We start from the raw sequence: 72089 nt of genomic DNA, 5'->3' as shown, positions 1-72089 counted from the left end.
TTACAGTTTGCTATTTAATCTACAGTTTTAGGCCAAATAAAAGCAACAAGCAAGGTACAATCAAAGGGATGCTTTGAAGGAGGACTAAGATCTATCACAAAGGATCAGCTAATCATTTGTGAGTCCATTTTTCAGATCATAGACAAATCCAGTGATTGGATCAAAGTAGCAACTGTCTACCTTGCATCTGAGAATAGCAGATGCAGTTCGATTGTTGCTGTTGAGTCTATGAAACAAACAATGATAGAGACACAAATAAAATGACTAAACAGATCTCCCCAGTGGAGTCGCCAATTTTTTGTGGGGAAAAATGCCTATGTAGGACGATCCTATCCACCTAAGGTGTGACAGTGCCTTTACACTGCCTTAGCAACAAACAGACACAGCTATTATACTATTCTTCCTTTATGAATTAAGAATGAAGAGAGATGGATGGACTAACCGGTGTCTTCCGTTTGTCCCTCGATCCGGTTTCTCTTCTCTTTGAGAGTTCCCAGCTACTTTCCTTCTCGCTCGCCCAGCTTCAACAGGTTCCTGCAAGATCACAAGAAGGGAACACTACACAAAGACATAGATTCATATTCATAACTAGTTCATGATTAGAAGTAAACCAAATATACTAATGCAATCATACATCAAAGATACATCAGCATATAGGAGAAACCAAGATAGCTTTATTGATGAAATAAAAAGGTTCAGGAGGAGATACAACCAAGAGAGTTCCAATCCAGCATCTCCTTCCTAGCAAATGAAATTCCTATCTTCACCTCCCTTCAAAGCATTAAGCACCCAATGATTCCAATCTCAAACCAACAACAATTCTTTGCAATAACAAAATTCCAGCCTCTAGATCTCATGGAGGAGAGATCCATATATAGATGTTTGGAGAGAGGATGAGTCAGCTTGAGATCTGACTAGTTTCCTCTCCCTCTGTCAGTTCTTGCTTCCACTTGGAGACTAAGAGCCTCGTACTCATCACTAGTCGAATTCATTGAGGCAAGTGTCATTGGAGAAGATTCTGGAAGCTTCCATGGTCTTTCCACCTCGTTGGATGAACTTGCCATTTGTCACTTCCCACTCAGCGCACCCTGGTAGTGCTTCTACCTATGTTGCAGTGCACCTAGCCAGCGTAATCTCTGCATTTCAGCGTAGATAGCTAGTGGAGCCTCTAAATTGATCCTGAATTGACTTTTTTTGAGCAGTTTCTGGTGGAGAACTTCTGTGAATTGCTGTGGTTTGTTAGCCTTGTTCCTCTAGGGGTAGGAACAACATGTTTAGGGACTTTGGATCCCTTAGATTATGGACATTTCATGCTTATAGCTGTAAGGCACAAAAATGTCTATAACAGGACTGAAAAGTTTATCTTAGCATATGGAAGTCATGTTTATACAAGATTTCATGCAGGTCTCCATCCTTCTTGTGTGAAAATGTCATCAGGGGGATTGTCCCACGCATTAAGGAGAAGACCATGACATTGAGTAGTGCCAACAAAAAAAATATTGCCACCTTTCAAGTAAGATGATTTCAATAAATGTATCACTTTACCAAGCTAGTAGAGCGCATGGAATCACTCTTCTATTCCACCCAAAACCATGTGAACAAAAGAGACATTGTTAAAGTATGGGTGAAAGAGCCATCAAAATTTCAATAGATACCCACCCATGTGTACAAGACAAAGTCCCTTAGGAAGGCCTACCAGCTCTTGGTTATCTTCTCCTTGAGGATTCATGGTCAGGAGAGCATGGAAACCTTTCCTAAAGGGTGGGTAGTATTATTGGACCAAGTGGTGAACTATGGGAGGCCGTTCAACTGGTCAGATCTGTTCGCTCAATAGTTGATGGCCCATGTAGCACAGACTTAGAATATTCCCAAGGGTGAGAGAGCAATGTTATATATGTCTACATATTTACCAGATGTCATCTGTGTACAACAACAATTCCCTAGCAAGAACTAGACATGCACGCCACAAGAAACTATCATGCACATGTATTGCAAATTGCTTTCCAACTGTGTTACCGGGAAAGGTGTCTATTTAGAACTGCTCTATCCCACTAAGGTGTGACAGCTGCCTTAGAAACAAACAGCGAAAACTAATTTTGTATTTTCTTTATGAATTAAAGATAGAGGGGGATAGAAAGAACCAACCTGTGTCTTGCGCTAATCCTTTGATCCAATCCCTCTCTTCTTTGACAGCTTACAGCTACCTGCTCCCTTACTTGCCCAGCTTCACCAAGTTCCTGTAAGATCACAGAAGAAGAAAACTATACAAAGACATGGATCTATATTCATAAACAGCTTAGGATCAGATTTAAGCTAAACATACAAATGTAACAAGCATCAATGATACACAAGCATGTAGGAGAAACTCAAATAAGTTTTTATTGATATACAAGAAGATCCAGGAGGAGTTACAACCAATGATTCCTGACCCAGCATCAACCTCCCAGCAAAGAAGCCCCTTCTTCACCTCCAACAAAGCATAAATCACCCAATACTCTGATATCTATCTCAAAAACAACAACAATTCCTTGCAATGTACAAAATTCCAGCCTCTGGATCTCTGGGATGAGGGATCCATATATAGATGTATGCAAGGAGGATGAGTCAGCCTGTGATTTGATTAGTGTCTTCTCTCTGTCATTTCTTGCTTCCACTTGGAGACTGAAAGTCTCTTACTCATCCTTGGTCGAACTCAGTGAGGCAAGTGTCATAGGAGAAGATTCTGGAAGTTTCCATTGTCTTTCCACCTCGCGGAATGGCACTGCCATTTGTCATTTCCCACTCAACGCACCCTGATAGTGCATTTAGGTGCGTTGCAACGCACCCAGCTAGTGTATTTAGGTGCTATGCAACGCAGCTAGCCGGTGGAGCAGTTGAAATGATCCTGTTTTGACTGATTCTGAGCAGTTTCTGGTGGAGAACTTCTGGGAGAAGCTGTAATTTGTTAACCTTGTTCCTTTAGGGGTTGGAACAACACTTTTAGGGACTTAGGAGCCCTTGGTTTATGGACATTTCATGCTTGGAGCTGCAAGGCACAAAAATTTCTATAACAGTTGCCCCCTAAAGTATGAGGCCGTTAATCGGGTGAAATGCTTTATTATGAGGATCCGAAGTTCTTACAATGCTGGGAGGAGACCTGTAATAAGATACAATACAATACATTATCTTCATACTGTTTTCATGATCTAGCTGAGGCGGGCATTCCCATGCTCAGCTTTATAAATTCATTTTCATGTACATAGGACAGACAATCGTCTGAGTCTAGACTGATGATTCTGATAGAGCCATCATCCTTTTGGTAGGATGATTATCTGTGCTGTAATGTTGTACATTTAATGTCTTTATTTTACTGAATATATATCGCAGCCTGGATGGATGAAACTAGATCTGGGGTCTTCAATCTCGTCCGATCTTCACTCGAAGTACAAGTCGATCCATGTGAGAAATGTTCTGAAGTCGAACATGGAAAGACATCGCTTGATTACCAGTCAATGATGTAAACTGCTAACAAGCACGAGAGGAATCACCGATAATTATAATGACCCTCAACGTACTACAGTATAGTTCACGTGGTGTGAATAAAGGACTTGGCGTCGAACACCACGCAAAATCTTTCGGTCGAAGGCCATTGATGTAAACTTGTCGTCGGAAGTGAGAAAGTTGCCATTGAGGCATGCAAGCTTCAAAGTACTGAATGGGGTGTTCCTAGACCAACTCCTTGGATAATGAGCTGATGTCGACAAGAAGTGATCCGTCAAAGGAGGGCCTTAATGAATCCCACATCAATGACACGGAACGGAGTAAATGATTTTGATGGAGGTGAAAACAATCTGATGATATACGGTTCAGGATGGCGGTCATGAAAGAATGAAGTATAATGTATGGTAGTGGGTGAGACACAGGTGACTTCTCTTGAACATGTCGGCAACACTTATGTGATGGATTGGTAGAATTAACCCCAAATGTGGATGGTATGGCGTGACCATGGTGATGTGACCGGTGAATGAAACAACCCAACCCGACTCGGACACGAAGTGGAAGTGTCATGTTCAAGAGCGACTTGCTACCAATAAAGATTCTTTGAGTTTTCTTCCCAATTTTTCCCCAGTCATTGCTGACCAGTACCTCTTTATTTTTGTCAAGCTTGAGGAGGATAACATATGCTTGTTCTATAATTTGCCCTTCGGGTAAACCCATCGTTATGTTTTAACGAGCCTAGCGATAGTGAAACTCGTTCTAGTCTAAAGACAAGTTTTTCGCCATTAATCTTTTTAACGAGTTTAATGACAAAGATAACTCGGTCCTTTTCATTTTTAGAGAGTTTGAAAAGATACGTAAAGGTAACTCCAAAATTCATTTTTCGTCATCTAATCCCTTAAGGCCGAAAAATTATAAAACAATACAGAAGGGATGAATTTTCGATAGTTTTAATGAGCCGAACAAAACAAGTGCTCGATCTTTTTGTGCAATAATCCCTCAGGTCCAAAAAGATTAAAATCTAGAGGAGGGATAGCACTTCCTATCCCTTTAACGAGCTGGAAGGCCAAGGACTCGGCAATCTTTTCATATTTTAAGAGTCAGTTGAAAAGAGCTTAAAGAAGACTCATCTTTTGAGGAACAAGTGATAAAATGGGTAGCAGCTGATTCCAGGTAAGGTTTGGAATTTTCCAATCACGGCAGTGTCACAAGGATGGCTAGTGAAATCACTCTTCGCAACTGTTCCTCAAAATGGGTAAACAATCAAATGGAGGTGAATGATCGTCCAATGAAAAAGTGGAGGTGACGATGCAAACACGACCAAGGCTTTAATGGCTGAAGTACTACATTCACGGTGGTTATTTACCGGGGAATAGTTCATTTTTTAACGAGCTTAAACGTGGGTGGAAACATTTGCTCGGTCCGGGTTTATTTTTTAACGAGCTTGAACCTCGCGGTAAACACTACTCGATCAGATGGTCTTGTTTTGATTTTACCATAAATAGCTTTGTCCTTTCAAAAATCGTACTGTATTTTCAACTGCTTCATCAAACTAGTCAGAAATGAACAATATTTGCTTGAAAATGAGTTTAAAACGCTAATATTTTACTTTGAACTACATAAAAGTAATGAAAAAGTGTTTTTTACCTCTCATTTTATCATTTCATTTGAACTTGGTTTTTTGGAGCTTTGGGGGTGCTTTTCCCCCTCGATTTTCACCAGTTGATTTCGGGAGATTCTGTGGACGATTCTCAGCGCTGTCTGGACCAGGTAGGAGCTAAACCTGGGCTATTTCATTTCATGGTTTCCATTTTGCATTTTGAGCTTGATTCCTAGCTTTTCTAAGCCCCTCGGGTTTGAGGAACTCTCTCTGCCATCAACGCACCCTCAGTGTATCGAAACCTGCGTTGAATGTTGGCCTGTCTAAAGGCTATTTGACATTCAACGCACCTATAACACTACTGCAGGTGCGTTGGGCGCAAAAAGGGAATTTGATGCACAATTTTTGATGGAAATTTTGCCTGTTTCTTACCAAAACCAGGATCTAACTCCTCTCTTGTTTGTTTACAGAGATCTTTGGAGTAAGATGACTCTTACATGGCGAGAATGTGAGCATGAAGAAGAGGACATGGTTTCCCTACATGATCCAGTTACAGTGAACGCGCTGCGGAATTGTGGCTTGCTAAAGTTCTTCCGCATTTCTAGCATGCGACAACAGATCAACTTACTGCAGTATTTGCTCGATGCTTGGGATCCTACAAATCAGGTTTTCCAGATTAGGGGCAAATCTATCCCCTTGATTGCAGTAGACATCTATTTCTTGACTGGCTTGTCGAGGCGGGGTGCCCCCATCTCTTTGTCAGGTTCGGCCCGAGGAGGCGATTCTGTAAGAGATTATGTCCGTCGGTATTGCAGAGAAGGATCTCAGCCAAGTGAAGACGGCAAGATCATCATCCGTGATGTCACTGATAAGTCCCTTAGGACTATTCTGTTTACTTTTGGTAGGATGGCTAGTAGTGCGTCTCTTCATGTAGCCAATCGATCTTATATGCAGCATGCCTTGGAATGCCTCCAACCGAAGGTGTTCAACTGGTGTGACGCAGTACTTCTTGTGATGAAAGAACAGTTGACCAAGATAAAGAACGGGAGGTTGAAGAACTTTGGGTATGGTTCTATTTTGACTGCCTTTGCCTTGGAGAAGATACCACTGATGCAGCCGCAGTACATTGCACTCGATTTACCTTCTCCTACTGAACCACGTATGCAGAGATGGGTTGACCATATGTCTAGGCATGTTGGCCAGTCTCAGATTTCATTTTCTGATACCTTCTATAGGTGGTTTGATCGTCAGGAGATGGTTTATTCTGAGTATCCATATGCCAGCATGGACTTCCAGGGTGATCCAGATTTAGTACTGCCAGATGGTGAGCAGTGGGGCGCCATTGGTAAAATCTTTGACCATATTGTTGTTTATCGTTTTTTGCTTATAATGTCCTTGTGCTTTATTATATCAAGACTTTAATCAACTCATGTGTACATGCAGATGTTGGTCCTGTTCATCTAGTAGTTCAACTGAGAGTACCAGCTGTTGCCCCAGCAGGAGAGGCCGTCGGAAGAGCTGTTCTTCGTGACCTCGATGTGGCCGAGACGCTTACAGCTTTGCAGGAGCAGGTTGAGGGCCTCACTCTCGGTATTCCGGATGTGAGGACCGATGAGCTACCTTTGCGGTTACAACAACATACCACTGGTGTACTGAGACGATGGACTCGTCTCTTACGCATGATCACACAGGCTGTGACTTGCTATCACGAGCATCATTAGACTAGGGTGCCCCCTAGCATTTTGAGTTTTTGGGTCATTTGACCGATTTTGTCTTGGTTACAGAACATTATCTGTAAACCATAAACAATTATATGTATTTTTTATTTTCGAAGTTTTATTTTGGTTGAGTTACATGATCCATATGCAAAACATTGATGATATGTTGCAAATTTTTATTTAACACATAGTTTGCTAATGAGTCAGTTAATGTTTTTAAGTTTCTGGAAATATGTTGATACTGAATAAGATCAAATTGTCTTTCCAAAATCTTAACCCTTAGGAACATGCGATAAATAGCTGGGTTTCGGACGGAATATATACCATTGAGTTGTAGTATTACGAGTTGTGAGTCTAGCCTGACAATTAGTCAGCGTATACCATGAGTGATGGCATCAAAGAGAAGCTCTATCAACGCGCTATACTCAGCGATGTTATTCTTTGATCGACCAATACATACACCTCTGAAACTTACTAACTCGCCGCTTGGATAAAAAATTGCCCAGGCTACAGAGGACAGGTTCCGCGAAATACGACTCGCCCCGTCGGCATATCCAACACATGGGTCCAATAGGTTTGACATCTGAAATAAATGTAAAAAGTGGATTACTCGACCAAAACAAACTCTTTAGCGATCACAAAAACATAACAAAAGCATGTTGGTTACCATTACGCATAGTAACGCTTGAGGTACAACCCATTACGGGGTTGTGCCAGTGGAATTCCGTCATAATCCATTAACTTGTAGGCTCCTTTTGCTAACACTCGTTTAACAATATAGGGGCCCATCCATAAAGACTTAAATTTACCTGCTCCCAATTTATCAGATTCTTGGTCGTAAAGCAAGACCAAGTCACCTTCCGAGAAGACACGAGGTTTGACATTTTGTCGAACTGCACCTTGACTCGTTTTTTATTGGCTTCGTTAGCCAAAGCGGAGTCACGATGGGTTTCATCAAATTGGATTAATTCCAAGAAACGAGCCTCTTCTTCCGAAGTTCTAGGGAGGAGATCAATTGCGAGTTTGAGAGACGAGATTTCACACTGGATTGGTAAGATTGCTTCCAGGCCATATACCAGTTGGAAGGGTATGAACCCAGTTGCATTCCTTACCGATGTTCGGTAAGCCCACAAGGCTGAGTACAAGATTAAGTGCCACCTTCTTTTGTGAACTCCGATCATCCTTTGCAGCATGTGTTTCAGGACCTTCTTGATCGCTTCAACTTGTCCGTTGGCTTGCGGATAATATGGAGTAGAGCTGTTGTGAGACAACCCTAGTTTGGTAGCTAATTCAACCATCATGTGATTGCGAAAATGCGATCCATGATCTGTGACTATAGCCTGCGGTACGTCGAATCTGGCGACTACATGATTGAAAAAGAAGAGGGCAGCTGTTTCACCAGTATTATCTAATGTAGGCATCGCCTCGGCCCATTTGCTAAAATAGTCAACTGGGACTATGATATTCCCATGCCCCCCATTCGAGGTGGGGTTACATGTCATGAAATTGATGCCCCATTTGGCGAATGGCCCAACAACAACTATTGGCTGTAGGGGTGCGGGTGGTCTTCTGGTTTTGCTATCAAAAATTTGACAAGCATGGCAACTTTTGACTGCGGTTATGCAATCTTTGAACATTGTTGGCCAAAAGCATCCTGCTCGTAATTTTTTTTGTGCTGTAGCATATCCAGATTGATGCCCCCCACACGAGCTTGAATGACACTCATTCAGTACTTTTTCGGCCTCCTCATGGGTGAGGCACCTTCTCAGAACTGTATCGATACCACGACGGTAAAGTGTATCACCGACGATCATGTAGTCTTTTGCTTGGTATCGAATACGTTTTTGTTTAGAGTGGGAGGTGTTTGGCCTAAATTTTTGGGTTTGGAGATAAATGATTATATCCCCATACCACTCATTGCTTGTAGATATCAGAAACAAACTCTCATTCACGATTGATTCTTCGGACGTTTCATCGTTGGACGACGATGGGAGATCGCATAATAATTCTACGAAAACTAGAGCTTTCTTTGATTTGGATTTTACAAATTCCAGATCAAATTCTTGTAGGATTGCTATCCATTTTGAGTATTTTCCCCCCAGTAACTGTCGCGACAATATATAAGTCATGGGGTTGCAATCTGACAGAATGGTAGTTTTCCGAAAGAGGACATAGTGTCGAAATCTCTGTATCACTTGAATAGCTGCAAGCGCTAGCTTTTCAACGTAAGAATATTTGCTTTCTGTATCATTTAAGTTTTTACTTAAATAATATATAGGATGCTCAATTCCATCGACTTCTTGAACTAAAACCATTGCGATGGTCGTATCTGCTGCAGCCAGATATAGGTTAAAGTCTCTTTGATAATCAAGGGCATACATTAATGATGCTTTCATCAGGGAATCTTTCAAAGCATCAAAGGAAGCTTGCGCAACCTGACCCCAGACAAAGGGTACCTCCTTTTTCAAAAGACGTGTATAACCCTTAGCAATTTCTGCGTAATTTGAAATGAACCTCCTAAGAAAGTTTGCTTTCCCTTGGAGTTTCTGAATATGAAGCAAATTCGAAGGTGGAGGAAAATTTATGATTGCCTGGACCTTACGTGGGTCAAGACGAATCCCATTATTGGAGACTACAAAGCCAAGTAAACGACCAGAACTGACGCAAAACACACATTTGTGCAGATTGAGTCGTATCTTGTAGTGTCGGCAATGTAGAAATATCGCTCTTAAATGCTGCGGATGATCAGTCCGCTTTCGCGAATGAGCCGGAAGGTCGTCGAGGTATGGTTGAACGATGTTTTTGATGTCATGGAAGGCATAATTCATTGCCCTATGAAAACGTCGCCCCTGCGTTCTTTAAACCAAAGGGTAATTTTCGATTTGCGAATGTGCCCCACGGACAAATGAATGCAGTCTTTGACTGGTCCTGTGGGCGGATATTTATTTGATTATACCCGGAGAATCTGTCCATGAATGAAAAGATTTCGCATCCGGCGCATTCATCAGCTATCTGGTCAATGAAGGGTGTAGGGTAGTTGTCTTTTGAGCAAGCTTGATTTACATCCCTATAATCGACGCACACTCTAATTGTCCCTTGTTTTTTCATAACAGGGACAATATTTGATACCCAATCGGTTAGAGGAACCGGGTAGATGAAACCAGCATGGAGAAGTTTTTCAACTTCTGCCTTAATGGCAGTGGCTTTCTTGGGGTGCACCTACCTTACCTGTTGTCGTACTGGTTTGACATCTGGATACATCTTAATCTCGTGTTCAACGATACTCGAGTCAATGCCTGGCATTTCACTGTATGACCAAGCAAAGACATCTCTGAATTCGTGAAAAAGAGCGTTATATATTTCCAGTTCTGAAGGAGAACAACATTTGCCAACATCTACAATATCTATTTTGGTCGAGATATTTATGGCTATAGTCTCTTCAATGTTGGACAAGTTTCGCTCGGAATCCACCATATTTACAGTATTTGATAGAAAATCAAAGACTGAAGGATGATAAAGGTCATTTTGAGTATCTTCTCCACAATCCAGAAGAAGAGAACGATGGTGGGAATCATTCCATGGTGCTCCTTCAATTACCATAGATTGGACAATTCCTTCGTCGGTGACATGTACTCGCGACCAAGGATCTGATGGAGTACCATATTCTCTAGACCTATCTATCCAAACGCTTGATGAGCGTTGATTTGGGTTTGCCTCCCATGCTAGAAACATTGATTGCTATAATATTTCCGTTGGGCTTGGGGGCAAAACCACTGCATGATCCATGTCGATATCGTTTTCTGAGATCTTTGTAGAAGATATCATGTTGCAGGTTCCTATCGACACTACTTCCGCCAGATTGATTGGAGGTGGAAGAGCGAAAGTTCCCATTAGTATAGGATCTTTTAGTAGGCCTACTCCGATATTCTGAAGTGAATGGGGGCTTCCATGGATCATGGGAATGCTTCCAGTAACTTGAGAACCATTGGGGAGGAAGTTTTGTTGATTGACGATTGTAATCCCTCCTTGAAAGGGAAATGCAATCTTTCTAAAATAGGTCGACACAACAGCTGCCATGGCATAAATCCATGGTCTTCCTAGTAGGATGTTGTAATCAAGATTCCCATCGATGACTTCAACATCTATTTCTACCATTTTCCCTCCTAGTTCAACTTTCAAGTTATTTAGGATACCATATGGGGTTTATGTCCTTCCGTCGAATGCTTTTAATGTCATCGAAGATCGCGACAAGGTTGGCGATCCTAAAGTTTTCCAGCAACTCATCGACATAATGCATGTAGACGCCCCCTCATCAATAATTGTTCGGTGAACAGTTTTGTTGAGGGCTTTCACTTGAATAAGGAAAGCTAGTTGAGCTGGTAACTGAGGATCGTATACTTTATGATCGAAGGATACAAGATTGGAATCCTTTGGGTCAATCCCACCAATGGCTGATAATAAAGCCTACCTTTGGGATGGGCAACTTTGTAGTACTTCAAGAGTCGACATAGCGGATGGCGATTAGGCAAAATCTTCCACTATATTATAATGTTGTGCCGCTCTAGTGCGGGGATTAAATGTCAACTTGTGTACTACTCCTTTTGGCGGTTTTATCGTTAATTCAGAAATGGTGGGTGGCACAACTTCTGTCGAAGTTGTTGTCGAACTACTTGGTTGATCTTTATCCTTGTTGTTCGACAGCTGTGGATTCCCATAATATTTGTTCCTTGTCGATATCAAAGCATCATTTTCCTGTTTTGAAACCAACAACATTAGCACTTGAGACAGGGAAGCATTTCCACTTTCAACCAGATTCGTTCCTGGATTTGGAAACGGATCAGTTAACACTACGGAGGTTTTTGAATTCTTCAAGAATTTTTTAAGCTCAGCTTTGTGTGGACAATTTGTGGTCCAATGATCCTCATCGCATATAAAGCATGGATATTTTGGTTTCCTATTTCCAGGAGGGTTTGAAGAAGATTTTTCAGGCGATGATTCCCCCTGTTTCTTCTCCTTCGCTTTGCCTTTCTTCTTGCTTCCTGGTTGTTTGGTTTCTTTGCCTTTATCTGTCGATACAACATTTACTTCCAAAGCAAGAAGTTCGTCTTTTGAATTTTGACCTGAAATCTTACGGGCCTTTTTGGATGTAGCCTTTGTCGATTTCGTGTCTGTCGTGCCAATCACGCCATCGCTGGCATGAGAGTCATTGTTTGATTTAGGAGGAGGAGGAATTGAAAATTTCGGTCTAGGGGCGTCAGGTATTTTGCCGTAGAGCATGCCGGACTGAGTATATATCAAGTCCAGATATTGTGCACGAGCGATAACTTACTCTTCCATTACAACTCCCCCCTTTGTCACATCTTCCGTGATGGAAGGTAGTAATGAATTGATAAACCATTCAGCTAATAGCTGATCGGGGACATACGTTTTTACCATCCTACGACGACGTCGCCACTCATGTATATGATCAGATATGTGAGTGGCCGTTGTCTGTTTGAAGTTGGTAAGAAGTTCTGTTCCCATTTCGTACCTTATAGGTAATTGAAAATGGGTTAAAAAGGTTGTGGCTAAGGTACTGAAGTTGTCGAACGAAGCTCTAGGCAATTCAATGTACCATTTTGCCGCTGCACCTGTTAACGTCCTCTGAAAGAGGCGAAGTCTTATCGAATCATCATTTAGGGTGTTTGATGAACACCATAGATGAAATGTCATCACGTGATTCGATGGATCCTCACCCGGATTTCCATTAGATTTAGGAATATCTGATGGAAGTTTATGCGGAATCGCTGGCCACCAAGGGGCATAAGAAATTGGATCGTTTGTTAACCGATTTAAATCAGGTAACTCTAAGGTTGCCACAAAGGGTAACTGTTGATTCAGGTTAGGTGAAGCATACCCAGGATAAGATGGGATTGCTTGAGTAGTTGGTCTTTGCACACCAGCATAATGCATTTGATGCTGGTATGTTTGGTAAGGTTGGTGGACATGACCATTGTAAAATGGTTGATTTTGACCGTTTTGAATGTACAGTTGTCCACTGTTCGCAAATATTTGCTGCTCAGAACCTTGGTATACTTGTTGGAATTGTGGTTGTTGGTATTGCACCAGCCATGGTTGTGAAGCCATGTGCTGTTGCGCTATACTAACCATTGGACCAAGGTGAGGGGTAATTGTACCCGTCTGGACCTGTGTCGCCCCATTAGTCGGCGATTGTGGTTGAGTCGTAGGGTCAAGGGGTTGTTTCATTACAACCTGAGAAACCTGAGGTTGGCATACAATAGGCAGCGTTTGAACTTGCGACACCGTCACAATAGCTGGCGTAGTCGGGATATTCGACATAGGTACACATTGTTGCATCGAATACACAACTCTTGGTTGTTGAGGTAATATAGGTACCCAACCACTTGAGGTAATTCTAGTGTAACCTGAATGCTGTTGTGAACTCACATATGGATATCCTCCCGGAGGGGGTAATGAAAGGGCATATTGCCCCCGATACGGTGGTAATTCGGAACTCAAAGGAATTGTTTGCCCTTGGGGACCGGACTGCCCAAATTGACCTCCAAATGGATCAATTTGTTGAGACTCAACATAAGAGTTTCCGGATATTATTCCGGATGAACAAACAGGAACGGACCATACTGTCGTAATAGCCCCTGAGTGGGCTCCTTCTAGCGGCTGAGAGCTAGTCGGGACAGATGGTATGCCGGCGAACATTTTCAGAGTGATAGCAGGAAGTTCTGTCGTCGCTGTGTCAGATGACACAGTCCTAGATGTTGACGATTGTTCAAACATTTGTAGTCTATCCAAAATATTACCTAGCGATTCTACAGGAGCTTCCGCTGGTGGTAGACTAACTTCTGATGAAGAAGGATATAGAGTGATCCCGACTCTAAAGTGCGTTGGAGTACTTGTTTGAGGATCTTCTACAATTTCTTCAATAGAAATCAAACCAGGTGGAAGGAGAAGACCGTCAGGTCCGTAAAATATTTCTGGTGCCGAAGAAGGTATGGAATCGACAGCGACAGATGTTTGAAGAGCAAGACTCTCCGAACCGGTTGTAGATGGAATTGGTTCGGTAACACAAGTGTTTACTTTCAGACTAGGATCAGTATCACTATCCCTCTGTAGCTGTTGAACTTCTTCTGTAGAGGCAGGGATTCCAGAAATGTTTGGAGTAACCGAAGTCTCTGATGTCGTTGGAACACTTGTTCTAACTTTAATAGGAGATTTGGAACCAGTTAAACGAGTTCGCTTTGTCCGTACTGGTTTCGATTCCAGAGACAAAGACAGTTGACTCGTAAGCCTCTGCGAACGACGGGGTTTCAATTGAATTTCTTCCACGATTGCAGATTACTCGATCAACTAAAATAAAAAAAGGGAAGTATGTTTCCGAATTAAATGAATTTTAGATGCTTTTGACACAACTTGTTTTTTCAGTTTTTAAGAGTCGAGAAAAAACAAAAGATGACTCTAGTCTCCTTCAATTTTTAATGAGCCTAAAGTGACAAGTGCTCAGATGGACCTTTTCTGTTAAGGAGTCTGAAAAGGAATGAAAGGGACTGCTCTGGAGATCTAGGTAGAGGGAGTACCAAACCAATCACAAAACTGCAGAATACTTTTTACGGTATGGCAGTCAATCTTCCCGAATGCTGTGTTCAGTGCATTGCGATCGATAGGGCAGCAGACATTGCTTCCTATGGATAAAGGATTTAAGCCTATAGGGGTCTCCCAAAATATACTCAACGGTACGTGGGAGCACAAGTCCATACTGGCACTTATCGTCTCAAAGTGGAGGAATCACCCAACCATCAGTGAGGACAACAGTTACCAGGCTTTACGACGCCGGAATACGTCTCTAGCCTAGACCTCTAAATGTTGTGCGTTAAGTTCCAAAGCGTTGTTAGATTCATTGAATTTATTTTAAGTTGATATTTCTTATGAAGTTTTCCTTTTGGGTTCACCACGAGATGTAGATGTAATTCCTAAAATGCAATCTAAAGATGATAAGCAAACTTTTATCTTTTTTCAGCAATGAAAATCCTAGTTACTAGGGGAAAAGAAAGACACAATCTTTTCACAAAGAGCAAAGAGCACACTGTAAATGCACTTTCCTAAATCAAGCCAAACAGACGGTCAATATGAAAATGCACATGTGCATGTATTTGTTTTCGACTTTCTTAGTATTGATGCTAAAAATAAAGTTGATGTACAAATCTGAATTTGCTTTCAAGCGACAGACACAAACAAGCTTCTTTTCGAAATCAAAAGATAAAGACGATTACGACACTTTATGATTTGGAAATAAATACTCGTTTTTGACACTAGAAAGTCACAAATTCAGACCAAAGGCAATAGGTCAAGTATAATCGACAGCGATCAAACTTTCTCCTATGATCGAAATCAACACTTGCGACAGATCTAAATCAAAGGACGACAGTTCGAATGCTACTTATAAGTTTATGATACAAACAACAAAAAGATACACAAACAAACTAATTAGACAATCGTCCCCAGCGGAGTCGCCATTTTGTTACCAGGAAAAGTGTCTATTTAGAACTGCTCTATCCCACTAAGGTGTGACAGCTGCCTTAGAAACAAACAGAGAAAACTACTTTTGTATTTCCTTTATGAATTAAAGATACAGGGGGATAGAAAGAACCGACCTGTGTCTTGCGCTGATCCTTTGATCCAATCCCTCTCTTCTTTGACAGCTTCCAGCTACCTGCTCCCTTACTTGCCCAGCTTCACCAAGTTCCTGTAAGATCACAGAAGAAGAAAACTATACAAAGACATGGATCTATATTCATAAACAACTTAGGATCAGATTTAAGCTAAACATACAAATGTAACAAGCATCAATGATACACAAGCATGTAGGAGAAACTCAAATAGTTTTTTATTGATATACAAGAAGATCCAGGAGGAGTTACAACCAATGATTCCTGACCCAGCATCAACCTCCCAGCAAAGAAGCCCCTTCTTCACCTCCAACAAAGCATGAATCACCCAATACTTTGATATCTATCTCAAAACCAACAACAATTCCTTGCAATGTACAAAATTCCAGCCTCTGGATCTCTGGGATGAGGGATCCATATATAGATGTATGCAAGGAGGATGAGTCAGCCTGTGATTTGATTAGTGTCTTCTCTCTATCAGTTCTTGCTTCCACTTGGAGACTGAAAGCCTCTTACTCATCATTGGTCGAACTTAGTGAGGCAAGTGTCATAGGAGAAGATTCTGGAAGCTTCCATTGTTTTTCCACCTCGCGGAATGGCACTGCCATTTGTCATTTCCCGCTCAACACACCCTGATAGTGCATTTAGGTGTGTTGCAACGCACCCAACTAGTGTATTTAGGTGCTATGAAATGTAGCTAGCTGGTGGAGCAGCTGAAATGATCCTGTTTTGACTGATTCTAAGCAATTTTTGGTGGAGAACTTCTGGGAGAAGCTGTAATTTGTTGACCTTGTTCCTTTAGGGGTTGGAACAACACTTTTAGGGACTTAGGAGCCCTTGGTTTATGGACATTTCATGCTTGGAGCTGCAAGGCACAAAAATGTCTATAACAAACTGTAGTTATTGAGGAGTAATGACATGACTAACTGACCACTTCATCATCCTGCTGTACAAGCTTATATTTAAAGAAGATGTGACCTTGCATGTCATGAGAAGCAATGGATGTGATAACAATCATTGTACATTGGTATGCCTCACCAAGTGGCACCTTCATTAGAGTGTTTGGTGGAGAGAATCCTCCACATGTTTTACCAAGGTACACCGCCAACAAACTTTTCATGCAAGAAGTATCATACTATCTCGCCATAGGGTTATTAGTTGCGCTGCATAGGAAGAAGAAAGCACCATGTACCACTCTTTATTAGTATATTGGATTATATGAGATAAGGAAATTAAATTTTTGGATGCCAAGGGAAAGGAGATAAGGATATTTTAATTCGAAACTTGGGATTTTAATCCGTATGATCCTCGCAATATTTGTAAAGACCACTGTGTGATAGTTTACTTTCCATGGATCGGCAAGACATTCCACTAGCTAGAGGAGGATCCTTGGAGGTACTACTACAATACCTCTAGACTCCATGAGCTGGTTAGTTTAGACAAGACTTCACAGGCTACTCCACAGACAATAGCAACTCCAAAAGCAACAACAGAAGGCAACAATACTGTGTAGGATAAGGGAAAGCGGGAGATTACTGATAGTACAGAGGGAGAACACCATTGCAAGATGAAGGCAAATCCATTTTTCATGAAAGCATGTTTGGAAAAACAAGCAAAGAGGAAGCATAGGATACAGAGACAAGAGCAGAAGAAGAGATAAAAACAGAGGTTGTAGGAAGAAAAACTGAAGTTGCAGGAGACAGAGCCAAATTTGAAGGAAAAATATGAGGTGAGGAGGACATATTGAGAAGAGAAACATATGAAATATGAAGAAAAAAGGAAATGCATGATGACATAGGAACTAATGCCAAAACAAGTTAAAGAGATGGAACATGAACAACTAAAAATTGAGGAGGAAGGGGAACAAATGCAAGATCCAGATCTTGCTCAACATATTGAATAATTGATTGAAGCGACAGACATGGATATGGAACAAGAGCCACAAAATGAAGAATTGGATCTGATGTCGAGAGCATAAAAGGTCATTCCTTAGTCTCCACCACCTCCAATAGTAGATCTATCCCTAAATGGCCAATGGGGTGTTGTTTCCTTTGATGATGATCAGGTAATGGATGTGTACAATATATCATTTGATGAGTTCCAAAGGAGGATTGTATAAGCATGGAGAAAGAACTTTCTATATGATCATGAATCACTTGCATGCGTTAGAGAAAGGGTGATAGTTTCGAACACCAAGAAGAATCCAAATGCCATTTCCAAATCCAACTTAGCGTATGCAGGAGCAACAAGATAAAATATTCAGCATTTGACGACCGAGAATGAGCAAACGACACAAAAGTTGCAGGTTTCCAAGCAAGAAGAAAAACAACTCCATGCAACAATGCAGAATGCAGTTTCCAGATAGGTTTACTTAGAGGAGATGATAGAAATGATACTTTATGAAGTATCAACACTTGGAGAAACCATGCAGATGCTCTATGAGAGGTTTTTCACTGTACATAAAGCAGTTGTCCATTTGTATGGCCTACAAGAGTAGAGCAAAGAGTTTGTTAAAACTATCAATAACATACAAGTTTCCATTACTTATGTGTAAGAGTGGAAAATGAGATACAAAGGGACACTGCTTGAACTAGTGAAGAAAATGAAGCCACATCAATAGATGTAGAAGGAAAAGGTTCCAAAGTTGACTAAGTAAAACAAGAAACTCGCTTCATTCATTGGCAACATTTAGGCCTCATATGTACGGTTATTTAGTAGTTTGGATATCTTGGTGAGAACGCACTAGGTCTCGTCAATGAGTTCACTCACCAAAGCTAAAGCCAAGAACCAAGTATGGTAGGAGGTCGAAGAGTACTTGGCACATTTGAGACAAAATACCACTCGGTAAGACTTGGAGTTGAACATACAGAACATGCAAAATTTCATCGATGGTCCTTTGAAAGTCAGAATAATTTTTCTCATGCTTTTGAATGAATTGGACACAGGTTCCAAGACAGTGTATCTAGATGCCATGGAGGCCAGAGTCTGCTTCCATCCCAACACCATCACATAGTTTGGGGACACCATCACACAATACCAAGATTGAAACCAATATGTGACCAAGAAGCAATAAGTGGAGGTTGCTGAGCTAGACTTCACCGAAACTCAAGCATCATAGTGTTTTGTCTTGTTAGGGTGTCAAGTTGTCTCTACGCTATTTTATCTTATATGGGTACAAGTGTAAAATGTAATATTATTTGTAATTATGTTGTAAGTGAAATTCCAAGTGCTAATATTGGAATATGAAGAGTCATCATGTAATGTAATGTGTCATTTTTTAAAGAAGTTAAAGAGCCATGAGGGTAGTCCAAAGGTCACAAAGGGGAGTTGGAGAGTCACCCTCTCTTGTTACAAATAAAACCTCATAACTCATGTAACGAGCTTTTGGGAGCCAAGATTTTGGCTAGGATTAGGCATAGAAAGAGCTTGGGAGTATTGTGAAGAGACTTGGCTTCTCCATAGCATAGAGAAGGTATGCTTATTTGGAGGAGCAAGTGTTCTTGATTGTAATGTTCCATTATTGGGGCTAGTGGTCGTCAATGGTGTATGTACGAATGGAAATTTTTCTTATAATAATAAAATCAAAACCAACACACTTTCATGCATATGTTGTGAATATAGTAGGACTATTTTTGTTTTATTTTCAATGTACGTTATTTAACTTATGCTATTCTTATGAAATATTTCGTTTGCATTGTATGAATCTTGTTGAATGTGTGTTGTTAGATTAACTCATCACTTTAACCTATGGACTATTCTGCATCTTATATTGTGATGTCATTTCACTCGTGTGTTCCTTTCAAGTTGCGTACTATTACAGGCTTCCAAGGAATGTGATTCCTTTTCCCTTCGTGTGTTGGAACCTTCATGCATCACACTTGACTCTCCGCAGGGTCACACACTTGTTCTTAGCCAAAGCTATCATACTTCCCTTTGCACATTTTCGGATTCAAGGAATAACATTACCACCCACTATTGGGACTCCTACTCCAAACAACGTGAGGTTTAGTTAGGACTTCATATCGGGGAGATCCACTCAACGTTGATGGGTCCAAAACTATCAACATTTCTAGCACTAGAAGGAGGGATAGATGACAAGCTAAGCGCTTGAATTCTATTTTGAATTTTTCTACATATATAATGATTTCTCACCAAATCATAACCCCGATATGTTTTTCTAGACATGCAAATCTTGAAGTGTCTACAAGAATTATTGATGACTTGTCCAATCTAAAATTCAATGGCGAGGGTGAAACAACCTTATTTGAACATACTACATAGTTTCTTGATTTATGCACAAAGAACAACATCCACTCTGAAGATTTTGGTTGTAGGTTTTTCATTCTCAGGTTCAAAGGGCATATACAAGAATGGTGTAACACATTTCCTAATGACTCCATTCACTCTTTCGGACAAATTTTCATAGAGTCATGTCATGATTTCAATTTCTATGATCCTAAAGCTCTTGATAAGAAAATTTTGAATTTAGGAAAAACACCTGATGAATTCATTCAGGATTTTCACGACCGTTTCATTCATTACTACTTTGAATTTCCTGAAGATGAAGTTGATTGGTATTTCTTCATAGATATATTTCTATATCTTTTTCACATTTCATAAAATCCATGAGTTAGAATATTTTGAATCTCTCCCAACATACCTCAGTGTTAGAGCTTCAAAATTTTTGATGAATAAGGTTGTTGTTCAAAGTGACCCTTCATCCCCTCCTCATCAAACAAATCTAGTTCCACAGGTCGAGGTGGGAGAAGTTAAGATTTCATCTATTGATCTACCACCATATTATCCTACCGCACATACTTAGAATTTTGGTGTAGGTTTGGAATGTGACTCTGATGGTTGTGATGAAGTTCTATCTCCTTGTCCTCCATCCCTTGGTCCCTATGATCCTCTAGATTGTGATATGTTGTGTTCACCCGTTTCAGATCTCTCTTTTGATGTTCACGAGGATCAAGTTCTGGATGGAGTTGGTGTTGAACAACCAACTTGTGATATAATTTTCGATGAGTATGTGTGGGAGTCTGAAAAAGAACCTACGGTGAAGGATGACCTCCTCTCCACACCTCTTCTGAATTATCTTGACATTTTCCAGGATTTTTTCATTCCTGTTCAATCTTATGAAAATTCAATTTTTGATGTTACTACTCTCGATCATTCATAGAAATCATGGAATTCTAGTTTTTTATTTGAATGCGGAGAGGAAAAATATTTTCTGCCTGATACTCCCAATCTCTCATCTTATGTTTCCTTGAAAATAGAAGGTGAAATTTATGGTTTATCATCATCCCCTCCTTATGATTCATCAGATCATGAGGATTCCTTTATTTTTGATCTTGAACTTTATGATCGTCGCTGCCATGATAGTTTAATTGATTCATTTAATCACGATTCTAATTCTTCCATTGTTGATACTTCTAATCCACTGGTCTTCGATGATCTAGATTCTGATGAATTGGAACCTCCTGAAGATGTTGAGGCACTTCAACTCAAGCTGTTGGTTATGTCAAGTTCTCGTATTTGTGAGGTCAGTTCCATTTTTGATCAGAAATGTGTTTAATCTTTTCAGGTTCCTCATCACTCTGTTGTACATGTTGAAAATCAATCTAGTTTACAATTTTTGTATCCTCCATCTATATCACACGATCCTATCACTCAGTCATTAGAGGAGTCATACGTAGCAAGCTCTGTTGAAAAATGGAAATTTTCTTCTTTCTTCATGCTTGCTCATTTTTCAAGTTTGAAATTTTGTGCCTACATGTCTTCGACTCTTAATGTGTTTGGACACCATGGTACATCCGCAAAGTGCCTTTCATGAGATTTCCGTCTTTAATTTTTTGCGGGTTCATTCAAACTTCAAAAATTTTGGGTTGTATTGTCTTATATTTCTTGTTTTTTTGGTATTCTTGTATATCTTTCTTGACATGCATTCCCTTTCTTACATGGGATAACCAATGCACCACTGAATGCATTGGAAGTATCGCTTTACGTAAGTTTGGCCTATGCTTTTCTTAGGTTAGGAGTAAGAGTAGTTTTTATTTTCTTTGTTTTTTCTTTGATTTTCTTTACTTTGTTTTTCTTTCACTCCACTTCTTTCCTTTGTTTGTTTTCTTTTAGTTGTAGGTTAGCTCCCGCATGAGACCATGTCTGGCTTCTAAGAAATCTCGGTTAAATCCAAGAAGAAGTTGTACTTCTATCAACACTTGGTTATCTATCTATTCCATCTCTTTATGTGAATCTTGCATTTCATTTAGTCGATGATACTCTAATGGAAAATACATCCCTTTTGGAGAGATTCATGGTGAAATCACGATGCTTTCACTTTTAACTAGTACGATCTACTCTAATTAGTCTTCTATTTTTGTTTAACTCTTTTCAACTAAGTTGAATAGAGTAAGGGGGGGAGGAAAAACTTAAAAATTATGTCAGAGGTATATATAAATATCCTTCTTTGATGAGACAACCTCTTCTGCTGTCAATAAGTTGGGATCTCTCTTCCACCCTGTTGGTATCATCCCAAGACCCCTTTTTCCTCCTAAAAACATGTCATTTACCCATTCCTTTTCATCATATATTCCTTAGAATCCTTGAAAATTAATTATTAATAGTCTTATAGTTATTAAAATGCATAGAAATTGATTTAGGAATCTTATGTTTAAGAATTAGAAGTTTTTGATGAAATGGTTACAGGAAGTTTCAACATCCTGTAATCAGCTCATTGTTTGACATATGTCACAGCAGCTGGACTAGAGCGAAAGGCATGGATGAAAAATAGAATGTCCAAGGATGGAAAAACACCTATCATACAACCGAATCGACTCTCCTACATGCGCGGTCAACCCAGGTCAAAGCATGGAACACTGGCAACAAAGGCAGAAACAGCAGCTCATTCTATCTTGATTTAGTTTTTATTCTTTTTGATCAGTTAGGATAGAAACATTTTGAAAAGATCGATGTAATAAAAGCTGCAACAGCCAAATTCCGAATGTACATTCATTAATGACATGGTTATGTAAATACAGTCCGAGTAATGGATAGTAGGTTAATCATTGTATCGTTCCAAAAACTCTGTTTTGAAACTTAATACTAAGAACCAGTTACAGTTCTGATTTGTGTCTCGTATATTGATTTGATAGCCAGTCGAATATAGCCCAGTGTACCTCTGGAACGCGGACGGGCCCTGCGTTCAACCGGTATACTGTTCTTTTCTATTTGATTTGCACTTAGGTTATCGTATGGTTTGATTTCGATTTCAATAGGTCTTATATGGTTTGCACAACAGTTACAATTACTTGGGTTTCGATTTCCATAGCTTCTGATTTCCATTGAATGTATATGGTTTGCGCTTATGGTTGGTTTGCGTTTATGGTAATGCTGGACAGTCATCACTGAGATCTGGAAGGGCGTCCTGTAAGGGATTCGATCCCTGTGTGTCTTTTCAAAGCACTGTCATAAACTTTGTTTTCATTTCACAATCCATTTATGATCTCTGTGTATTTTGATATTGTATAAATATTAGTGAATACTGGGTTTTTACTGAACAAGGGTTTTATGTGTAATATCTTTGTAAGGAGATTAAGATCATTGTTGCAGTGATACATAGTGTTTAGTTTCAGTGTGTTATTTGGTAAATTCATTTGATGATAGCATTGTAATCAGGTATATTAGTAGAGTGACCTGAGTGTTTGGATGATAGGTGACATATTCCAGTCTTCCATAAAGAAGCCTTGTGACCTACATCATAACCACTTAGCCAACAATCCTTTATGTCTATATACTTTAGACGCATGCCTCTAAGCTTACGCATCCTGGTTGATAATTAATATAGTCTAGTCTAGTACCCTAGCTAGAACACTACATTTTGGCGCCGTTGTCGGGGAGGCGTACTTAAAGGATTCAAACAAAAAAAAAAATTCAACACACAAAAATAAACAAAAACACAGTTAGAAATCATGTTCATTTATGCCTAGATTTAGAGACAGTCACGGGAGATTTGTAAAAACCCCCCACCATCTAAAAACTAACCCATCATCATCAGGAGCAGAATCTCTAGGGAATACAACACCAGCTGAGGAAGTTATCCAGACATTGGCAAAAAAAAATTATTCAGGACAGGAACTTACTCTTATTGAGAGGGAAACTTTATTCACACATAAATCGCAGAAGAAGCACTTTCCTAGACCTTCTACACAAGGAGAAAGTAGTACAGTTACTGAAAAATCTTCCTTCCTCCTTTTTCCACCAAGTGACACTGACATAGAGAGACCAATTAGAATGGCTGAGGAAGGATCTGGATCAGTCCCACGCCAAGGAGATGAAGAAGAGTCAACTTTTAAGTTCCCTATACATGAACCACAGGAGGATGAGGAGATCAAAATGAAAAACATACCCCCATCCGTCCTACCAAATTTCTATGGTATGGCTTCAGAGGATCCGGACTCATTCTTGTTCGAGTTTGACATTGTATGTCGAACTTATGGCTATACAGATGATGCTCATCGACTCAGATTGTTCCCAGCCACATTAAAGGCATCAACCTTAAAATGGTTCATGGGGCTAGGTGAGCATGCTATAGTTGATTGGGATGGTATGAGGAGAATATTTCTAAGGAAATATTAGCCTTATTGTAGATCCAAAGACTCTAAAGATGATATATTTAGAATGAGTCAGCAAGAGGATGAAACCTTAGAGGAATATTTAGAACGGGTTGTCTATAACTTACAAAAATCTAAACACCGAACTATGCCTCCTGATCTGGTCCGCACAATATTCTTGAAAGGTATTCGAGAGGAATACATGGATGATCTCAACTTAATGGGAAAAGGTGACATTTCTGCCTTACCCTTTGAAGAAATCGCTGAGTTGTGCGAAAAGTATTCAAGGAGTAAAGCTAAAATGGGAAAGAGAGGCCTGTCATCAAGGGTCACAAAATCTGCCTCTGCAAGTGTCACTAGGGCCGAAATAGGGAATATTTTAGAAGAGTTTAAAACAGATTTGTTAAGCACTCTAGGGAACCAAATTGATACTTTAAAAGCCAAGAAGAAACAAGAAGATGAAGATCATATCATGGCTATTTTCTGCCCAAAATGTCGAAAGAAACATGCATTAAAAGATTGCCCTCTAGAGAATATCCAAGTTTGTGCTTTTTGTACTGAACATCATGATATGTTTAACTATCCTAAAGTTAAAATTTTGCAGAACTGTAATATGGCAGCCAATACGGAGATGGAAAACGTGTATTACATGGGCACAAAGCGACCATGGCAGCCACGGCCAGCAACCCAAGGTATGTTTCCAAATCAAAATCTGCAATTTCCTATGAATGATCAAATGTATGCACAAAACTCATGGAATGTACCCATGCCATGGCAGCAACCACAAAACCAACCACAACACCAATGGAGACCATCTCAACAATACTCCCAATCTTATAATACATATCCTCAATCATACCCACCTTACTCACAACCATATCAACAATACCAACAGCCGTATCCATCACATTCTCAACCATATCAGCAGTATCCTCAACAAGTTGTCTATCAGCCCCAACCTCCTCAACAAGCTCTGCCTGCTCCTCCACCAATAAATCCACCACAACTACAATTTCCAGCTAACTCACAACCTCCCAGACCTACTCAAATTCCTACTCAAACAGTCCCAAATCCAAATAATAGAGCAGAGAGGCCAGCCTATAACATAGAGGAAGGAACCTCATATTCCACACTGCCTTTGCAAAACATTAATTTGAGGTCTGGTAGGGTGCTCCACAAGGATTCTCCAATAACAGATAAGCAAGAAGAAAACTCAGAAAAGGAAAATGAAATGACAAATCAAACAAAATCAAACAGTGATACCGAAGACAAATAGATGCAACCATTGCCTCCACCTTTTCCAGACCGATTGGTCCAAGTAAAACCACCATTGTCTACACCACAATTTGATGTCTTAGATGAACTTAAAAATGTCTACATAAAAATCCCACTGCTGCAAGCTATAAAAGACATTCCTATTTATACCAAAGCCATCAAAGACATGTGCCTTAAGAAGCGTGCTAGGAAAAGACTTGATCCTCAAACCATTCATGTTTTAGGAAATTTAGCAGGCCTCATGACCAATACCATCTCCATGGAGAAGTATGTTGATCCTGGCATTCCCAAAGTGACCACCATCATTAACAACATACAGATTCCAAACACTTTGATAGATCTTGGAGCCGCAATTAATGTCATGACTCTTGAAACCATGAGAATTCCAGCTCATGAATTTGCAACATACCACGATTGTTCTAGAACTAGCTGATAGGTCCAAAGTCATTCCTGAAGGGATTTTGGAAGACATCATTGTCTCACTGGACTCTTGGGAGTATCCAGTGGATTTCCTAGTCCTTCAACCCAAATCCAATTTAGGAGGACACCCTATCATCCTAGGTAGACCATGGTTAGCGACTGCTGATGCATTTATACGATGTCGATCAGGCAACATGATCATGTCAAGGGGGACCGAAAGAAAACAACTCACCCTTTATCCATCGGCACAATCACCAGCAGTAACACATAACTTGTGGCTTGATGATAAATTTAATGATAAAGAAGAAGTACAATCTGTTTTTAGCATTGACCAAATCTATGATTTCCAGGAAGACAATAATGATTTGGTAGAATTATTTCTTTCTCAACCTGATATGTCTGAAAATTTGAGAAATGAACAATATCATGCTGCAGATTTACTTTTGGCTCAAAACTTTCAAGAAACATGCTCTATCCAATCATTGCAAACTACATTTCACGACATTTTTCCAGTTCAATCCATCACCAATACACAGAGTCAAATCATAGAGATCAGTCCAGGGAAAACTCTGAACATAGGCAACCACCTAGACTCATCTCAATAAGAGAAATTGATTAAACTCTTGAGAAAATACCAAAACGCCTTTGCTTGGGACTACACCGATATGCATGGGATTCACCCCGACACATGCACTCACCACATCTATACAGATAGCACCATTAAACCAGTGAGGCAACCACAGAGAAGAATGAACCCCATGCTCCAAGATATTTTCAGAGAGGAGTTGCAAAAACTTTTGAGAGTTAATTTTATATATCCTATCTCTGACAGTCAGTGGGTATCCCCATTGGTGATAGTGCCCAAGAAGAATGGTAAGTGGTGCATTTGTGTTGATTACAGACAGCTGAACAAAGAAACGCTCAAAGATTACTTCCCATTGCCATTTATTGACCAAGTGTTAGACACCCTAGCTGGCAAATCATCATTTTCTTTTCTTGATGGTTTTAGTGGCTACAACCAGATCAGGATAGCCTCTGAAGACCAGGACAAAACCACATTCACCTGTCCTTGTGGCACCTATGCCTACAATGTTTTGCCATTTGGACTTTGTAACACTCCAGCTACCTTTCAGAGAGTTGTGTTAGCTATTTTCGCTGATTTAATTCATGATTGTGTTGAAGTCTACATGGATGATTTTTCAGTATATGGCAATTCATTTGAACATGCGTTAGAAAATCTTGAGAGAGTTTTGAAAAGATGTATTGAAGCTAACCTGTCCCTCAGCAATGAAAAGTGATTTATGATGTTAAACGATGGGATAGTGTTAGGCCACTATATTTCTTTTCAAGGCATCCAGGTTGACCCAGCCAAGATCCAGATTATTGCTGATTTGCCAATTCCACAGAAACAAAGAGAGGTAAGAAGTTTTCTTGGGTATGCAATCTATTACCGCCAATTTATTGAAAATTCTAGTAAGATAGCTTTACCTTTGTTTAAACTTCTAACCAAAGATGTACTTTTCAACTGGAATGAGAACTGTCAACAAGCATTCGAACAGCTCAAAAAGAAACTATCCACCGCACCAGTCTTGAGAGGGCCTAATTGGAGCCTACCATTTCATATCTTTACAGATGCATCCGACACTGCAATAGGTGCATCCTTTGGCCAAAAAGAGGAATCTTGTGCTTATGCCATTTATTTCATTAGTAAAAATCTAACACCTGCAAAGCTCAACTACACAGTTACAGAAAAGGAAACACTTGCCATCATTTATGTTGTGAATAAATTCTGACATTACATAACTGGTTATGAAGTCTTTGTACATACTGATCATTCGGCCATTAGAAATTTAATGAATAAACCAATAACTAGTGGCAGAGTTACCAGATGGTTACTATTGTTACAGGAATTTAACATCACAGTGTTAGATAGACCAGGCAAGGAGAACCAGGTGGCAGATTTTCTCTCTAGACTGCAAAATCCAGGTGAGGTTGTTCCAGTTGAAGATTCTTTTCCAGATGAAAAGTTATTTGCAATTTCCATAGTAACTCCTTGGTATGTTGATTTGGCCAATTATTTGTCTACAGGAAGGACACCTCCACACTTTACTGCAAAGGAACAGAAGAGACTAGTCAAACAAAGTGCTAGATATTCATGGCTTAATGGAAACTTATTTTACACTGGTTTTGATATGATAATTAGGAGATGTGTAAGAAATGATGAGGTCATTGATATTTTAAAATCTTGCCATGATGAACCGTGTGGTGGACATTTTGCAGCAAAGCGGACAACATTCAAAGCTCTTACTCTTGGATACTACTGGCCATCCATTTTCAAGGATGCCAAGAAGTATGTAAAGAGTTGTGACAGCTGCCAAAGAATGGGCAGGCCCACAGCTACCGATGAGATGCCCCTTCAGCCCCAAGTTCACTTAGAGCCATTTGACAAGTGGGCTCTAGACTTTATAGGACCCATTAACCCAACCTCCAATGGTAAGAAGTACATCTTAGTATGTACTGATTACGTCACAAAGTGGGCTGAAGCAAAAGCACTGGTTAGAGAAACCGAACACACAGTAGTCAATTTCCTTTTTGAGGAGATTTTTGTGAGGTATGGAGTACCAAGGGAAATTGTGACTGATCAAGGTACTCAATTCACCTCAAAGCTAGTGAAGGACATCACAGACAGATACCAAATCAAGCATAGGAAAAGTACCCCTTACCATCCATAGGCCAATGGGCAGGTGGAATCCACAAACAAAACCTTGGAAGGCATCATTACTAAAACTGTTGCAATGAACCGGAAAAACTGGGAGGAGAAGCTCAAAGAAGCACTCTGGGCTTACAGGATTACCTGGAAAGATACTACAGGATTTACACCATATCAGTTGGTGTACGGTAAATAGGTAATGCTTCCTATTGAGTTCCAAATACACACTTTTAAACTGGCTGCAGATTTACAAATTGATTTGGACCAAGCACAAAAAGAAAGAATTCAGCAGTTGAACCAGCTGGATGAGATGAGGCAGCAAGCAGAAGAAACCACCATCCTCATGCAAAAACATAGGAATCAGTGGCATGATGCACATATTAAGACAAAGCAGTTTAAGGAAGGTGACTGGGCTTTACTTTTTGATTCAAAGTTTAGAGATCATAAAGCTAAGTTCACCACCCATTGGATGGGCCCCTATGAAATTGATTAGGCTTATGACAATGGTTCAGTCAAGCTCAAAACTATTGATGGAGAAGGTCACTCCTTCACAGTCAATGGTCATTGCCTGAAACTCTACACCAAGCCCATCAGCAAGCAATATTTTCTCCATACACTATCTCAGCAAAGAGAGGTTTAGGTACTGCAGCCCTCAGCTGCAGTATCACTGCCTTAGTTTCAATTCCTTTCAATTTCAAAGCTAAAAAGAAATAAATAAAAAAATATATAAAACAAAAACTAAAAAAAAAATTAAAAAAAAAAAGAATATAAAAAAAAATAATGGGTTAGATGTGAAAACCAGTCTCTGGCACACTCTAACCTCAAATTCATACTTGAAAACCAGTCTCTGGCGGGTATGAATTCTCTTTCTTTTGTTTACAGTTTGCTTTATCAGTTGAATCATGACTTGAGGACAAGTCAAAATTTTAGTCGGGGAGAGAGGCATCAGCACTTTGTTCTTTTATCTCTCTATTGTAAATTCTTAAAGATTTCTTATTCTATATCTTCATTGTAAATTTCCAAAGCAGCTTGTTCCAGCATTCCAGACTTCAATAAATAAGTTGTTTTGTCATTGTTTTATCTCAGAGGGACCTGGTTATAAACATTATGCAGGGGGACCTGTTTTTTCCAGACAACTATGCTACCAACACCAGCAGTAAGGGACCTGTTTAAGACATTCAGAAGGGACCTGTTAAAGAAATTGACACCAAGGGCTACTTCAACAGAATTTCATCAAGTTTCTACAAGGATTTGGGCATCAAGACTCCATTAAAGGCACAAGATCAGTGAACCTGTATCAATATAAGGAGCTACATGAACATTTTCAATTTTTCTCAAGGGACCTGTTACATACAATTTTTCTCAAGGGACCTGTTACATTCAATCTTTCTCAAGGGACCTGTTACATTCAATTTTTCTCAAGGGACCTGTTACATTCAATCTTTCTCGAGGGACCTGTTATATCTTCAAATTTTTCTCAAAGGACCTGTGCATTCAATCTTCCTTAGAGGACCTGTTACAACAAGCAAAAGAACAGTAAAAAAGGGACTAGCTACTCAGCATGTCAATACAATAATGACCGACAAAAGAGTAATATGTTTCTTGTTCTTAAACATTTGATTTCTTAAGATTGATTTTTAATGTAACTTTGATAACTGTAAACTGTTATGGTTGATTTCAAGGACACCTACATTTCCTATCATCCCTTATTCCACCGATTCTCATCATTCTCATAACATCAACCCATTCATACTTCTAAAACCCATTATCAACACATCAACCTTGTCATACATTCCACAGTCATACCAACATCCTCCATCCGACCGAATACCATCTGGAATGGGACACGTGGTGGATTATGTTTTTAAATATAAAGGAAAGGGACAAATGTAAATCGGCCTATCTATTTCATTCCACACAGCCAAATCATAATTCCACCACCCAACGTACCCAATGATTCAAGGGACTTCCCGAAACCATACCCAGCATTATATATACATGCTCCCAGCGTTCTTGTGGTGACATCTGTGTAAGCGTACAACACTCCTCTGTTTTCAAATGAATGAATATGATGTGAAGTGAGTACAGCCGGTTATCCCACAGTCATTCTCGCACTTGATTCCCATAATTTTCAAAGTATAATCGGGAGCAGTGAGCGCCGGAAGAAGCATTATCATTTAGGTTCGATTATTATCATTTGGGTCCGATTTACTCAGTGAGGAATGGGAGCAGTGAGCGCTTAAAGAGAAAGTATAACCACCCTGTTGCGATTTCCACCACAGTCATAATACAATCGACCAACCGAGCATCATATTGAAGACTAAGGAAAGCGATATACCAGGTAACCACTTTGAAATTTCTTTGTTAAATTTGTAAGAACATAAACAGAGAAGGGTTAGAAGCACGACCCTCTGCCACCATGACTAATAGGGTCGAACCGAGTGTGTTCGACAGTTCACAATATCATGAGGATTGCATCGGAATTCTTAGAGAAATACAATGGTTACCATTCCTAGAAAAATTCCATGGAAGCAATGAGGAAGTTACCAAGCAATTTGCCTTCACCTTCAATGGAGAAAAATCCCTGATAGGTAACTTCTCATTCAGGGTTTCAGAGGATACTATAGCTCAGGCAATAGGGATTAGTCCAGAAGGGGAGAAGTATTTTAAAACCAAGCAATTTAAATAAAAATCGTGGACACAGTTTATGTCTAGATCTAGAGTCTCATCAGTGAACTGGAAGAAGGGTGTTCAAAGAAGTTGGTTGATGCATCCTTGGGATGAGATGGTCTACATCCTTAAAAAATTCATAACCTGTGAAGGCCGCTATATTATTGTCTATCTATACCACATTAAACTACTCCTCCATTTGAAGAAACAATGTGTTATCAGTATACCATATTTTCTGTTACAAAGTTTAACCAAGATGTCCAAGACTATCGAGAAGCATAAGGGGAATGAAGACAAGAGCCTGTATCATTTTGGCTTAATTAAAATTCCCATTGAGCATGAATTGCACAAAAGAGGGAAACCATGGAAGGAATTCCTCACTGTTAATCAAATTAGAGATGAAGAAGATAAAGAAGAAGTGCAAGAAGACTCAGGGTTCATGAAGGACATTGATGAAGAAATCCCAGTATCCAAAGCTAGCAAGGCACCTCTACCTTTGGGCAGCATAAGGACTAGGAACATGAAAAAGGAAGATGCTAAGAGGGCCGAGAAAGACAAAATTTTCACCACTTACTCACGAAGAACAAGGAGGACACCAAAAGCCCAGTTGCAAGAAGACCAGCTTGAATCCAATGCACCTGCACAAATGGATGTTGAGAGTGGTGACCACTCACTACCAGGACCAGAAGTTGATATAGAGGTAGAAAGAAATAATAAGAAGGAAAAAGTTTCACCACCTCCCATTAAGAGACAGAAGAAATTGGAAAAACAAATTGAAGAATTAAAGGAAGAGCTCATGGAAGCTAATATGTTAGAAAAAGTTATCAAGAGGGAAAATGAAATGCTTCGGGCGCAGAGTAAAGAAACTCAGAAGAAGAATGAAAAGTTGAACTAGAGAATCAGTGAAATGGAGGCAGAGCAAACTGAGATTTCTAACTGGGCCACTAAGTGGTACAATCAGAAGAAGACCCTCAAAGAAAAATACAAAAGGTTAAAGCAGGAGCTCAAGGGTCAGAAAGAAAACCAGGTGAAAAAGAATGTGGACACATTGCTCAAGGCAGCAGAGATCCATTCAGGGACAGAGTTCAAGGGAAGCACTTCGGGGATAGCATGAGGACATGCTAATTCCTTAAGTCGGGGAGAGATGTTGGTATCATCCCAAGACCCCTTTTCCCTCCTAAAAACATGTCATTTACCCATTACTTTTCATCATATATTCCTTAGAATCCTTGAAAATTAATTATTAATAGTCTTATAGTTATTAAAATGCATAGAAATTGATTTAGGAATCTTATGTTGAAGAATTAGAAGTTTTTGATGAAATGGTTACAGGAAGTTTCGACATCCTGTAATCAGCTCATTGTTTGACATGTGTCACAATAGCTGGACTAGAGCGAAAGGCATCGATGAAAAATAGAATGTCCAAGGATGGACAAACACCTATCATACAGCCGAACCGACTCTCCTACATGCGCGGTCAACCCAGGTCAAAGCATGGCACACTGGCGACAAAGGCAGAAACAACAGCTCATTCTATCTTGATTTAGTTTTTGTTCTTTTTGATCAGTTAGGATAGAAACATTTTGAAAAGCTCGATGTAATAAAAGCGGCAACAGCCAAATTCCGAATGTGCATTCATTAATGACATGGTTATGTAAATATAGTCTGAGTAATGGATAGTAGGTTAATCGTTGTATCGTTCCAAAAACTCTGTTTTGAAACTTAATACTAAGAACCAGTTACAATTCCGATTTGTGTCTCGTATATTGATTTGATAGCCGGTCGAATATAGTCCAGTGTACCTCTGGAACGCGGACGGGCCCTCCGTTCAACCGGTATACTGTTCTTTTCTATTTGATTTGCACTTAGGTTATCGTATGGTTTGATTTCGATTTCAATAGGTCTTATATGGTTTGCACAGCAGTTACAATTACTTGGGTTTCGATTTCCATAGCTTTTGATTTCCATTGAATGTATATGGTTTGCGCTTATGGTTGGTTTGCGTTTATGGTAATGCTGGACAGTCATCACTGAGATCTGGAAGGGCGTCCTGTAAGGGATTCGATCCCTGTGTGTCTTTTCAAAGCACTGTCATAAACTTTGTTTTCATTTTCACAATCCATTTATGATCTCTGTATATTTTGATATTGTATAAATATCAGTGAATACTGGGTGTTTACTGAACAAGGGTTTTATGTGTAATATCTTTGTAAGGAGATTAAGATCATTGTTGCAGTGATACACAGTGTTTAGTTTCAGTGTGTGATTTGGTAAATGAATTTGATGATAGCATTGTAATCAGGTATATTAGCAGAGTGACCTGAGTGTTTCGATGATAGGTGACATATTCCAGTCTTCCGTAAAGAAGCCCTGTGACCTACATCATAACCACTTAGCCAACAATCCTTTATGTCTATATACTTTAGACGCATGCCACTAAGCTTACGCATCATGGTCGATAATTAATATAGTCTAGTCTAGTACCCTAGCTAGAACACTACACACCCCATGAAATAAATAAGTTCCTATGCACAGTTCTTTGAACAAATAAAAATGAAAAAAAAAAAATAAAGGGCGAAAGAAGAGAAAGGCTTCCTGTGTAGAGAGGTGAAGCAAGCAACTCTATTGGGGTACTATCCAGGTGCACTGGCAGCAAAGAAATGCTTTAGTTCCTGAAGTGACTCTGTCGGGGTACTATCCAAGTCTACTGCTAGCTGAGCAACACCAGAGATGAAAACTGAGACTCTGAAAACATCTTTTACTTGTGAATTTATATACTCCTCATCCCCAATCGAAACAAGTCAGTCTAAATTGGCTTGGTATGTGTGTTGCTGATGAAGAGAATTGTAGTGACTATATCTTTAACTCAAGCTACGTGAAGAAGTTATGATGATTAAAGAACTGAACAATACTTCTAGAAGATTTAGACATATTTTTCATGATACAAGATCCATACAGAGAGCTGGAGTTCTGCCAGTGTGTCACCATTATTGTAGTGACTACAACCACCCTCCAAATTTTTTCCTATGCTTCGATTTTGGAGCCTCTCTTCTTATCCACAAAAATTCATCTTGCACTGATCTAGGTATTCATGCTTTGACTGAGACTTATCTTTTAATTTTTTTCTTGTGTTTTCTCACTTAGTTGATTCTTCTATGTCACAAGTTGATCTCACAAATTGGTCTCACAACAGTTCTAATCTTGAGTCCAGAAAATGTGCAATCCTTGAGGAAAGAAACCTTCATGATGGGAACTATGCATTACTAACTAGAAATCACCCTTCTGCTTAGGAACTATGCAGTCATGGGAGGCAACCTAACACCAAGCCCAGAAACTATGCAACCCTCACTAAGCTCAGAAACTTCGTAGTGCACTAAGATGAAAAGTTGCCTAGTGCCCCAAAACTATGCAACCTTTCCTGGTAGTGTGCATGGCAAGTTTCTCTAGAAAAATAAAAAAAATAAAAAAATCTAAACACATCCCTAAAAAATAGGGATCTATTTTTAGTATCCCGAAGGAGGAACTTTCACTATTTTTAGAAACTTCCGCTAAGTATCACTTTTTCCTTGACTTTAAGCATGCACATCATAAACCTTAATTCATCCAAATCTATTTAATCAACACTTCTAGGGCTCATTTTCACATTTGACCTTGGAGCTATAGCATTCCTGAGGACATCAAGGAACCTCGGTGCGATCATCATCGCTTTTTTGGGTGAGTTTTGATTTTGTCGTCTTTCGTTGCTTTTTCTATCACTTTTTTTTGTTTGGATTGTGTGATTGTTGTGTCACTTGTTTCTTTTCATGGTTGTTGGAATTTTGACTTTTTTTAACTTTTATAAGTGTTATTTTAATTTTTAGATTGCCTTTCCCAAGTGGCACATTAGTTTTCCTGTTTTTGCACCAATGGGTACTGTTGTGATGACTCTCCTCACATACTTAATTTTCCTTTTTTTTTTATTAATTACCACACTTGATTCACATGAATTTACTTTCACTTAGTTAGATATGCACTCACCTTCACACTATCTCTTAGATCATCTCATTTTCTGCACTTCCTTTGGGAATATCTATATTTCCCTTGATAGATTTTCACTTTGCCCATATGGAACTATGCAATCCTAAGGCTCAAGCCACAAGATTTTCCTCTGGAATTTCACAACGCATAGTCCAAGATGGCTCCAACTGCACATTGCGGTTCCAGGAGCCAACCTGTCATCCTTGGCCATTGAGACAGCCCAATGTGTAGTCTCTCACAGGATTCTACCCAGCCTAAACTGTGTATTGCATAGTTCCAATCCACAAGCTTCCACCTTGGTTGCTAGGAATACACAGTGCATAGTTCCCATAGGTATCCAGTCCCTCTTTCCAGAGAAAATTGTGCAATCCTCCCCATCATATTCCCAATTTTCTTCTTGAAATTTTCTTGTAAGTAGACCTTCTTAAGACTACCATTTTCTTGCCATGAGTGTCCTTTCTATTCCATAGGTACAATAGTTGTTGAGCACCTCTCTAGAAGTCACTATTACCATGACACCTAAGAGAGCTACTTCAAATAAAACTACTGAGAGAAATACTAGGGAAGCAGTTGAGGAAACATCAGTTGATCTGCTAGTGTATGCAGATACTCAATTTTTTATATAAAAGGGATGATCACTGACATTGAAGCAGATTAAAGATACTTTTGCAAAGGACTTTGAGGAAGAATTATAGGACTGATAGGTTTATCTTAGCATCTGACAATCAGGTTTATACAAGGTTGCATGTAGGTATCCAACCTTCCCATGTGCAAATGTCATCAACTGGATTGTCTCACACATTGATGAGAAGACCATGACATTGAGCAATGCCAGTGGATAGAATCTTGCCACATTTCAGGCAAGAGATTTTAAAAAAATGTGTCACTTTCCCAAGCCAATAGAGCACATGGAATCACTCTTCTATGCAACCCACAAGAGACATTGTCAAAGGCTGGGTGAAAGAGCCATCGAAAATTTGACAGACACCCACCCATGTGTACAAGAAAAAATCCCTCAGGTAGGCCTACCAACTCTTGGTTATATTCTCTTGCAGGATTCATGGTTAGGAGAACACTTAAACCTTTCATGAAGGGTGGGCAATCTTATTGGACCAAGTGGTGAACGATGGGAGGCCATTCAATTAGTCAAATTTGTTGGCTCAATAATTGAAGGCCCATGTAGCATAGGCTCGAAATCCTCCCAAGAGTGAGAGACAAAGGTTCTATATGTCTGCATAGTTACTAGATGTAATCTGTGCACAACAACAATTCTCTAGCATGAATTGGACATGGACACCACGAGCAACTTCCATGTACATCTATTACAAGTCTCTTTCTGAATGCAGTTATAGAGGAGTAACGACACGACTAATTGACCACTTCATCATCCCACTATAAAAGATTATATTTTAACAAGATCCACCTTGCATGTCATGAGAAGCAATGGAGGCGATAATAGACATCACCGATTGGTATGCCTCACCAGGTGGCGCCTTCATTAGAGTGTTTGGCAGAGAGAAGCCTCTACATGTTTTACCAAGGTACATGTTGGCTTATAGGGGCTTGACTCAGGTTCAAAGTTATTTAGCCAAACAAATCCCTACACTACTGGCCCTTTTGGAATTAGCCTGCGGAGTGTGGACTGAAATCTCACCCGAAGTAGTATGGAGGGATGCTGGAACCAAGTTTTCGCACCCTTGAGATTTTTGTGATGTCGTTTAGTCCAACTATGCCTGTCTTCACGCAGGTCGCTCCGTGTACTATTCCAAATTTTAGTACCTTTGCAATTTGTTACAATTGTCTTTCACACAACCCTAACCAATGTCTACGATGCTTTCGCGCTACTATGGCAGTGAACTGCAATATTTCCCCAAAGTACACTATGTATCTTACTTATCTTCTTAACAAATCTTAGTTAACTTCATGTAAATAGATTTTCTATATTGCATTCACTTAATCAATACAATTATACACATTCACACATCATATAAGTATTATAAGTGAATTCCATACCCAAGATAACAGATGCATAAAACAGGAAATAAATGCACAAAAATGAGAGGAAACTTCTCTTTATTAATACTTCCAATTGTTACAAACTCAACTCACCCTGCACACTCAGTTGTAGGGGTCCGCGCACTCAGCTGAAACTACTAAGACTCTGCGCACTCAATTACAGATCCTTCTCCTACTCTATGACCCAAAACTAGACTTTACATTTCAGATCTATCTCGCACACATCATATGTTCTTTGACTATGCTTAGCTACTTTAACTACTTAGAGCCTCGCTCTATTTATACAATCCGATGGTCCGCGGACCATGGGTAGATCTCTATAGCTGACATTATATTATCAAAATTAAGGGTGGACAACCATATGACTCTTTAACAAACTACGCGCTCTACGCCCACAAAATGTGGAGTCTTTACGTCGAAGTTACAAAATTGACCAAAATCTAGGCTCTACGCCCCAAAACTTCCTTTGGGGGATCTCACACCCAACATGCCCCCAACACAAACATTGTGACTCACCCTCAAGTCACTTTGTTGGTGCAAAGTTTTTTGCGTGAAGACCTCCCAATTTTGATTGGATCACTGCAAGTTCAGCAGCGCACTGAGTGGCTACCTGCTAGACTTCCTCTACGCGTTGTTCAATCACTATTGTGGCTGAACTGCTGCCCTGAATCCCCTCCTGTGTTTCTTGTAGCTGTGTGAGCTTTGCTTCAATGGAGACTGTAATGATATAAGCCTCATCGATCCATGGCTATAGGTGCGCCTTCAAAACTACGTCCTTATACCAAGCAGCATCCACTTGCTCCTTGAGCACTTTAGCCTGCTAAATCCTTGCGAGCCTCTACATAAGGGAAACTATCTACGTGGTCCCTTTTACTTGGTCGTATCTCTACTGCAACTCACACGCCTCTATATCTAGGTGCTCTATGATTGGGTCCTCCTACAGGAAGGTGAGGACCTTGAACGACTGCTCGAACAAATTTGTGCAGTCTGTAACTGCACTCTTAACCGCCACCATTACTATTGTGATCACGGTGGTGTGTTGTTCCTTAACCTCAGGCAGAGTTGAAGGCTATGCCTTCAACTGTAGTTCTATTATTTGAAGTTTTAGCTCTAGTTGAACCTTGGCCATTTCCTCTGTTGCGTCGCGCACCCCTACTGCTAACTTACGTACCCACGCCTCCACCGATTCCTCTGCTTGGATGGCCAATTCCAGGACCATCCGGTAGGCTTCCTCCACCACCTGCACTATCTGTCTATTCTATGCCACTACCTCATCATGATGTAGGCTCAACTGCTTAATGTTCATGCACTGCTTGCTTATTACTTGTATTATGCAACTCTCCCCGACCCAAAGCTCTGTAGTGATTCCATCCTATAAAGTATAGAGCATCTCTCAAGGGAGTGCAACCATGTTTAATCTAATCCCTTTAAACCCACTGACCATAGGCCTATCAGACTCATTTTCTATAACGAGTGCTCCATTTTGCAGCACTATTATGTTGTTCATCTGGGCATGCAAAATTTCCTCATTCACAAACGTACCTACTGTGAGGCTAGTTGACATAGTGCTAGCCTATGGAGTGCGCACCTGCAACTCCTGTATCTACTTCTGGAGAGCCCCCAACACCATTTGGTGTTGCTTCTCAAACTACTAGAGGGCCTCCATAGTGACATCCCTCACCATCTCACCAATATCATCTAGATCCCCCTCAGTCAGGATGATCGGGTCAAACAAAGTCTTTGAGGCCTTCGTCTTCTTTCGTGGCCCGACCTGCTCTCTTGGGCATGGAAGTTTTAGCTGGGTGGTCGTTATCTGCGGGTTCATGCCACCTTGTTCTGTATCAGTCTCTGGCTCAAGCGAAGGTGACTTCTACCCTTCGTGCTCTTCCTCTACTTCCTTTTACTTCTCCTCTACCAACTTCGTAGCATCACGCGTTGTCTGGGCCTTCGTCGTTGCTTCCTCCTTCCTGTTTTTTTGCCAACTTTTCCATTCGCAGTTTTGCCTTTTCCTTCTTACACTGTGTGGTGAACTTCTCTACTTCCACCATGGAACTAGCTAGAGCATGCTGTTATAGACAATTTTGTGCCTTACAGCAACAAGCATGAATTGTCAATAATCCAAGGGATCCAAAGTTCCCTAAACATGATGTTCCTACCCCTAGAGGAACAAGGTCAGCAAACCAACAGCTCTCAGATCAGTTCTCCACCTGAAAACACTCAAAAACAAGCAATCCTGAAATCAAAGCAGGTGCTCCACTAGGCTTCTGCGCTGAAACACAACTGCTCCATGGTGTACCTGCGTTGCAAAGTAGGTAGAACAAAGCCCACCTGCGTTGAGCGAGTTTGGACATGTGGCACACTGAGTCATTGCTCTGGAATCTTCCAAAAATGACACTTGGATCAGGGATTTCACCTTGTGATGAGTCAGAGGCTTTGTTTCTCCAAGTGGAAGCAAGGTTCACCAAGTGGACTCAAGAACTGAAGATCAACTAAAGATTAACTGAAGAGAGAGAGGACACAAGGCAGCTACACATCAGTTGCAAGCTGACTCATCCTTTCTCAATTCATCTATATATTGAGCTCTCTCCTATGAGCTCAGGAGGCTGGAATTTTGTGCAAAGTAATGATATGCTGTTGGTTTCATCATTGAGTTATTGGGTGATTGTTTGAGAGAGGTGAAGAAGAGCAATTCTTTCTGCTGGGAGGTGTTGCTGGGTTGGAGCCTGCAATGGTTGTAATACTCTCAGAACCTTTATTTCTTCATTAATAAAAGCTATTGAGGTTCTTCTATGTGCTCTTGTTTCAATTATATATTGTGATGATTGCATGTTTGGTTTACACTAATCCATGAACCAGTTATGATTGCATGCCTCTTGTAGTTTCCTTCTTTGTTATTGTGCAGGATCTCATTGTAGCTGGGCGAGCAGAAGAACAAAGAGCTAGGAACAAGCGGCCAAAGAGAAGAGTTTGGATTCGACATTAAGCGCAAGGCAACGGTTAGTGCTTTCTCCATTCTCTTTTGCTTTCATAAAGAAGTAAACCCTTAGTAGTTTGTTTTACAGTTGTTGTTAAGGAACTGTCACCCTTAGAGTGGGATAGGGTCATCCGAGTCGGATACTTTTCCCTACAACAAACTGGCGACTCCGCTGGGGATCGTATCCGTTTGATTGTGTTTGTAGTATTTTGCTATTCATTTCCTGAACGAAAGAGTACCAAATCGAAAAGCTTTTGACTATATCAAAAGCGAAGTAGAGGGCAGCTACTCTTGCTCATTTTCTGAGCAGATTCATGATTTGAAGAGTTGATCTACAAAGATCCTTGTAAGCTATTAGTGATAGCTTTGCACCTTCTAAATCATCCCTTTGAGTGTGCTTGACTGATTGCTTCTGATTTGAGCAAAAACCGTGCATTTTTGAGAAAATTATGACCCGGAGACTGTGAAAACGCAATTCTCGTTTTCCAAAGCAAGTAGTACACAGGCTACCTGCTTTGCAACGCAGGTCCTGAACTAGCTACCTGCGTTGAGAGCCAGTTTGACTGTGCAGAGCCTGCGTTGACCCAAATTTGCTTAGTGCATTTGGGGTTTCCTCCTTTCTCTTGCCTGTTTTCACCTAGTTTTGCTGCTAGGTGTCAGTCTTGTGCCTGTTTTGAAACCAATATTACTTGCCATCATTCCGCCTCTGTTATATAACGAAATTGTACTTGTTCTTTGTATTTCTTACTCATTTACAATTTCCCATAACGAAAAAGTAAACTAGTCATGCTTTTGGCCTCTTAGATCTGAACCTGTGTTAGGCGTTTTGCTGGTCTAAAGAGTTAGCTTGTTTGCTGTCCATAGTTGATTAGTCATTTTACTTTCGTTAGTATGGTTTGATTTCATGTATTTCCAGTGATTAAGCAAGTGAATCTTAAGGTGTCTTTTGATTTTGGACAAGCTTGTTTACTTTCGCTTTAAATCGAAATCAAAGTTATATAACCACTTTCTTTTTGTATCCATCCACATTAAGAGAGAAGAAAAGAAAATACATGCATTGTGCATTTTGCATTTGACTGTGTGCTTGACGATTTAGGAAAAATTTGCATTTTAGTGTGTGCTCTATGATCTGTGTGAAAAGATTTGCCTTTCTTTTCCCTCAGTAGTTAAGGTTTTCAAAGTTGAAAGATTGAAAAGTTTGCTTCTCATCTTAGACTGCATTCAGGAATTTGTTATATACATCTCGTGGTGATCCTTAAAGGCAAACTGATAAGCAAGATCAACATTAAAATAAATCCAATTTACATAACAACGCTTTGTAACATAACGCAAACACATAGAGGTCTAGGTAGAGACGTGTTCCGGCGTCGTTAAACATAGTGACTGTCGATCTCTACGAAGGTGGGTGATTCCTCCTGAGAGTCGGTGGCACTAATACGGACTTGTGCTCCCACGTACCGTCGAGTATATATTGGGAGACCCCTATAGGCAATTATCCTTTATCCATAGGAAGCCGTGTCGACTGCCCTACTGATCGCGATGCAGTGAACACAGCATTCACGAAGATCGACCACCCGTACCGTAAAACGTATTCTGTGGTTTCGCGAAAAGTTTGGCACACCCTCTGCCTAGAACTCCAGAGAAGTTTCTTTTGGCCTTTTTCAAACTCTATAATTGAAAAAGTCCATCCGAGCATTTGTCACTTCGGGCTTGTTAAAACATCGAAGGCGACTAGAGTCATCTTTAGCTTTTTCTCGACTCTTAAAACATGAAAAAGCAAGTTTGTGTCTAAAAGCGTCGTTAATAAAATTTATTTTAAGCGGAACATAATCACCTGTTATTCCCACGTTGATCTTTCAGTTGAAAAGTATGGAGCCCACCAACCAAGGAAGTAACCTTGGCAGAAGTCCAAATCCCTTCTCCTCTTGGGGAGATGTTGGTGCGCCTCATATGGCAACATTGTCACTTCCAGGATTGACAATTGGCCTACCTGTATGGCTCTTTTCAACTAATGTAGTCCAGATCGCCACTAATCCTGAGCAGTCGAATCAACAGTCAGAACAGTCTAGAGCTACCCACCAGCCTTCCACTTCTTACAATTCTTCCTCTGATCCTTCATCTTCACAAGGTAGAGCCGGCAAAATTCAGCCTCCCGTGGAGAAGAAAGAAAAGAAGAAGAGAGAAAAGAAGCAGAAGGAGCCTATGGCGAAGGCGACTGGGGGCAAGCAAAAGACAGCTGACAAAAACCCACACACTGCACCGACCGGGCCTAAATCGCCATATGTCATTTGCAAAGGGGCCCACTTCCATCGTGATTGTCCCTGTATTCCCCGATACTAAGGGACTGGTCCCCAAGGTTGCACAATCCGGTAGCATCAACCTCTGGTAGTCATGTTGATTGCAGTCCGTCAACTAGTGAGAGTGAAGGACGAAGAGGGAGACCAAGATCACCCTGTATATTGTGTGAAGGCAAGCACGCCATCCAAAAATGTCCATTCTTAGATGAGGCAAAGAGAGTTTTAGAAGATCGTCCGGTTTCACCGTTACGACTTCCTCCTGGATACCAAAAACTCGCGCCTAATCCCTCGATAGTTGAAAATCCAGCTGACCCGCCCAAATGGTCAGCTGAAGTGTCGGTCATTGAGAATGAACTTGCTGAATCCAGACCAGACGAAAGTCTAAAGGTCGAAACGGCAGTTGACCCGGTTCTTCCTTCAGAGGTTTCATCGTCCAATGACTCCGTCATTGAAGACCCATCTTCGAATGACACCCTCACTGAAGAGGATAAGGATGACACCGTCCATATTCTTTTCATCAACACAGACTCTGATGAGAATCAGGGCAATGCGCCCATTCCTTTATCGCAGGAAGGAACATCGTCAGGGTCGTATCCAGCCGTATATTCGGTCCCACCACAAAGCAACCTAGTTGTATCCTTTGATTGGAATCAACTAGGCAGACCCCGGTTACCAGCCAGTATCCCATTCAGAATCATAGTCCAAATCTACAGAATGGTGATGGCTGGAACTATCATTGATGAAGGGGCATCTGTGAGTATCCTTTCCTCTGTTGCTTGGAAAGCACTGGGTTGCCCGGTGCTTTTACCTGAGATGAGAAATCTATCAGGTTTTGATAAAGGAACCAGTCACCCGTTAGGGATTCTCCCCAATGTTCCAGTTACATTGAAAGGGAAGATAGTTCGCATGAACATCATGGTCGTCCAGGGACCCTTGGCATATAACTTACTCCTTGGACGAGACTATATATATTGCATGGAGGCAATAGTGTCCTCACTCTTTAGAGTCATGTGTTTTCCGCACGAAGGAAGAATGGTCCAGCTCGTAGACCAACTTTCATTTCCAGGATCACGCATTGCAAATAGTCAAATACCATCCCTTAACGGTTTATTCGCTCAAGGAATGCCACCGCCTCCGGTTCTACTTCCCGATGAATGCGAGTAATTCGGAAAGAAAGAACTGGGACCCAGGGGGCATGCACCCTGGCCTGCCTCGGGCAGAGAAAACCTTAGGTATAAAGTTAATTTCCGCAGAAGGATGGACTAGTCCGTACCCCGTCCGGCAGAGGAAGAGAGGGTTGTTCTAGGGTAAAATTCTTTTGTCAAAGTTATGTCGAAGCGAAGCAATCGCTCCCTTTGTCTAAAGAAGTGGGCTCTCCTAAGGAGGGGGTCTATTTGTGGCAGCAAGAAGCCACCATCTTTGAATGTCAAGCCTCACCCATTAAAACAAGCTGTTTTGAAGGATAAGTAGGGGCAGTCTTCAAAGAAAGAGATGAAATTGCTGCAACAAGTAGTCACCATCCTTAGCAACCTAATGATAGACATCGCCGAAAAGAGAGTTTAGTTTGTGGCAACAAACAAAACCATTTTTCGGATAATAAGTAAGAGATGGCAGAATCTCGAAATTATACTTTATACCTGGGGGCATGCAAACCTTTTGGAGTGCAAGCACGGGACGACTATTTATTTTTTTAAATTTTTAGGTCCTCCCTCTAAACCTGTAGGTCTAACCCGTTAAACTCGTAGGATTAGCCGTTTCCAGCTTGCATAAAGAAAGGATGAAGGGCAAAAGTTAAAACCTGCCAAATTGGAGTAATTAGTGAGGTATCGCTCCTTAAATAAGATTACCTCACCTAAAGCATTCCTTGTATTAAGACTGGTATAAATCGAGCAGTTTTAGCAATGCTCATGCTCGTTAAAAAATAAACGCAAGAATCGAGCAGTTTTTGTGTAGAGTTCATGCTCGTTAAAAAAATAAACATAATTTGTGAGCAATCTTTCCCTGGCAGTTCAAGCTCACCCAGAAAAAATGAACCGGTAAACAACCTCGAGAAGTGTAACCTTTGAAAGCCATATTAAAAGCCCTTGGTCGTGTTTATATGCCATCACCTCCATCCATTCATTTGGCCAATCGTTCATCTCCATATGTTTGTTTACCCCATTTTGAGGAACAGCTGCGAAGAGTGATTTCACTTAGCCATCCTTGTGACACTGCCGTGATTGGAGAATTCCAACCTGTACCTGGAATCTGCTGCTATCCCTGTTCATCACTCGTTCCTCAAAAGACGAGTCTTCTTTGAGCTCTTTTCACTGACTCGTAAAATATGAAAAGTTTGCCGAGTTTTGGCCTTCCAGCTCGTTAAAGCGACCGGAAAGCTATCCCTCCTCTAGATTTTAATCTTTTTTGACCTGAGGGATTATTGCACAAAAAAGATCGAGCGCTTGTTTTGTTCGGCTCGTTAAAGCGATCGAAAACTCATCCCTTCTGTATTGTTTTATACTTTTTCGGACTTAAGGGATTAAATGACGAAAAAGGAATTTTGGAGTTAACTTTTCGTACCTTTTCAGACTCTCTAAAAATGAAAAGGACGGAGTTTTCCTTGTCGTTAGACTCGTTAAAATGATTAAATAGCGACAAACTTGTCTTTAGACGAGAACGAGTTTCCCTATCGCTAGGCTCGTTAAAACATAGCGATGGGCTTGCCCGAAGGGCAGGTTATAGAACAATCATATGTTATCCTCCTCAAGCTTGACAAAAATAAAGAGGTACTGGTCAGCAATGACTGGGGAAAAATTGGGAGAACCTCACAGCATTAATGGTAGCAAGTCGCTCTTGAACATGACACTTTGTACTCCGTACCGCGTCGGGTTGGGTTGTTTCATTCACCGGTCGCAGAACCATGGTCCTCGCCACACCGTCCACAATTGGGGTAATGCTACCAATCCATCACATCAGTGTCGTTATATGTTCAAGAGATGTGGTTCTGTAAAGAGTCAACCGTGTTCCATCCACTTCCATACATTATCCTTCATCCACTTCATGACCGCCACCTTGAATCATACATCACAGTTTGTTTTCACCTCGTCATAATCACTAGCTCCGTTCCGTGTCACTGATGTGGGATTCATTAAGGCCCTCCTTTGACGGATCGCTCCTTGTCGACATCAGCTCATTATCCAAGGAGTTGATCTAGGAACAACCCCCTCAGTACTTTGAAGCTTGCATGCCTCAATGGCAAGTTTCTCACTTCCGGCGACAGGTATACATCAATGACCTTCGACCAGAAGATTTTGCATGGTGGTCAACGCCAAGTCCTTTATTCCCACCATGCAGATTGTATTGCCGTACCTTGAGGGTCATCATCCTTATCGGTGATTCCTCTCGCGCTTGTTAACGGTTTACATCATTGACCGGTAATCAAGCGATGTCTTTCCATGTTCGACTTCAAGAAATTCTCACATGGATCGACTTGTACATCGAGTGAAGATCGGAAGAGATTGAAGACCCCGGATCTAGTTTCATCCATCCGGGCTGCGATATATATTCAGGACATAAAGACATTTGATATGTACATCATTACAGCAGATGATCATCCTTCTCAAAGGATGATAATTTCGGCAGAGAAATATCAGTCTACCATCAGACGATCGTCTGTTCTATGTACCAAAATGTATTTATAAAGCTAAGCATGGGAATGCCCGCCTCAGCTAGATCATGAAAAATGTATGAAAAATAATGTATTGTATTGTATCTTATTACAGGACACTTCTCAACAGATTGAATGAACTTCGGATCCTCTCAATAAAGCATTTCACCCGATAAACGACCTCATACTTTAGGGGGCATCTGTTATAGACAATTTTGTGCCTTACAGCAACAAGCATGAATTGTCAATAATCCAAGGGATCCAAAGTTCCCTAAACATGATGTTCCTACCCCTAGAGGAACAAGGTCAGCAAACCAACAGCTCTCAGATCAGTTCTCCACCTGAAAACACTCAAAAACAAGCAATCCTGAAATCAAAGCAGGTGCTCCACTAGGCTTCTGCGCTGAAACACAACTGCTCCATGGTGTACCTGCGTTGCAAAGCAGGTAGAACAAAGCCCACCTGCGTTGAGCGAGTTTGGACATGCGGCACACTGAGTCATTGCTCTGGAATCTTCCAAAAATGACACTTGGATCAGGGATTTCGCCTTGTGATGAGTCAGAGGCTTTGTTTCTCCAAGTGGAAGCAAGGTTCACCAAGTGGACTCAAGAACTGAAGATCAACTGAAGAGAGAGAGGACACAAGGCAGCTACACATCAGTTGCAAGCTGACTCATCCTTTCTCAATTCATCTATATATTGAGCTCTCTCCTATGAGCTCAGGAGGCTGGAATTTTGTGCAAAGTAATGATATGCTGTTGGTTTCATCATTGAGTTATTGGGTGATTGTTTGAGAGAGGTGAAGAAGAGCAATTCTTTCTGCTGGGAGGTGTTGCTGGGTTGGAGCCTGCAATGGTTGTAATACTCTCAAAACCTTTATTTCTTCATTAATAAAAGCTATTGAGGTTCTTCTATGTGCTCTTGTTTCAATTATATATTGTGATGATTGCATGTTTGGTTTACACTAATCCATGAACCAGTTATGATTGCATGCCTCTTGTAGTTTCCTTCTTTGTTATTGTGCAGGATCTCATTGTAGCTGGGCGAGCAGAAGAACAAAGAGCTAGGAACAAGCGGCCAAAGAGAAGAGTTTGGATTCGACATTAAGCGCAAGGCAACGGTTAGTGCTTTCTCCATTCTCTTTTGCTTTCATAAAGAAGTAAACCCTTAGTAGTTTGTTTTACAGTTGTTGCTAAGGAACTGTCACCCTTAGAGTGGGATAGGGTCATCCGAGTCGGATACTTTTCCCTACAACACATGCCACTCTGATGGCCAAGACTCAAGGACCACGAAAATTACATCATCGATCGCCAAATAGTGTAGCTTACGCCATGTCTTCGTAGGGTCCTTCCGCTCCCTGATGAAGACATGGTGGAAGTCTTCTTTGAACTTCGTGAATCTCTGCAAACTTTTGTAGAATATGGGCAATAACTGTTGCTTGCGATTAAACCGCATTTTTATATTCATCTCCATGATCACCCAAAATATTTTGCTTTCCCTTATCCTTTGTGTATCCCTGGTTGCTCATAGTGAAGCATACTTCGCTGCCTCTGGAAGGTCCTGCGTGATTGTCGGGAACTGGATATCTTCAAGAAATCCCCATGCCACTAGTACTGTTAACAACAAAAGCCATGCATAGTGAAAGGTTTTTCCCTGCGAACTGTGCCTCATGGAAGTTCTCAAGGAACTCGCTGCATAGATAGTTTTCCCAGTTAAACTAGACCCCTTCTACGTATTGCATTGCTAGTGCAACCACTAGCGTCGGCACCTCATCCACACGGCGTTTCTGCATCACCTTCCCTGCCAATATCTATGTCACAACCTTGATTGTAAGGTTGTTGATGCTGGAAATGGTGTACCCTCGCTTCTTCTTCTCCAGTTTAAATTTCATTTTCTTGGCCTCCGCGATGGTCAATTCATCACCCTTCCCTTCTAAAATGTTTGTTGGGTCCTCCCCTGCATAAGGGAGCCATGTAATCCTATGAATTAGATGGTCCATGATGGGGATGGGCTCCTCTAGCCACAAGCAACCATCATGCACCAAGAAGAGCAACTTCCTGATGACAAAAGCGATCACTGGGGAACGATGGTAATGTGACACCTAGAGCAGGTTTTGCAATCCTACCTTCTCTACACCTCTCAACCATTTTCACAGCTCCAACTCTATCATTCCAGATGAAATTTCTATCTTTTGGCACATTAGCTGTGCATTCATGAGATGAGGGAACTTCTCGTGGTCTACAAGGTCCCAACCTTCAAATTTCAGCATGGGCACCCGTCCCAAGTGTGCTCCTTCAAACAAAATTTCATCAGGGAGCAACGGAGTCTGTAGAGAGCTCTTTCTCTCATATATATCCTTGGGCACCTATGCTTTACCCTTTTGTGAAGGAACATATGCTGGCAACATGGTTGGAGGGTCTACACCCTAGGTTTCAACCTCAACCTCTACATCCTCCTCCTCAACCAGGATTTCTTCGAACTCTATTTCCTCAATGGCCTCCAAATCGATATCCTTCCCCTTTCCTTCCATGGTGAGCTTAGTCCTCAGCGGATTTCTAAGTGCTACGTGCACCGCTACCATGGCCTCCTTGTCTTTCTTGGGTATCAGTGTGCGCAGTGATTTAGGGATTTCAACGACTATCTTGATGCTCTCTAGGGCTTCCACTTCCGTAATTGCCTGCACGGCTTCCTTGGCAGTCATTACTTCAGTATCCATGCCTTCTTTGGGTGTTGCCATAGTGTGATTCCACAATTCTCTCAACGTCTCAGGTAATTGCTCAAGCAACAAATTCGCCTTTAGAAGACCAAACAATTCTCGATTCATGAATATTTTTGCACACAAATACTCAGTCCTCAAATCTCCAACCATTGTTTGTTGGACAACCCTTTGTAATTTATAACACCTTTTGAATTTGAAATCGACCATTCCCCCCACATTTGGTCCATTAATGCTCAATTGGCGGAAGATTTTCAAGAATGTAACCCATAAAGTTCACCTTAAATGCCTATTTCCCACTCCATTTGGTCTCAAACCAAGCATCACATTATGAATAGTGACTGCAATGGGAACTTTCCAGTCAACCTGTGCGGTAACCCAACTACTCTCGAATTGTTGCGGACCCTGTGACACTTCGCTACTATGCGCAGTCCTGACATCATGTAGTCCCCAGGTAGAGTAGTTTATAGTCCCATGCCTCCTTTCAGCTACCTGGAGTGCTAAGACGGTGCTTCCGTCAGTTAGTCAAATGGTCGAGCCACCTATGTATGGCTCCAGATGAATACCATTTATTTTTCCTGGGAAAGGTTCTCCATTAAACTTGACCAACTGTATCGTTCCTCCATCTATAATCTCCTTAATAACAAACGACCCTAACCAATGCATTTTGAATTTCCCTGGGAATTTATCAAACTTACTATCATACAACAACACCAAATCATTTACCTTAAATGTGCACAACTTAATATGTTGATTGTGCCATGCCTTCTCGTGCTGCTTTTGGACATGTTGGTGGAATCCAACCAAAAACCATTCTTCTTCGAGCTCTTCCAAATGCTTGAGCCTCTTCTCTAGGGCTCCATGATCCATCATACCTATGAGTGCTACTATGCGTAGACTAAGCACTATATATTCCATAGGAATTATGGCTTCCACTCTATAGACAATCCTAAAAGGTGTTTGTCCCATCAGTTTCTTGCATGTCATCTGATAAGCCCATAACACTGCAAGTATGTGTAGATCCCAATCACTTTGCTGCACATTGCATACCTTGGTCAGTGCATTGCATACCTTGTTTAACGCTTCTGCATGTAGAATATTCTACACAATTACTCTTCCTACATAATGTCTTCCCAACATTAGGATCCATGTGTGAGCTCCCCCCCTCAACACATGCTTATTGATCAGATATTTCAACATGGAGTACATGTACATCCGCATAGGTTTGTTCCCTTTTCCATAGGCTTGTGTCCACTTTGCTAGATGCGTGCGTGGATCGTCCTACCCATCATACCTTCCTGTCAGTCACACCTTAGGCTTCCCAAATATTGTGCGCATCATTCTCCTACATTCGCGCCAACCATCAAAGCTTCCTTTGTGCGTATCCCACCATCTCACGGGCATAGCACGTAGTACCCAGTCCAAGGCCTCGAAGCATTTCTTTTCTTGCACCTCCCTTTCAAATGCATCCAAGAAGGTATCTACCTCATTTAAACCATCATAGATAGGAGATATCTTACTTCTTTCGACACGTAGCGCAACGACCTAGCCATCATATTGCAATTCAACATAGTTACTTTGTGTAACTAATTCTACCATCATTATACTTCTTTGTCAGAATCCGAAGTGTAGGAACTCTTGCAATCCCATGTAATCTGCCCATACATGGTGGGGTTCACCCAGTCTTCGTCTCGTGTTATTATCTTGTAGATGTAATCTAGATCATTGTCACTTTCATAGTCGCAGACTGGCTTCGTATAGTGCGATCCTTCAACAGGGTCCAAGGGTATAATTACATGTAGTGACTTCTTCTCAAAAATCATAATTCACTTCTTCAGATTGATTACCCCATTCATGTTAGTGGCCCAACCATTCCTAGGAGTGTGGGGTAGGGATTGCTATCATCAACAATCTCTATCACTTCGAAATCTGCTAACGCGCTCACTCCCTCAATATCCATAGTTATTCCCTGCAATCACCTCATGAGTATTATTTTCTGCTGGTTCGCCATTCTTAGTTGAATCAGAGACCATTGCAGTGTAGGTCTTCCCATTCACTCCCATGTTTGTTTCGTCGGAACATTTGCATATGATCCCAAATCCAGGATGACTCAATCCATCTCATATTCTCTGATCTACGCAGTGAGTCTCATTTCACAGCACGTCCTTGTCTTATGCTTTCCAATCTTCTGGAATAGCATGGTTCTCCTGGCGTGGTCCCAATGCATCTATTAATGAGTTCCTATAACCCTTTCACAACCTTACTATCGCGTAGTAACTTCATATAGGTTTCCAAGAATGTTGTGAGCATAGTTGGGTCCATTTCTGGCTTCGGTTTATCTTTTCTTCCTGAAGTGGAGGAATCAACAAAGCTCTTCTTATGTTCCATGAAGGTTTCCCAAGTGTGCTCCAAATCAAACTCTGCTTCTTTTGCTGGAACTTTGTGAACCCAAGAACTATCTTCTGGCTATTTTCCTTTGTCATCTCCCGTCACGATTCCACTTCGGAGCATAATGTTCACATTCAGATCTTCCTCGCACTTCTCAGACCTCATCATCTGAAGGTTCTAAGTCGTTGGAGGTGGTAGCACTCCTTTGATGCATATCCTAGCTATCAACGTAGGACAATCTTCTGTCTAATGATCAAACAACGTGCAATACAAACACAATGGGTGCATTGGATTCTCCCGCACCGTGAATTTGTGAATTCTTCTGTCCAACCAGTCTTCAATTTCTTTCTTATTTGGATTCTAATGATACGACATCAGACATCTCTACGCAGATTCTGGTCCCGACAATGGAACCATTTGTTGGCTTATAGGGGTCTGACCTAGGTTTGGAGTTATTTAGCCAAACAAATCCCCACACTACTGGCCTTTCAGTATCAACCTGCAGAGCGCAGACTGAAGTCTCACCTGAAGCAGTATCGGGGGATGCTAGAACCAAGCTTCCACACCCTTGAGATGTTTGTGATGTCGGTTTAGTCCAACTATGCCTGTCTTCGTGCAGGTTGCTCCACATACTGTTCCAACCTTCAATACCTTCGCAATCTGTTACAATTGTCTTTCGTGTAACCCTAACCAAGGGCTGAGATGCTTTCGCATTGCTATGGTAGTGAACTGCACTATTTCCCCAAACTACATCGCGTATCTTACTTATCTTCTTAATAGATCTTAGTTAACTTCGCGTAAAAAGATATTCTATCTTGCATTCACTTAATCAATACAATTATACACATTTGCACATCATATAAGTATTAGAAGTGAATTCCATGCCCAAAATAATAGATGCATAAAACAAGAAATAAATACATAGAAATGATAGAAAACTTCTCTTTATTAATACTTCAAACTATTACAGACTCGACTCGCCCTGTGCACTCAGCTGTAGGGGTCTACGCACTCAGCTGTGGACTATTAGGCCTCTGTGCACTCAGATGTAGAGCCGTCTCCTACTCTACGACCCAAAACTAGACTTTACACTTCAGATCTATCTCGTACACATCATATGTTCTTCGACTATGCTTAGCAGCTTTAATTACTTAGAGCCTCGCTCTATTTATACAATCCCATGGTCCACAGACCATGGGTAGATCTTTACAGCCGACATTACATTATCAAAATTAAGGGCCGACAACCCTATGACTCTTTAACAAACTACGCACTCTGCGCCCACAAAATGCGGAGTCTTTACATCAGAGTTACAAATTTGACCAAAATCTAGGCTCTAAGCCCCGAAACTTCCCTTGGGGGATCCCACACCCAACAATACACCACCGAGAAACTTGTCATGAAATAAGTATCATGCCATCTTGCCACAGGGTTATCAAAAGTGTTGCAAAAGAAGAAGAAAGAACCATGGCCAACTCTTCCTTTTTAGATTGGATTATACGAGATAAGGAACTTGAAAGCCACGAATTCCAAGGAAAAGGAGATAGTAAGATTTTAATTTGGCACTCGAGAATTTAATCCGTATGTTTACCATAGTATTTGTAAATACCACTGTGCGAGAGTTTACTTTCCATGGATCGACGAGGCATTCCACTGGAGAAATCAAGATTATTGGAGGTACTGCTACAATGCCTCCAGACTCCATTAAATGGTCAATTTAGCAGGGACTTCACAGGCTATTGCATAGGCAACAACAACTCCAAAAGCAACAACAACAAAATGTAGAAATCACGTGCAAAACAAGGGAAAGAGGAAGGTTACTGACAATCCAGAGGAAGAACAAAGGTGAAATAAGAAGGCATATCCCATTGTCATTAAATAAGCTTTGGCAATAGAAGTGAAGAGGAAGCAGAGGATACAAAGAGCATAGTAAAGGAAGAGAGAAAAGTATAGGTTGCAGAAAGTAGAATTGAAGCTGCAGGAGATAGAGTATAAGCTAAAGGAAGAACAAGAGTTGAGGATGAGAGAATGAGAAGAGAAGTAGAAGCAGGAAGAAGAGCAAAGGCAAACCGTGATGGAGGAATCAACACTAATACAATTTTAAGAGCTAGAACAAGAACAACCAACAACTGAGGAGGAAGGTGAAAAAATGCGGGATCAAGAGCTTTCTTAGTAGATTGAGCAATTGATTAAAGTAACATAGATGGAGATGGAATAGGAGCCACATAATAAATATGTTGACTTGATGCCGAGAGCACCATAAGTCGTCCTTCAGTCTCCACCACCTCCAACAACAAAGCTATCCCTGAGCAACCAAGGGGGTTTTATTCCCCTTAATGAAGATCTGGTAATGGATATGTACAATCTATCATTTGATGAGTTCCAAAGGAGGGTTCTACAAGCACAAAGAAAGAACATTTTAGATGATCACACATCATCTGCAGGAACTAGAGAAAGGGTGATAGTGTCAGACACTAGGAAGAATCCAAATTCCATTTCCAAAGCCAATTTGGCCTATGTAGGAGAAAAAAGATTAAATATTCAGTATTTGATGACCGAGAATGAGCAACTAGAGAAAAAACTTGCGGGATGTCAGGAAAGAGGCAGAACAACTCTATGCAACATCGCATAATGTAGTTTTCGTACATGTTTACTTAGTGGAGATGATAGCATCAAAACTTTATGAAGTATCAACACTTGGATAAACCATGGGGAAGCTCTATGAAGGGTTTTTCATTATACGTAAGGCAGTTGTTGGTTTTCATGTCCTACAACAGTAGGGAAAAGAGTTATCATACAAGTTGTCATTGCTTATGTGCAAGTGTGGACAATTCAATGCAAGGGGAGTCACTTGACTTAGTGAAGAAAATGAAACCATAGGCAGAGCTAGAGAAGGAAAAGGTTCGAATGTTGAATGAGAACAACAAGTAGATCCCCTCATTCATTGGCATCATTCAGGACTCATATGTACAGTTATTCAGTAGTTTAGATTTCTTAGTGAGAACACACCAAATCCCATTAGTTGGTTGACTCAACAAAGTTAAACCCAAGAAACAAGTCTGATAGGAGGTCGAAGAGTACTTAGAGAAGTTGAGACAGCATGCCACCTGTGAAGACTTGGATATGAATAGATAGGACATGCAAAATTTTATCGGCAGTCCCATTAAAGTCAAAACAATTCTACTCATGCTTCAGAAAAAACTGGATGTAGGTTCCAAGACAATGCACCTAGATTCCATGGAGGCTAGAGTCCTCTTCCATTCAGACACCATCACGTAGTTTGGGGACACCATCACACAGTACCAAGCTTGGCACCAATATGTGACTGAGAAGTAGCAAGTGGAGGTTGTTGAGCAAGACTTCACCCAAAATCAAGCATCATAGTGTTGTGTCTTGTTAGGATGTCAAGTTGTCTCTACCCTATTTTTTCTTATATGGGTACAAGTGTAAAATGTCATATTATTTGTAATTATGTTGTAAGTGAAATTCCAAGTGCCAATATGGGAATATGAAGAGTCATCATGTAATGTAATGTGTCATTTTTTAAAGAAGTTGAAGAGTCATGAGGGTAGTCCAAAGGTCACAAAGGGGAGTTGGAGAGTCACAACTTCTTGTTATAAATATAACCTCATAACTCATGTAAAGGGATTTTGGCTAGGCTTAGGCTTAGAAAGAGCTTGGGAGTATTGTGAAGGGCCTTGGCTTCTCTGTAGTGTAGAGTGAGTATGCTTCTTTGGAGGAGCATACGTTCTTGACTGTAATGTTCCACTATTGGGGCTAGCGGTTGTCAATGGTGTATGTATGAAATGAAATTTCACTTATAATAATAAAATCAGAGCCAACACACTTTCATGCATATGTTGTGAATATAGTAGGACTATTATTTTTGTATTTGCAATATATGTTATTTAACTTACACCATGCTTATGAAATATTTAGTTTGCATTTGTATGAATCTTGTTGAATGTGTGTTGTTGGATTAACTCATCACTTTAACCTATGGACTATTCTGCATCTTAGCTTGTGATTTCATTTTGATTTTGTGTTCCTTTCAAGCTCAGTACTACTACAAGCTTCCAAGGGGCACACTTCCTTTTCCCTTCGTGTGTTGGAAAATTCATGCATCGCACTTGACTCTCCGCAGGGTCACACACTTTCTCTCACCCAAAGTTATCATACTTCCCTCTACGCATTTTCACAGTCAAGGCATAAAATTACCACCCACTGCTCGAACTCGTACTCCAAACAGTGTGAGATCTAGTTAGGACTTCATATTGGGGAGATATCTTGAATTTTGGTGGGTCCAACACCATGAACGTAGGGCTAAGCACCCAAAGTGCCAAGATAGTGGTCACAGAGACCTGGTCTTATGGTGGATAATAGGAAGATGGTAGTGTTAAATGGGATTAAGGTAGAAAGTAGTAGAAGTAATAATTTTGGCTGTGTTTTTGGTTTTAAAATTAAAAAAAGAGGCCATGAAGGCCTTCTTAGCTACAAAAAAGTGTTGTGCCTAGAATTATGGTTTGGCGACGATGACATGAGCTAGTTGGAAACATGTTTGGTGGAAATTCCTATTAAAGAGACATTTTGGTCGTTAAGCCAAATTAAACTGCAGATAAAAATTTGAAATCCATAGCTAAAACCTGTAAAAACTCCAGATTGGCTGAAATAAGTGAAAAATAGAAAATTGAATTAGATATTAAGCCCAGAACATAGAAAACATGTAGAGAAAAGTCAGAGGACAAAAATGAATAGGACAAAGGCAAAGAAAAGGGCTTCATGCAAAAATTCAAAAATAAACAAAGCCAAAATTAGCAAAAAGAAAAATCTATAAAAGCAGACCTAATCAAGCAGAATGTGGACAATTGTTTTTGAGACAAAGCTTATGGAGCAGTGAGGTGTTGGTATGGTGATTGTTGTAGGTGTTTTTGAGAGCTGTCTGAGATATATTATTTGTTTGAGAAGTAGAGAATGTTTTCATTTATCTTAGTATGAAAATGGATGAAAGATGGAACAATGAGTGTCAAAGCAAGTTGTAGCTTGCTGATCAGGTGTTGGTGCTCTTTCGGGTGCTAGAGAATATTTTGGGTTGTAGCTCCATTCAATTGCAACTAATAAATTAGGAAATTGTAGCTTCGTACTAGTTGTAGCCAAAACATTGTATTTGCAAGTTTTATCTTTCCCAATGGATAAAATGGAGAAGCAATTTCTAAAGTTATTTTTTGCTTGAATGTTCCATTAATTGTTGAAGCATTTTTTTTATAATATTTATTGGTGAAAGTTATCTTTACTGTCTTATTGTTCTCACACAAAGTAAAAGGAAATTTTTAATTGATAAAATTTCTAAAATACTAATTCATGCCCCCCTCTAATTATTGTCCTGGTTTCCAATAATTGGTATCAAATCAAGATTACTTCTAATCAGTCTAATAGCAAGAAGAAAGATCGAAGACCATGCAAAACCAGGAAGGATGTTTTATCAATAAGGAACCTATGTTCAATGGAGCAAAATATATGGTTTGGAAAGTGAGGATGAAGACCTACATTCAATCACTTGGAGCTCATCTGTGGGATTCTATAGAAGAATAATATCAAAGACCTCCAACATTGGTTACCAAAGATAAGAAGTTGGAGTTCACATGCAATGCTAAAGCAATACCTACCCTGCTTGTTGTCTTACCTGAATTAGAACTTATCAAGGTGATGGATTGCAAATCTACCAAAGCAATCTGGGACAATATGAGTAGATACTATGAAGGAGACAACAAGGTAAGGAAAGCTAAACTCCAAGGTTATAGGATCAAATCTAAATCATTGAGCATGCATGGTGATGAATATATTGCAATGTATTTTCAAACAGTTGATGAAGTTGTGAACACCATTATACGACTTGAAGAGAATCTAGATGAAGACTTGGTAGTTCAAAAAGTGTTGAGATATCTCCCTGAGAGGTTTAATCCCAAGGTGTCAACCATTGAAGAAATTGAAAATATGAACACTGTCACTCTAGATCAACTTCTTGGAATACCCATTGCCTATGAGAAGAGCAGTTCTAAAGGAAATTCTACAACCAAAGTATCAACCTTCAAAACAGAAAATAAGCACAAGGATGAGCATGCTGACACATGCTATGAAACAAGTGAATAAGAAGCTAACTTTGTGAGGAGGCTCAAGTGAGGATAAAGAAATAATAAAGGTAATTTTCCCTTTAAATGTTTTAACTATGGCCAAGTTGGTCATTATGCATCAAAGTGCCCTGAAAAGAAGAAAAAGGATTATGATCCAAAAGAAAAATTTAAGAAGGTTCAAAAGGACAGAAAGAAGGCTAAGAACAAAGGTTTCTATTCCCAAGATGAGATCTCCTCTGAAAGTGAGCGAAACCAATCCTCATATGAGAACAAAGATGATGAGACCTAAGGAATTCAAGTTGATGACCATTTAAAATCTGCAAGTTAAGGCTATTAACTCTGATGATGATGAAGGAGAAGTTGATCCTAAAGGAGAAATGGTAAGTGCACTTGAGGAAATAGAGAGGCTAAGAAAGAAAAACAAAACCTAGAAAGAATATTTGATAAAGGAAAAGGTTGAGGCTATTGAGCCAATACTTTTGTAGTTAGAAGAAGGTAATAAAATCAAAGAAACCTTGAACCAACAATTGATTGAAAAAGCTCAAATGTGTGAGAAGTTGGAAGGTGAAATTGTGTTATTAAGGAAGGAGCTTGAAAAGGCTAAAATGAAGCATAGTGATCCTCCTCAAGTTGAACTGATATAGCCGAGTCTAATGCAACCATTGAAATACAAGGTAAAAAGGGAATTACCTTTGTCCTCCCAACAATAGAATGGTCTACACAGAAGCTAGAAGACAATAAGTAGTCTAAGAAAAGTCAACAATGGTAGCAAAAGGAGCAATTTTGTCCATACTATTCGAACTACCCAAAATTCTACTCAGCACAGAAGGCAATCATTAAGGAACATGGATATCTTCCTAGGGCACTATTTTACATGCACCAATTATGGCCACAAATAGAAAACTATAGAGTTAATCTCTCTTACAGACAACTCAGACCTAGCAGAAGAATTCAACAGAGAAGAAATAGACCTAGGTATAATAATTATTTTTCTCCCCTGAATTATCAAGTGCAATGTTTTAAATGTCAAAATTTTTGGCATATATAAGTTAATTGTAGGCTAAAAGAAAATAAGACAGAGCTAGTAATTGAGAAAATTGGAAAGAATCCCAAAGTCTACAAAGAAAAAGGAAAAATAGAGCAATGTGGCATTTCCTTGTATGCTCACAATGGTGGGAACCATTGGTATGCAGACAATGGTTGTTCCAAGAACATGACAGGATATAGAAGAAAGTTCCTAGCTTGGAAGCCCGTCAACAAATGTAATGTGAACCTTGGTAACAATGATTTAGGAAAAATAATTGCTAAAGGAGTGGTCAGTCTCTCAAATGGAAAACAAAAAACTAAGGAAGTTTTATATGTTTATGGGCTGAAACATAATCTGCTGAGTTTGTCTCGGATATGTGATCAAGGCTTTGATGTGATTTTCAAAGCTAAAAATAAACAAATCAAGTCCATAGGTATAGGAGAAATAGTTGTTGAGGCTGTAAGAAGAAATAATGATGTCTATGTGTTGAAGGAAAAGACCAAAAGTTGTTTCTTACCAAAGATATATGAGAGTTGGTTGTGGAAAAAAAGGCTTGGACATCTCAACTTTGACCAAATTGTAAAGCTTAGCTATAAAAATAAATCAAGAGCCTACCCAGGTTTTTAAAATTAGGGAACATTATTTGAAAATATTGTCAGCTAGGAAAGCAAGCTCGGGTTGCCTTCAAGGCAAAGGAAAACTTTTCAATAAAACCATTATACCCGGTACACATGGATTTGTGTGGACCATCCAGAATGCAGTCATCCATAGGTAATCTATACTTCATGCTAATAATCAATGATTCAAATAGAATGATATGGGTTTCCTTCCCTAGGGAAAAATATAAAGCTTTTGAGAAGTTCAAAGAGTTCAAGGCCATGTCTGAAAATGAAACAAATTGTAAAATCAAAAGCATCAGTCTAGACAACAAAGGTGAGTTCACTTTAAAGGAATTTTATGAATTATGTAAGACATATGGCATCAAGAGGCAATTAACCATAGCAGAGTCTCTCCAAAAAAATGGTGTTGCAGAGAGAGAAAATATGCTAGTGTGGTAGTTAGCCAAATAAATGATGACATAAGAGAATGTTTAACAAAGGTTTCGGGCAGAGGAAATTCATAAAAACATGGTTATTCTCAACAAGGACAATTTTAGACTGAATAGTGATAAAACTTCTTATGAGCTATGGTGTGGTAGACCAAAAACAATCAAACACTTCAAAAATTTTGGTAGCAGATGCTACATTAAAAGAAATGATGAGAAACTTGGGAAATTCGATTCCAAAGAATATGAAGCCATTTTTTGGGTTATTCACATAAAAAAAAGGGTTACAGATGTTGCAATAAAGTCAAAAAGATAATCATTGATTGCAACAATGTAAATGTAGATGATCACGATGATCAAGAAGTGAAATAACTTGAAAAATCCAACGCTAATGAACCAGTAAGCATTGGTGATGAGAATGATGAGGAAACTGCAGAAGGAATCAAGGAATATCCTTCTATTCCTCAAGCCAGAGATCCCCCAAAGTATGTACAATAACACCATCCAGTTAATCAAATTGTTGGTGAATTAAATTCTAGAGTGCAGACAAGAAGGAGGTTGCAAGATTCCGTCACACGGGCACATGTTGCACTGCTGTCCACGAAGGAACCAAATAATTTTTTTCAATCTAGTCAAGATCAATGTTGGCTAAAGTCCATGAATGAAGAATTGGACCCGATAGAGAAAATTCAGACTTGGGAACTTGTTCCAAGACCTGCAAACAAGAATAATTGACACAAAGTGGGCATTTAGGAGTTGAATGATCGTGGAGAAGTGATAAGAAACAAAGCCACATTGGTGTGCAAAGGATATGCTCAAATAGATGGATTATACTATTTTTCTCCCGTTGCTAGAATATAAACAATTAGAATATTTTTGGCATTTTTTTGTATTAAAAAATTTAAAATTTATCAAATGGATGTCAAATCTACTTTCCTCAATGGAGAGCTACAAGAGGAAGTTTATATAGAGAAACCATGAAGTTTTTAGTTGACAGATAAATCAAACTATGTTTTCAGACTTAAGGAGGCATTGTATAGCCTTAAGCAAGCCTGTAGAGATTGATATTCAAAGCTAGACAACTACCTATTCAAGTGTGGATTTAAAAGAGGAGCAACTGACAATAATCTCTATGTCAAAGAAAATCATGGAAAACTCATTATGATGGTGGTATATGTTTATGATATCATCTTTGCAAGTAATTCATATTTTCTGAAAAATGAATTTGCAATTGATATGAAGGAAGAATTCGAGATTTCCATGCTTGGAGAGCTATCATATTTCCTTGGATTGTAGTTAGCATAGACCCCTAAATGTATTTTTATTTCTCAAGGCAAGTATCTCAAGAAAGTTCTAAAGAAATTTGGCATGGAAGAATTCTCTTTAGTTAGCACTCCAATGGTGACAGGTTGCAAGCTTAGTAAGATGGACGAATCTCTAGAAGTGGTCCAGACCTTATATAGATCCATCATTGGCAGCCTTTTGTATTTAAAAACTTCAAGGCCAAACATCATGCAAGATGTTTCAATTGTTGGAATATTTCAAGTAGCTCCTAAACAATGTCATCTCCTTGCAACCAAAATAATTATTAGATATCTCAAAGAAATAATGGACTATGTACTGTGGTGCCCAAGAGATAAAGATTTTTGATTCATTTTTTTCATTGATGCTGATTAGGCAGATGATGTGGATGATGGAAAGAGCACAAGTGGTGGTTCTTTCTTTCTTGGATACTATCTAGTCTCATGGTTGAGAAAGAAGAAAGCTTATATTTCCTTATCTTCAATAGAAGTGAAATATATTGCAGCAACATATTGTTGTACTCAAATTCTATTAATAAAGAAAAATTTGTAAGATGTAAAAGTGTTTTATGATCAACCGGTCCCCATTATTTGTGACAACACAAGTGTAATCATCATGTCAAAGAATATAGTCTTTCACTCTAAGACCAGACATATCCCCATCAAATATCATTTCTTGAGGGAGCAGACTGTAGCCCATATTGTGAATCTCGAGTATATTCCCACAAAAAAATAAGTTGTTGATATATTTACAAAGCCACTCCCTAGAGAAAAAATTGAGTACTTGAGGAAAATATTAGGGGTCATTCCTTTTGCCTCCATTCACTAGCTCCTCCTCCAAGAGGAAGCAAGACAACTAGTATATTTTTAAGCATATATCGGAGAAGCTTCCAAGTCCAAAAGGATCAACATGACAGATGGAGTATGGTGACAGGGGAGCATGATGGTGTCTTTCGAAAATAATGTAAAATGGGGAGTGATCTAGTGATCAAACAAAAAGGGTGTGAAAGATGGTTATCAAACCAAAGTTAGCTCAACAATAAAAGTAACAAGACCAAAAAAAATACTACAGTAGAATAAGTTTATCTCAGGAGGAGCAACATTCATGTTTTTCTAAGGGTGTTTCTAGAAGAGAAAAATGTTTTTTGTTTGATTTTCATGTTTCCATCAATGCCAAAGGGGAATATTGTTGAGATATGTTGTCATTGATGGCAATAGTATGATGGAAACAAAGTGTTCAATGATGGAAGGTGGCAGTAGGAGGCATAGGTGTCAAAGAAATACTTCAAGGAGCAGTTTCCCGACACACAAGAAGGGAAAAATATCATAATCAATGTAGTAGCTTTGGATCTAGTTTTGGAGCACTAGATCATCTAAGGTGTAGGTGTAAGCCACCCATATGGATAAATCTATAAAATATATTTCCAATGATATATCGAGGTCTTCAAAAGGCCTCTTGTATCAAACATTAGAGCCAATAAAATTTATATAGCTTCAAGGCCTTCATAGAAAAGTTAGAGAGAGTGGAGGAGCCTTTGGTGCATAGCCAAAGTTGGCTTAAATGCAAAAATCAACACCAAGATTGGTGGAGACTCTAAGCGAGGCTCCGTTGATATGTGGCAACAATAGGTTGGATCACAGGAGGAACCTACCCAGTAGGCTTACCCCGACACATACACCGTGATGAAATGTTTTGGTGCCTATGTCTAAGTGACCAAGAGGAAAGATTTGGGACACAACAACTACGTGTTGTCCAATGGGGACCGAACGAGTGGATCCCACCTAACGGTAATACCCCAACAGGTGCATCCCTGAGGTTTTTTTGGAGAAGCATGAGACTAAGCACTAGGAAGTAAGTGTCGGGACATGAGATCTAAGGAAAAAAACCAATGTAAAGGGAGTAGGAGGATGCCCACTTTGACAACTCATCCTGTGGAGGGTGAGCCCAAAGGTTTATCCTTAAAACATAAAAATTATGGTAGAGCGAAGGCGCATTAGCCTGGTGAAAAAGAAAAAGAAAAAAAAAGAAATGGCGAGTAAGTTGAAAAACAAAATAACAAAGGAAATGGTTGCAAAACAAAAGTCTGGAAGACATTTTTTCTCTTCTCCAAGAGGACATGTGGAAACACATGATTGGCTTGGACGAAATCAGAGGATGAAGTCAACATGGACATGTGTCAAGCAGATTCAACATTTTTGGGCACCCAAAGGACCCATTTCTGAGTGACAAATGCCACCAATTCGGAGCCACTAGGTGTCCCTGGTGATGTCAATATGACATAATCCTAGAGGTATGACCTCGATGGCTAATAAAAAGGTGCAAAGGGAAATCATAGGGAGAGGATTTTGGAACATGGTGGAAAGTTGACAGATTGGAAACCAATTAGAAATGTGTCGAGAGGAGCCCGTGCGACAACTCAACCTGTAGGAAATCAACCCAAAATATTCATTGTTGGGCATTTTGCAGTGGCGTCTGGAAGAAGGCACCAGGCCATAGAGGTAGAGCTACAAAAAATAGAGAGAGCGTCGGGTGGTACCCACATACATGTCAACCTGGAGGTTTGACCCCAAAGGGTTCACATTGGTACACAAACTCAATGTGCTAGGAGATTGGGAGCTATGGGTTAAGCAAGCCTTATGCCATATGGAGTGACCATAGGCACGACAATTTAAAAGAGTCATGGAGGCTCCTGGAAGCAGTTAAGCGCTATTCGTTGGTCGCTTCACATAGAAGCGAGACCAACGGCTGTTAACAAAAGAAATTGGCCTTCATTGCGCTTGATAGGGAAAAACACCTAAAGTGCCTAGTCAGTGGTCGCAGAGACTTGGTATTATGGCGGATAATAGGAATATGATATATGCAAAGAGGTTTAAGGTAGAAAGTAGTGAGAAATGATAGTTTTGGTAGTTTTTCTGGTTTTAAAATTAAAAAAAGGGGCCATGAAGGCCTTCTCAACTACCACAAAGAGTTGTGCCTGGTAGCATGGTTTGGCGATGACGACATGAATGAGTTGACAACATTTTTGGTGGAACTAACTATTAAGGAGATAGTTTGGTAGTTAAGATAAATTAAACTACAGATAAAAATTAGAAAGCCACAACTTAAACCTTTAAAAACTTCGTATTGACTGAAATAAGCAAAAAAAAACAAATTGACCTAGAGATTAAGCCTAGAACAACAAAGAACTTGTAGAGAAAAATCAGAGGAAAAAAATGAATAGGACAAAGGCAAAAAAATAAGACTTCATGCACAAATTAAAAAATATACAAAACCAGAATTATTTAAAATAAAATCCTATAAAAGAAGGCCTAATCAAGCATAATATGGATCATTGTTTTTGAGACAAAGCTTATGGAGTAATGAGGTGTTGGTATGGTGATTTTTGTAGGTGTTTGTGAGAAGTGAATGAGATAAATTATTTATTAGAAAAGAAGAGAAGGTAGTCATTAATCCTACTAGAAAATGGCTGAAAGATGGAACAATGAGTGTCAAATCAAGTTGCACCTCACTGGTCATGGGTTGGTGCTCCTTCCAGTGGGTGCTGTAGAATAGTTGGGGTTGTAGCTGATAAACTAGGAAATTGTAGTTTCCTACTAGTTGTAGCCAAAACATTGCATTTGTAGGTTGTAACTTTCCTTATGAATAAAATGGAGAAGCAATTTCTAAAGTTATTTGTTCCTTGAATGTTCCATTAATTGCTAAATTAGTTGTTTATCATATTTATTGGTGAAAGTACTGTTTACTATCTTATTGTTCTCACACAAAGTAAAAAGAAATTTTGAATTGGTAAAATTGCTACAATATTGATTCACCCCCGTCCCTCCCAAAATTCTCATGGTTTCCAACACTATGATCATGCATATTCATGTGTGGATGCTTGAAATTTGTTATTACACTCACTACAAGCTATCTTGGATGTTTTAGTTTCACTGACTAGTAACAACATGGAGTTGCTACCCTATTCATAATATATAAGTTATTTGTATGGTTTGGGATGAGTGTCTACATGGATGTAGTTGCATGTTCACATCTTGAGAAAGTTGTTGTAAACTGTAAATATCTGAAAATATCCTTATTGTTGTTTTTTGTATCATAACTCCAATTATTTACTCATAATTCATCGTATTAAGAAATGAATGACAATATCCTTAACATATAGTTTCATACTTATTTCACCTATTGGAGGCTAATGATGAGGCCTCAATCATCTCCTACATAAAATATGGCATTTAGGATGATGTCCCCATGCCTAAATAAATTCCTCAAATTTCCAATAATTCTTTGTTTCTTTATGCGTTGGAGTGATTTGATGATCTGGGGTCCAGGGCTACCATGGTAGAAGTTGCTTTATGCGCATCCTAGATTTCATGTAGACCCAATTCCTCTTTTCATAGCAACTCACATCCAATGATATGGGGGTCCAATGGTGACAAGGGATGCCATGGTCATGTGTATTCTGGATCCCATTTGGGACCAAATCCCCATCTTCATATTTTTTTTCATTTGGGGATTTGGGGATTTAATGGTTGACAAGGCATAGGCATATGTGCATGATTGGATGTCTACAGGCCGAATTTCCTCATTTAGTGCAACATGGATTCATGGTTCAACGGGAAAAAGAAAAATATCGTTGTGTGTGCCCTGCACTGGATGTCCCTAATGTTCTTAAGCATCCGGTGATTCAGCTATATGGGTGCGATGAGGGGAAACATAAAGTTAAAAGGTCAGATAAGTGCTGACCGGATGTAATGGAAAAAAAACACATAACGCTACAATGAGGGAACTATTCAGCTTAATGCCTAAGTTACCGTGGAGGTGTCACGGTGACTTGGTAGAGACCATTAGACACCATGTGGTAGGTGGTCACTGCATTGAATTACCCCCATACTTGATTGAATCTGGGGATTCACGGGTCTGGGGGTGTCGAAAGATGTTATGATGTTAATGGGAAGGATATGGGTGTGAACTAAATACAATGACAAAGTGAAACAAATCACTATGGGGGAGGACATGGTGGGACCCATGCTCAAGTTGATGTGGTAATGCCACGAGGACATGACAAGGACCATGTGGATTCCCTGTGGGAGTAAAATGCTGACATGGCTCTATGTAATTGGTCAATCTTCAGAAGGGCATAAATTTCAATCCGAGATTTGGATTCAGCTAAAATTTGTATTATTATAAATATCTTGAGGAGATGAACACAAAGGTGATGGGTTTTTTTTTTTTATATTTGAAGATTTTGGAAAAAAATGAGTATTTTGTACCCCATGTTCATAATAGACACTAGAGGTCAGGTTAAAATAAAAAGATAACACCTCCCACAACTGAGATAAGAAAAGCGGGTGGGAGGGAGTTTTACAAGAAAAATTCCATATTACTTTACTAAGAACTTTTTTAGCATGTAATTATCATGTAATTATCTTATTCGACAAATTTTTCCTCAAAATAAGTTATTTTGGATTTTGCTTACATTAAACACTAAGATAACTTGGCGAAGGTTTTGTTCTTCCTCTCCATAACTCCTTTTTGTTGTGTAAGGTAATGTTCATTTCCATGAACTATTAATTTTAGAAAAATCTTATTCAAATGCATGGCTAATATTTTATCCTCTATTATGAAATATTAAACACTTCATAGGTTGACAGCAATGTATTTATACCAATGGCCAAAATTACTTGAATTGCTAAACCATATCCTTTTTCTTCAAAACATATACCCAAGTAACTATAGAAAAGTCATCAATAAAGGTTGGAACATACCTTGTATTAGCTAGAGAAGGAATATTATCTATGTAGAAATCATTGTGCACAATATCCAACAATTATTTTCCTCCATAACTTCCCTTTTTCAAATTGTTGTAGATATTTTTGTGAGGAATATTTCACACATGATTTTTAAAAGAACTACCCTAGGGAGGCCATGAACCATATTATTGCATAAATTCATTGTGGTGTTCCTTATTAGATGAAAAAACATATTCAAATAAATATAATTATAATTATAAGCACACATAAAGGAAATAAAATGGAACTAAAGTATGCTACCAACAATAATGAGAAAAAATTGATTCATATCAAAAATAGAAAACAATGTTCATTTGCATCTTTCAAGGGTTAACCTCCAATTGATTAGATATATATAAATGAAATATTATTCACTTGGCACATGATTACTATATTATTTTTCTATACATAATTTCTAACTTACCAAAATCCTAACCACCTATTAGGTCTCCTTTAATAAGGCCACAACCAATAACTAGTGGACCTTCTTTAATGAAACAAATTTACATTTACTGATTTCAATATATACTACCTTGTAGGCCTTATTAAATATAGATAACCCCAACACATTAAGAACAACCTATTCTCCTAACTAAGGGAGTTAGGATGGGACCCTAATACGTCCTCACATTTATAATGTAGTGTTGTCCTGAAAGATGGAAATAAGGAAATTTCCGGGGAATATACACTAACTCCCATGTAATAATTAAGACCATGTATCATTCTTTTGGACCAAGGATTACTAAATAATTTTTTTATGAAGATCTTTCTCACATTTATCCAAAATTATCTTGGAAAAATGGAAGCAAATGGAAGCCTCATCTAGTTCAAGAAGGTCAATTTGAATTTTTCAATTGGATCCACACACTTTGTTCAAGTTAGGTGCACGAAAGATTGCATGAATCTATGAATGGATTGGAAGAGCCAATATATAACCCCTCAGGAATATAGCTTTGAGTATACTATAGGGTCCATAAACTTAGGTGCTAACTTCTAGTGGGTCTTCTCCTAAAGTGATATCTACATGTGGGGTTAGAGCATATGAAATATTGACCCCATTCATTAAATTTGTGTTTAGAGCCATTTTGATTATACTATTGCTTCATTTGGTTATATGTGAACATGGAAGTACCCTTAAGGGTACAAAGAATGTTATCACAAGCTATCAAGGTTTTGTTCACTTCTCGTACCTTAGATAAACTTGGTAAGTTGGATATCATTGATGGGGGACATTTTTCATATATTTCCTTAAAGGGGTTTCTTTAAATATTTCCAGATACATGGTACTATATCACCATTTAATCTAAGTGTAGCCGCTAGAATCATTAGGCCTACTAGTCTAGGGAAAAAAACATAAATAGTCCTCCAAACACTTGTTGACTTCTTTTGTCTAACCATACTTTTGGGGGTGATATGCTTTGTTGAGATTCAATTAGGTGCCTTGAATCCAAGAAAATTCCTACTAGAAATTGTTAGTGAAGGTGGAGTCATGATTTATCATAATTAATTAAGGCATGCCATGGAGTTCAAAATTATTTTCCATGCAGACTTGTGGTATTGTGGAGGCTTTGGGGGGCACAATATGGCACAAAAGTGAGAATATTTAGAAAGAAAATTAGCAACTACCATGATCACTAATTTTTTGCTTTATTTTGTTAACACCACAATTGAATCCATAAAAAATTCCAGTCCACATGCGTTTAGTTTGGGTAAAGATTGCAATTCTCATGGATGCATCGCCATCTCCCACTTGTGTTATTGGAAATTGTCACATTCAACCTCAAAGGTGTGGATGTCCTTCATCATGCCTTCCCAAAATAATGATTAGTTAATCCTTTAATATGTTCTTTAAAACTTGAAGTGACCTATTTTGGGAATTCAATTCAAATAATACTCAAGATTAAAATGTTGAATCATATATCAAGAAAACACACCCTTTATATTGAATCTCATAATTCTACAAATTGTAGCTCAAATGTGCATGCAAGTCAGACTGTAGTTGGTGGATTATGTTCAATATATTGGCATATGGTGACCATTTTTTATGCAACTCCACCAACCAAATGGGCATTGGGAAATATAAGGAAAAGTGAAAGCCTTCCTCTTCATACTTCCCGGATAGAGAAACAACCACCACATTCTCCTACCTTCTTATGGATAGTGTCTTATTCATATCCTCACATTTTAATGACCCACTTTTGATGCTATGGGGAGGAAAACCTTTGTTCCAATAGCTATTTCAAGCTATCATGGCCTGTTTTAATTTGGAAAGGATGACCCATCAAGTAAGTATACCATATATTAGTTGAGTAAAGAATATCCAACATTTCCTTTCTTCAGTGAAACTTGCGAAGTTTATATCACATAATTTCTGATTGGAGAAGGCCAATGAGCATCCCACATGAATTAACATTACCACAATTATTTTTTTGTAGGTGGCACATTTGAAGAAAAAATTATTAAAAGGATTGAAAGGTTTGTTTGACCTTCTCACTCCAATTGAAAGTAGGCTTAGTGAGCATGGTGATGAGGGGAGCTATAAAATTCCTATGGTAAGCTATGAGGCCATGAAATACTCACAAAATTTGGAGGGTATTTGGGTGAGGCATATCTTTTATCCCCTCAATTTTATTAGGGTCAACATGCACAACCTCCCCATTACTAATGTGTCTCAACTATTCCACTTTTGAGATTCTTGATGCCTTTTCATGGTAACAACCTTAGAGACACAATTTGTCAAGTTTATGTTGCAAAATTGTAGGAGATATTTCCTCAGATTTGACCTAGACTCATATGAACAACTCATTCAAGTTCTCTTTTAGTTTCTCAACTGACTCAACCATGATGTATTAGATTACTTCCCCAACTCTTAGATGGTAGAAGAAATGTAGTTCTAAATTGTAAATGGATGGTGTTATGATGTGATTAATGAAATTGGTGTTTGTTGAGGTAGGGTTTACCACATTTCATAGTCCCCTAAATTTAATTGTTTGTCTTATCATACTATCTAGGAAATAATTTTCTTATTCAAAGATGTCAACTCTCATGATCAAATTATGTTACTAGGTTGATTTCTTAGGTATTTTTCCATATCCCTCTCATACATGACACTTTCCACTCTTTCTATTAATCTCCATTCTATTCATGAAAAAGGAGATGTCCCCTTTCATGTTGGGATGCCAAAAAGTCATCTTTAAATGGTCTATAAAAGCATGAAATCATTGGAAACCATAATTGTATAAAAACACCCATGGTTGTCTATAGAATATCTAAAGAGGAAAAGAGGTCAAAAGAAATTATTTAAAAAAGGAAGTTTGTGTTTTACTCATTATGTGGCTCTCCCCTTTTCCTTGGTTTTTCTAACAATATCTAAATGAAAGGGATGTGTTTGATGAATTGAAAATTTATCAAATGGAAATAGGGGGTATTTTAAATGATTCTCGAGGATGCACTCAATGTTCTGAGCTCCCATCCTAATTTCAAAGCTATACATTGAAATGATAAAATGACCTATGCCTAAATTGGCCTTGAGGATCATGTCATAAAGGATCCACTTCTATCCCCTTTCCATAAGTTTACCAACTCAACATACCTTCGTAGCGTCTTGGAAAACACGACTTGACCTAGGATTTGACATGTGTATTGGTTTGTTGTTTTCCTCCATAATATGCTTAAAAAAATAATAAACTGACCATCACTATGTTTTTCGAGAAGGCAAACTATGTATATACAATTATACAAGCCACAAATAGATCCTATCACCATTCTAAATGAATATCCCATTGCAAGAAATATGCCATATTTACTCAACTAAATTCAATCAAAATTGAAGAAATGATGAAGTTTGAAGAATTCCCAAATTCCAACAATACACATGATGTTTAAATCCACAATTTGGGAAAAGAAGGTTTCTATAGCCCTTGATTTGTATTGTAAACACTATTAAAGGGTCACTTTGATTATTTTGTAACAAATCCCTTCTTGATCATTTTGAGGGTGAATTTATTATTATAATATAGCTCATGGCTTGAGAAAGTGATTAAGTTCTCATGGTTTTAAGCCCACCTTTTTGTAATTCATTGTAAGGGATGAGGGAATCCATTCAATATAAGGATAGAATGCTTTTTAATTCCAAATTGTTGAAGAATGAAGAGAGCTAGTCAACTATTCACTTTTGGTATTTTTCTTTCCACATATGTAAGTTTTGAATAGTTCATAAAGGAGATTGAACAACCATTAATATTGAAGCAACAAAGGGTCATGGAAAAGGTGGAGATGACCTAAGGGTTTAAATCTATTTCTATATTTTGGCATTACACAATATTGTTTAAGAAAATTATGGCTATTTAAGAGAAATAGGAGAAATATATCTGTATTTTGTCTCATTTCTATCCCAAGCTGATGCTTTTGTCTCAACTTTAAAATTTTACATATTTTCTAAGGAGCCTTTAGAAGGAAGAAGAAGAAACCGTAACCCTTAAACATTGGTCTACCTTATTTCCAACCACCTCAAAATCAAAATAAAATAAACTTCTTCTTCGAAAGTTTCCTCCCTTTCCCTTTGTCCTATTTGTGATTTAGGATTAGGATTAAACTCCTCTCATGAATATATCTAGATCAAAACATCCTAAGTCTTGTAAGTACTCTTTCATTCATTTATGACATAGATTTACTCATTTACAATCTAGGATTTTAATTATTGATTTTAGTCTAGATTGTCTTATTTGGGAGTTTACTTCTGATTTTATCTTTATTTGATTGGATCTTATAATCTAATAAACGTTTCAAGGGTTTATCCATTTAAATTAGCATGTTATGTTTCAAGGATTTATCCATCTAAATTATCATGTTAAGAGTTGTTATGGTTTCATTGTAAACCGTCAATATGTAAAGCTAATAATAAAGCAACTCTGAATGTAGACTAATTTCTCTTTTATCTTGGAAATGCATAACTTTTCCCCTTCCTAGATCTCAAGGAATCATGTTTACAATTCACTAACAACATAGTTGAAAATCACACTATTAAACTAAGGTGTTCCATAAATTAATCTCCTTGGAATGCCACCTCGAGCATAATTAATTAATTTATGCCCAATAATAACGCTAATTTCCAAAAGTTGTCAGAATGCGATGGAACAAAAGGCAAACTGTGCAGATGATAGTATATTCCAATCAAATTCCATCAAATCCCATAAAAACTCCTCAAAAATCCATCGAGACCCTTGATGACATAAACCTGCTCCACTGACCTGACCATCCACTACCCTAGCCATCCCCTACCCTGGAAATCCACCTTGGTTGTACTATGAAGAAGAATAAAAATGGCGTCATGACAGTCCTCCCATCCCAAGATTGCTTTCCCTCAAGAAATCCAAATATGTGGACCAATTTGACGGCCCAACACAACTGATACCCAATGCCCGGATCCCATACAAACCATTGGGTGATGATTTGCTCCTGTGTCATCTCACCATGAATGGACCCCTCAATACCCAGATCCCAGAATAATCTCTCTTTGAACCAATCATCAATAATCCTCTTGGACCCCAATGCCACCAAGAATGGGTATTAAGGCTCCAAGGCTCCTG

This window comes from Pinus tabuliformis, chromosome 6, assembly GCF_031772625.1.
Source record: "Pinus tabuliformis cultivar Carrire ecotype Pingquan chromosome 6, CPIR1, whole genome shotgun sequence".
Taxonomy (NCBI): Eukaryota; Viridiplantae; Streptophyta; class Pinopsida; order Pinales; family Pinaceae; genus Pinus; species Pinus tabuliformis.
This window is presented reverse-complemented; position numbering follows the sequence as displayed.